We start from the raw sequence: 72,089 nt of genomic DNA, 5'->3' as shown, positions 1-72,089 counted from the left end.
TTATCTAGGTCACTATCTCATAATTGCCAAATACGATGGTCTCTCAGTTTTTACCTACATGACTTCTCTAGAGCATTTTCAGTACTGTTCACAATCTGCTTTTTAAACTCCTCTCTCTCTCTCTCTCTCTCTCTCTTTGTTTGTTTTTTGTTTTTCCCTTCAATTTTTTTCTAACTTTAGGACTGATCTTTTTCAAATTCCTTCTATGGTTCCTCTTACTCTGTATCCCAAACCTGCCTTCTGAACTGCCTAGTCAAACTTTCATTAGCTCAGTGGATGTTCCTCCTGGGTTTTCTTCAGGAAACAAAAATCTGTACAAAATCCAACCTAAAACCACCTGTAGAGTAAGAGCTGCTTCTGCTTCTGCAACTCACTTAAAGATAATACCGACCTCATAGAAACATCTTTTATACATCTCTACTATATGCCCTCATCTTTCACTCTCTCCCACTCTTTCCCTCTGCTCCATTCAAATAATAACCTTTGCACTTGCCTTTCCCTTTGCCTGGAATATTCTTCCTCAGGGATCTGTAAGACTCCTTCTCTCAAATTCAGGTCTCACTAAGGGTGTCCATTTAAAATTCCTACTATTCTTTTTCCCATCTCCTTTTCTGCATAACTTTCTTCAGAGGTCTTATAATTTTTCATACTATATTTATTTTAAAGATTTGTTTAATCCTTGTCTGCCCTACTAGAAATTAAACACATTACGACCAAGACTTTTTATCATTTTTGTCTGTGGCTGTAGCCATAAAATATAGCACTAGGCTTGGCACTTGAAACTCACTGTGAATCAGTTAAAGAATACATGACCATTTTCTTTCACATACTTCCCACATAACTAAATTTTATTATTTTTTTCTAACATGATCCAATTCAAGCCTATGACAGTCACGGTTTATTCTCAGGCAGTGTTCTTCTCTAAGTGCTATCCCTGAATCTTTGCTCTTTCTCCTCAGAATCAGCATCGGAATTATACCAGTGTTATCTTTCTAAACCACATATCTGATTCTTTTAATCTCACATGATAAAAGCATTTGACAGAGGATAAAGTTCAAATCTGTTATCATTTTACACCAAGTTCTCATAGTCTTAGTCTAATACATAGCCCTGTCTCATACTCTCTTGAGTAATGTCAACACGATAACCATACAAAACATTCTTGTTCACTAATCATGCTCATCTTTTTCATGTGTCTCTGCATTGCTCACAGTTTCCCCTCACAACAAAGTTAACTACTACTCTCTTCACCAATAGGCAAATTTCCTTTCTGGACCTCAAAAGCTTATCTCCTTTATGCAATCTTCTCTGACCCCTTCTGGCATAATTATTATACATGCTTCTCCACTAAATTAGCAATTATACTGGTACTATTAACATTATCATGATGTGCTTGTGTAATTTCCTAGCCATGCTATAATATTAATGGGGGATATTCAGTTGCTTATAGCAAGAACAGGAAAGTTGGAAGGTTCAAAAAGCTAAAATCTCATACATTATTGAAGTAGGACACACCAGAAAAAATTGAAAGGTAAAGTATGGGAAACAAGTGTCTGACAAGCTGATATGCTGTCTGAATATTTTAACTATGCAACTGAGGTCCAGAAACACATCACAGGCAATGAAATGTCACAATTTCCAAGAAGGTTCTGGAGAGATCAGGAAAGCAATGCTTGCAATGTTTAATTAACGTGTTAATTCAACAGTTTAAGAAATATTAGCATGTAAGTTTTGCTAGGACCCATGCTAAGTTCTGGGGCTACAGAAATAATAATAAACACAACTTTTCTTCAATGGCTAGGACTGGACTGCAAAATTATATTCTGACTAGTTAAAAGAGTGATGTCACAAAGAACAACAGAAATGAGACCTTAGCTAGTTAAATACCTTCTAATTCACCTCTGGATTACTTCTGAAAACTAACACACTATGGGGAGTTATCAGGGACTCCATAATGAAAAAAAGGATGAATGAAAATGTCAGGAAGAAGTACAAGCCTATTTCATTTCCCTCTAGGCTGTGACTCCCTCTATGTTAGAACAATGTCTTATTTATCTTTGTATTCTCAGGATTTAGAACAGCTGATAGTGCATATTAAGTGCACAATAAATACTTACTTGGTGAAATTACTTGGTGAGAATTAGACCTTCAATTACTGTGTTTTGTTGAGTTTTACTATGGGGATACAATTATGAGCTATCAGTCACCACAATAAATGCTATAAACATTCACAGAGAGTATCCCAAAGTAAAAAATGGAAAATATAGAAAATTAAATACCTAAACCATATATTCATTTTTCTTGGCTTTCTGGGGTGTATCCAAACACTTAATTTTTTGAGTACCTAATTTCAATATGAGAAAAGTCCAGGCTGGTAAATAAAGAGGGTGTACAAATCAAATATAAATAAAAAAAATGGCATATGGAAGGAAATGAATACAATTTAATCACAAGAGTGATTTTGAAATCTTTGTTTTCAATTTAAAGGGAATAAAGTTATAGTATTTGTGCAGTTAAAAGTTGGTATACAATTCATGATAGGATAGGCTGGGGTGGATCAATGTATTTGAATGTACTATGATTATAATGCCAAACTGAAAATAATTTTCAGAAACATTTGGACATTTAATAGAGATTCCATTATTTATGAAGAATGCTTGGTCTTTAATATACACAACAATATTGCACCATAATTGTGTAATGAGATAAATATCACTACAGCAGCAATTATATTACAGTGTGTAAATGTATCAAAGTAACAGATGTACACATTAAATTTCAACGTTGCGTTATGTCAAATTTGTTTAATAAAACATTTTTTAAGTTTATTTATTTTGAGAGAGACAGAGACAGTGCAAGTGGGGAGGAGCAGAGAGAGAGGGAGACACAGAATCTGAAGCAGGCTCCAAGCTCTGAGCTGTCAGCACAGAGTCCGATGCAGGTCTTGAACCCACGAACCGTGAGATCATGACCTGAGCCGAAGTCGGACACTTAATTGACTGAGCCACCTGGGTAGGCACCCCTGTTTCATAACACATTTAAAAATAAAATCTCGGTTTTTAAGTAGATGAGTTTGCTAAGTTCAGATGTATTTAAAAATAATCACTCCCTTTGCATTTTTGTTTTCTATTACATAGGAGTAGATTTTCTATGTATATGTATCTCCCTACATTCTTTCTCCATCTGTCTTTTCTTTCTATGGCTTCTGGATTCTGTATTGTATATTATGTAGAAAGTTATACACTCCGCTTCTTTTATGAGTAACTGAAAGATTTAATCATATGGTGAGACATATCTTGCTTTGACTCCTTAGTACTAATGGTTAAGAATTTAATGTCAATAGCTACATAAGCCACATTGTATTCTGACTCTAGGGAACAATATTAATATATCTGGATTGCTCAGGCAATAAAATACATTATAAAACATGGCAGTGGATATGTGTTTTCGTCATGGTATATGGCTAGGCCAGACTACAAAAAGCTGCATAGGAATGGAAGACTAGTTAGTATGAGAATGTGCCTGTTTCACTTGGGGTTCCTGTAGAACCAGTTTGGTCACAGCTGTATTAAAGAGGCCTTATTCTAGATGATTCTGTCAGAAAAAAATAACTAAGTCAGAAAGTAGCCCTGTGCTGGTATACCATGAAATGCAGGAACAGAGTGGAAATAAGGAATCAGATTTCAAAACTATTGCCTTCTTCAAGAATAGTTCCAAGCACACCTTATTGGGAAAGGGTATCCTTAATGCATTCACAAAAGCCAACAGGGGGAAAAGATTTAGAATGTTTGTATCCTAAACACAGAAACCAACAACATTATATTTCAACAGCAGTAGTTCAGAAAGGTATTTTAACCCTGTTGCCTCTTCTCCCACCTCACCCCTAGAACAACCACCAGAGAAGTAGCATAGTGATTAGAGGAGGAGGAAGAGGCAAAAGTAGTGAGAGGGAAAAGAGAAGGACAGAGAAGAGGGGAATTAAATGCAAAGAAGAGGGAAAGATAAAGGGAGAAGGCAGGAAAAGAAGGCGGAAAGCTGGGTGGAGAAATAGTGGGGAAAATAAAGAGCCTCTCCATTGCTGGTCCATGGAGGTTTCAGATGAGGTGGAGAGAGTGGAAAGTCTGTATTTGGTTGAGATTTTAAAATGCACTGCAAAATCTCTGGAATCTACCATGTGAATATTCATAGGCAATGTCTTACAAAGTTTTCTTTAGGGTAATAGAGACAAAGAACAAAACCTTTTATACTTGTACTTTCCCCAACCTGGTTTAGACCATTCCACAAACATTATACTTTAGAGTGTGAATAAGGAATAGAAACTTGATCACAAGAAAGGCATGTAGTATGTTTTGACTTTTGATGAACAGCTATCACAGGTAATGGTAATGCTCACGTATTTCCCTGGAGGCTATAAAAAATGTTTATTTAGTAAATTCTGGGCATTTCTCTCATTAAAAATATCATGATTATATTAGTTTTGTATTAATAATACCATGGCCTATAAGTAGGAAATACATTTTTATAAATGTGTGTTCACCATGGCAAATATGAGACTAGCATTGGCAGGAGTAAGATGGAAAGAAGCAACAAAGGTGCACAACTGTAAGTGTGTGCTTTTCCCCCTTTTTTAAGTCAAATATTATTACTATACATCTCTGTTTCTAATATCTGGGATTGAAGTGAACAAAACATTTAAGGATGAATTTACCATGGCCCAAGAAGAGAGAAGAGTGTAAGAGGAGTCATATTCCAATTAGCTATTTGGGTGAGGATACCTGAATCAGATTCCAGGAACAAAGTAAGGGGATAGTGCCCTTACTCTCTGCCCCTAAATATTAATGCATAAGATATAATAGAAAAATTAAAACTTCAGGAATACAAAATTTTACAGGCTAATTATAAAAACTTGGAAAATGTCAAATGAAAACAATCCCTCATAATCCTACTATGTGTAGGTGATAGTTATTACAAAAATGAAGGTGCGATATGAAGAAATGATTGAAAAATAAATAGGTGGGGGAGAATAGACAAATCTCCCATACATAAGTATTCCAAATAATTGATGTAAATATTCTTACCTCAAGGAAAAGGAGCATAACTCCCCTTTGCTAAACTTCGGGCTGTGCAGAATGTCTTCCTTCCAAAGTGTACAGAATGGAAAGAGAGTAAAAAACAGAGTGACTTTATAGTGGGGACACCTGACAACTATTACCTCAGTCAAGTGATCAGGGTCAGCATCCACAGTGATGTCATGGGGCATGTGGGTGGCTCAGTTGGTTAAACATTGTACTCTTGATTTTGGCTCAGGCCATGATCTCACACACAGTTCATGAGATTGAGCCCAGCAATGGGCTTTGCACTGACAGTGCAGGTCCTGTTTGGGATTCTCTCTCTCCTTCTCTCTCTCTCTCTGCCATTCCACTGCTCACCCACATGCTCATGTGCTTACTCTCTTTCTCTCAAAATAAATAAACTTAAAGAAAAACAGTGATGTTATAATGATAATATGTATCCTTGATATGATGGAATGAAAACTGGTGCTTTGTCTCTCTGGTCTACCTCTCAAAACACCCATGACTTAAGTTTAATCACAACACAGATACTAGACAAATCTCAATTAAGGCATAGTCTAAATATTCCTGAGTATTACTCAAAACTGTCAAGGTTATTAAAAGCAAACAAAGAAATATTTACAGCTTAGAGGATCCTGAAGAGATAGGAGAACTAAATGTAATGTGGTAGCTCAGATGAGATCCTGCAAGAGAAAAAAATAAATTAAATAAATAAGGAAATCTGAATGAAATATGGAGTTTATTTAATAATAAGACATCAAGGGGCACCTGGGTGGCGCAGTCGGTTAAGCGTCCGACATCAGCCAGGTCAGGATCTCGCGGTCCGTGAGTTCGAGCCCCGCGTCAGGCTCTGGGCTGATGGCTCGGAGCCTGGAGCCTGTTTCCGATTCTGTGTCTCCCTCTCTCTCTGCCCCTCCCCCGTTCATGCTCTGTCTCTCTCTGTCCCAAAAATAAATAAAAAAAACGTTGAAAAAAATTTAATAATAAGACATCAATATTATTTCATTAACAATGATGAACATACCATGTAAGTAAGTAATGTAAGATGTTAATAATTGGAGAATCTGGTCATGAAGTGTGTAGGGATTTTCTGTACTATTTTCACAGCTTTTCTGTAAACCTAAATCTATTTTAAAATTGAAACGTATATTTCAGAAGTTCAAATGTTATGTTTCTTTAGAGTTTTACTTTACTCTGTGTTTAGTATTTTCTAGTTTTTTTCTTAACATCATATTCTGATAATGTTCAAGTGTCAATAAGTCATAACCTTTTTTAATCTGCATTTATTTTTATGTTGTGGCTGTACCATATGCTATATTTTTAAGTTTATTCATTTATTTTGATATAGGGGCAGCATGAGAGGGACAGGGGCAAAAAGAGAGAGAGAGAGAGAGAGAGAGAGAGAGAGAGAGAGAGAATCCCAAGCAGGCTCCGCACCTTGAGCACAGAGCCGATACAGGGCTCGAACCCACAAACCCATGAAATCATGACCTGAGCTGAAACCAAGAGTTGGACACTTAACCAACAGAGCCCACATGCCCCTATTATAACTGATTTTTAAAATGTACATTTCTAGTGTATTGAATTACAATTTTAAAGACTGATAACAGATGGAGTTTAAAACAGCTTAAGTTAAAAATAGGCATGATTAGATTTTCTTACCTTACCCATATGATTCACATTAATTAAGAATTATTTTTAAATTTTATTTTATTTTTTAAATTTTAATTAAATTTTTTCCAGTTGAGAAATAATTGGCATATATTTCTATGTAAGTTTAAGAAGTATAGCATAATGGTTTTATTTACATATATTGTAAAATGATTACCACAATAATTTTAGCTAACATCATTTAGATAGAATAAAAAGAAAAATAAAAAAAGAAAAAATTTTCTTTTTGTCGTAATTCTTACAATTTATATTATTAACTTTACCAAATGGCAGTGTTAACTATAGTTATAATGTCGTACTTTATATCTCTAGTACTTATTTATCTTATAACTGAAAGTTTGTACCTTTTGACCACTTTCCTCCAATTCACCCTCTCCTCACCCTTTGCTTCAGTAACCACAAGTCCTATCTCTCTTTCTTTTCCTTTCTTTTCTTTTTGTTTCTTCTCTTTTCTTTTCTTCCTCCCTTCCTTCCTCCCTCCCTCCCTTCCTTCATTGCTTTCTTGCTTTCCTTCCTTCTTTTATTTTGAGAGAGAGCCCAAATGGTGGCAGGGATGAGAGAAAGGGAGAGAGAGAATACCAAGCAGGCTCCACGCTGCCAGTGCAGAGCCTGATGTAGGGCTCCATCTCACAAATGTTGAGATCTTGAACTGAACTGAAATGGACAGTCAGATGCATGAACAACTGAGCCACCCAGGTGCCCCCAATCTCTTTTGCTATGAGTTTGTTTATTTAAACTCTATATTTAAAGGGGCGCCTGGGTGGCTCAGTCGGTTAAGCATCCGACTTCAGCTCAGGTCATGATCTCGCGGTCCGTGAGTTCAAGCCCCGCTTCGGGCTATGGGCTGATGGCTCAGAGCCTGGAGACTGCTTCTGATTCTGTGTCTCCCTCTCTCTGACCCTCCCCCGTTCATGCTCTGTCTCTCTCTGTCTCAAAAATAAATAAACTAACTAAATAAATAAATAAATAAATAAATAAATAATAAATAAATTCTATATTTAAGTAAGATCATATAGTATTTGACTTTCTCTTATTTCACTAGCATAATGTCTTTAAGGTCCATCCATATTGTCACACATAGTAAGATTTCCTTGTTTTTTATGGCTGAATAATATTCCATCCTATTTATGTACCACAGCTTCTTTATCCATTTATCCATCAATGGGCACAGATTGTTCCCATGTCTTGATTATTGTAAGTAATGCTGAAATGAAGCATTTTTTAACACCAGAAATTTTAAAAAGAGAAAAAAGTTCAATTTATTTGACAGCATGGTAAAACCAGCCTACTTTCCCTTCTTCTCTCGTACCCTTCTCCTATCCTTCAAGGTTAGATGCTTTCTCAGTACAGAATTTTCTACCCTATGGTTATGACTAGGCACAGTACAGAGACACTGGCCCCTCTAGGATTATGATTTGATTTTTCACACATGGGGACTGGGTTGAGTCTCAAGATACTGTCACTTATTTATAATTTTCATTTTATTCTGCAATCAGGATTTAGATCTTTCTGATGCTCCATTTTGTCCATCAAAATCAGACTTCTGATTCATTTACTCATCACCCTTGAGAGTTTGGCAGTATTTGCCTTACATTCTTCTAAAACCCACTCCAAAACAGGGAGAATATTTACATATATGCTTTGTCCCACTTACAGTGAAAATACTTAGTAATATCCCAGGTTAAAAAGATAAATATTCTAGACATAAAGTTTATAGCCAAGTTATTCAGACCAGTGAAATCATTTTAACTCTATAACGCGCATTAACTATCTAAACATGAACATATTTACCATAAATTTAACTTCTTTTATTACACAAGAAAATCATGATATACAGTTTTTTGTAGGAAATGTCCATTTAAATACTGAAACGTGTTGTCATTTCTTCCTCCCTCCAATTCAATATAATTTAAAAACCATTAAGAAAAAATATATATTGCTCTAAAATAATACGTTTTAACTGGTGAGCCAAGGATCTTGGAGATGAGTATACATAACAATGATGTTTCAAAGGAATAATCCTCTCAAAATATCATTAGGAAAAAATATCACCAAATTACTTGCCAAGTATCCATTACATGCTAAAATAATTTAACTAAAGTAAACAAATGTATGTGCCCAACCCCCAATTCTAAAGCTGATTTAAAATTTTTAAAAAGAAAATGAGTTTGTGGTTTTTGGTTTTGGCTGGATTTTTAAATATTTCTTTAGCATTTCTGGATGTTTATTTTAAAACAAAAGGAAAGAAAAGAAATAAATAAATAAAACAGAAGTAATGGTCTCCAGAATGTGATGGTCATTTTCTATTGCATCACTTGTCAGAGAACAGAATAAAATCACTTCAAACTATTCATTTCCATCAGAGAAAATGAAATGCCTCCAATGAATAGCATCTTTAGAATGTTGACAGGTTTGAGAGCAAACACTAGCCAAAGTGAAATCAAAAAGCAGTGTAAAGTGAGCACAGTAATTTATTCAGGTAATTAGAAAGAAAATTACATTCAACTGAGTACCATAATTGTTTTGAGGTCAGTAAGTAAAATTTGTAATTAAACACACTTTATTTAGTACATGAATGATAATGCCTTCACTCTTCTATCTATTGGGCATCAGATTAATGTTGAGTAAAGTGAAGTGAAGGCAAATTATCAAACAAGTTTTTTTTTTTTTTTAAGTTTGGTAGTCATTCCTTAAAATTAGTGAAGATAGAAATTCAGATTTTAGAACCCAACATTATTCATTCCCCAAGTATGTTGCATTCACATATTTTAATCTATTTGCTGAGGTAAAGAAAAGAAGTTTGTCTTATGTACACTTACTCTTTTCACAAATGTGGTGTCCCTCTTAATGTCTTGTATTTCTTATGCCATTCCTACAATAAAATGGTGTAAATCCTGGCTTTGCCTATACTCTGTCACGTTAAAATCTGTAGAATTCTAACAATCCTACAAATTTTGGGAATTAAATTTAGCAATATTATATTCCATGTACCACGTTTAAAGTGTAACACTATCCTATTCTTGTTATAGCAAACCATCTTATATATATAAGCCGGTTAATATAGATGATTCATTAGAGAGTCCCGGAAAATTTGTAGCCTAATGTTGTTCAAACTCTTAGCTTCCATATTTCATGGTTACCTTTAACCTACACTCTTTTTTACTTTTACTCTTAAATAATTATAAAGCTCCTTTTTTCCCTTTTTTTTTATAAACAAGATATTCATCTTAGAAAACTAAATAAAATTAAGGTTATCTCTGATATGTAGGTATAAGACTATTTTAGAGGTCTGAAAAATTCTGTAGTTCTTTTTTTTATAGTTTATTTTTAGAGGGAGAGAGAAAGCACGTGCAGTCAGGGGAAGGGCAGAGAGAGAGGGAGAGAGAAAGAATCCAAGCAGACTCCATGCTCAGTGTGGGGTACAAAGCAGGGCTCAGTGAGGGGCTTGATGCTGGGCTTGAACTCATGAATCATGAGATCATGACCTGAGCCAAAAGCAAGAGCCTCATGCTTAACCAAATGAACCACCCAGGCACCCCTGAAAAATTCTGTAATTCTATAGGATTAGTAACAGATTTCTCCTCTTTAAAAAAAAAAAAAAGTTTATTTACTTATTTTTGAGAGAGGGGGAGATTGTGATGGGGTGGGGGGGCAGAGAGAGAGGAAGACAGAGAGAATCCCAAGCATGTTCCACACTCTCAGTGCAGAGCTCAACATGGGGCTTGATCCCACAAGCCATGAGATATGATCTGAGCTGAAATCAAGAGTCAGACTCTTAACCAACTGAGCCACTCAGGTGGCCTATCAGGTTTCTTCTCTTATAGTCAAAGAAAAATATGACTATGCAATCCAAAAATGGGACATTCAAAAATCAGCACTCTTTACATATTAGATTTACAAACTGAAAAAAATTATCTCTATTTGTTCATTTTTTCAGTCAATACTTACTAAGTGTCAATAGGTCTAGCACTGACCAGCTTTCTCCTGCTTTCAAAGGTATAAAGTCTCATGCAGAAGACTGATAAGAATCAATCTGAATTTATCACTGCTAGGAACCCAGCTCTCATAGTCTTGGTAATTTATAGGCATTCAGTACATATGAGTTAATTGGTTAGGTACTAATTAATTAATTAATTAATTGATTAGCAATTAATTAGTTAATTCAATATACATTCTTTCACTTACTTATTCACCTATTATGTGATCTTCCTCTTGCATCATGAATTTGATTAAAATATCAACAATATGCAGTCTATCTTATCAATGCATTTATTTGTATGTTTTTATGAAAAGCCACAGAGTGTTTTTTTTAAGTTTGTTTATTTTGAGAGAGAGAGAGAGAGAGACAGAGAGAGAGAGAGAGCAAGCAAGCACGAGCAGGGGAGGGGCAGAGGGAGGGAGAGAATCTCAAGCAGGCTGCATGCTGTCAGTGCAGAGCCAGATGCAGGGCTCCATCTCACAAACCATGAGATCATGACCTGAGCCGAAATCAAGAGTAGGAAGTTTAACTGACTGAGCCATTAGTGCCCCTCTTTTTTCAAGGCATGTAGAGCTTATCAAAAGCCAGAAATTTGTAATAAAATATAATAAATATTATCAGTTATAGACAAAAAATGCTATGCAAGAGAACTAGCATAGCTTGAGGTGCAGGAGATACGGTGGGAATGCAAATTGATGTAGCCACTATGGAAAACAGTATGCAGGTTCTTTAAATAGCTAAAAATGGAACTATCCTATGATCCAGCACTTGGACTACTAGGTATTTACCCAAAGGATATGAAAATACTGATTTGAAGAGATCAGAAATACTTTCAAGAAGAAAGTAATTCCTGACTTGAAGCATTGGTACGGAATGTGAGGATAGGTAGAGTGAATGGGCAAGAAGTTGAGCAAATCAGGAGAGAGTGCATGTGTGAAGGCAAGAGCATGAATCATTTGAGTGAATAGAATTCCATGGTGTAAGACATTCAAAAAAAATAACAGAAGAGAAAAGTAGAAGCCAAAATCCTTTTTTTAAAACTCTTATCATGGAGTTTGAATGAATTTTAACTTGATATCAAATGCTTTCTACTCAATGAAAGAAGTCAATTATGGTAATGATCAGATATATTTATGTTCCACAAATATCATTCAGGCTACAATAGCAAAAATATGTTTGAGGAAGCCAAGTCTGAATGCAGAGAAACCTAACAGTTCAAAGTAATCCATATGATGATGAAAGCTCTCAGTGAGGGGAAAAAATATGGCTCTACTAAATATTAAGGGTGTAGAATAAACAAGATTCAGTCATCAGTATGGGTTATATAAGTAATGGAACTGTCAGTGACAGTTTCTGGTAGTCACAGCTAAAAGAATGGTGGTACTCTTCACTCAGACATGATGTGTATTAGCATAGGAAGATTTGCAGAGATTTAATAACAAGTTCCAGTTTTATCATATTCTATGGTCAATGTCTCTGTGACATACAGATAGTTTATATGCTGAAAACAATTTCATACATTAATTTAAAACTCACTGTACAGAGATACAGCTTTAGGTGTCTCTTCAATAGAATAGATGAAGTTGTAAGTTAGGATGAGATTTCTCTGAAGAGAATTCAGGGTGGGAAATACTGATAGTATGTGCAGAACACAGAGAAGAACATGAGAATGATCTATAAGCACAGAAGGAGTGCCTGCAGAGTGTTGTGTCTGAAACCACAGAAAACATTTGCAAAAGCAGCAGACTGAACCACAATATCAAAAGCTGTAGTAATACATCCAGTGCAATCAGGAAAACATAAGCAAAATAAGGTCACTGGTAACCTTTTTTCCAAAGTAGTTTCTGTTTTTTTAATGTTTATTTATTTTTGAGAAAGGGGGAGGGCCAGAGAGAGAATCTCAAGCAGGCTCCACACCACCAGCACAGAGCCTGATGCAGGGCTTGAACCCATAAACCACAAGATCATGACCAGAGCCAAAATCAAGAACTGGAAGTTCAACTAACTGGACCACCCAAGCACCCCTTTCCCAAAGTAGTTTCGCGTAGTGATTGTGCATATTATATCAGATGATTGGGGTAAGAAACAAACACAAACAGAAAGTGGGTAATATGGGCTTGGGCAAACATTCAACAAGAACATTTTAATGGAAATAAAATAGGAGTGTAACTAAATGGTTTTGGGGTCAAAATTTAATTTTTAAGATGCAGGAAAATTTTAATTGTTTGTATGTAGATAAGAACCAAAAGAAGAGGGAAAGATTAATGTGATTACATGGGCAATGGATAATTGATGTTCTTACGGAGAGTGAGATTGTGAAGTACAGAACAGGAGTGATGTGTTAATCTTAGACAAGGAAAGGGATGTGTTTTCCATGGTAATTAGCTAAAAAGTTGAGTGCTTTACTTACTGAATGACTATTTCTGTTTTGTTTTGTTTTGTCTTGTTTTGTTTTGTTTTGTTTTGTTTTTGGCCTAGTAGGCAAGGTTTTCTGTTGGGATACAGGTGGAAAAGTCAGATATATAGGAGGCTATAGGATTGTGGTAAAGCTTAGAAATAAGCGACGATCAAACTGCCATATGGTTAGGTGCACTTGCATGTGAAATGGTAGAAAACATGTTTCTATTAGAAGAAATAGGTGCATACGTATGTTTTATTCATGATCTAGAAAGTACTTTTATTACTATATTGCAAATTATTGTCTGTTACTGTAGCTACAAAGCAAATTAGCCAGCTATTGGCTGTCAGCATTCTCCAACTTGTTAGCACCTAGGGAATCCCAGTGTGCAGTGGGGATTGAATGCAGGAGGAGGAAGTCTCTGTGCTGCGCCTCAGGAGCACAGGCTGCTCCATGCACCTCCCTGCCACAGCCAGAAGGTGGTTTCAGGCAGGAAGAGGCAAGTTCTAAGTCAGTTGAACTGAACCAAATATAAATATGTAGCAAACCCCTCACTGTATGAACAGAGCCATCAGAATTTCATTATAGAAATACTTTTATAATGTTTAATGAGTCACATAAAATAATATTCCATCTGTATTTAATTAAAGGTGAACTGCAATTTTGAATGTAGTATTTTCTCTTAAATTGTTCTTGGGTGACTGAATGGCAGAGTCGGTTAAGCGTCCGACTTTGGCTCAGGTCATGATCTCAAGGTTCGTGAGTTCCAGCCCCGTGTTGGGCTCTGAGCTGTCAGCCCAGAGCCTGGATCCCGCTTCAGATTCTGTGTCTCCCTCTGTCTGCCCCTCCACTGCTTGCACTCTGTGTCTCACATTGTCTCAAAAATAAGTAAACATTAAAAAAATTTTTTAAAAAGTTGTTCTTGCTAGTAAATCTGATCACTTTGTATTGATACTATTATAATGATTCCATCTCTCTTCTTAAATAATATATTTCTAAGTTTAGCTAAGTTAAATTTTTATTTTCTTGAAGTTCATATTAATGAGCATATTTTTCTTTTTAATTAACATATTGATCACCTTACATATTTAACTTTTTGTGTGTGAGAGAGAAAATTTCAATTTCCTCTTTTAGGAAATTTCAATTATATAATACAGTGATTTTAACTACAGCCTTCATGTTGTACATTAGATTATCAGGATTTATTTATCTTATAATTTCAAGTTTGTACCTTTTACCAACCTACCCCCGAATACCCCCACCCTTCAGCCCCTGGCGATCACTTTTCTACTGTTTCTGTGAGTTTCACCTTTTTGTAGATTCCACATGTAAGTGATATGATATAGTATTCACCTTTATCGTTAACTTAGCATAATGCTCTCAAGGTCCATCTATATTGTCACAAATGACAAGATCTCCTTTTTTTTTAAGTCTGAATAATATTCTTCTTTGTGAGTGTGTGTGTGTATCTCAAATTTTCTTTATCAATTTATCAGTCAGTGGATCCTTAGATTATTTCCGTACGTTGGCTATTGTGAAAAATGCTACTATGAACTGGTGGTACAGATATCCCTTTGGGATAATGATTAAGTTCCCTATGGATATGTACACAGAAATGGCATTATTGGATCAAATGGTAGCTCTATTTTTAATTTCTTGAGGAACCTCCATACTGTTTTCCATAGTCACTGTACAAGTTATACTTCCATCAATAGTGTACAAGAGTTACCTTTGCTCCATATCCTCACCAATACTTGTTATCTCTTTCTTTTTTGAGAATAACCATCCTGACAGGTGTGAGGTGATTAATATCTCATTGTAGTTTTGATTTGTATTTTCTTGATGATTAGTGATGTTGAGCACCTTTTCATGTACCTGTTGGGCATTTGGATGTATTCTTCTTTAAAATGTCTCTTCAGGGACACCTGGGTCGCTTAGTCCATGAGTTTGATTCCCACATTGGCCTCTGTGCTGACTGCACAGAGCCTGGTTGAGATTCTGTGCCTCCCTCTGTCTATGCCAATAAATAAATGAATAAACAAACAAACAAACAAACAAACAAACTTTGAAAACAAATTAAATGAAATGTCTGTTCAGATCCTTTGTTAATTTTTTTGTGTTTTTAAATGTTTAGTTATTAATTCTTGAGAGAGAGAGTTATTAATTTTGAGAGAGAATTCCAAGCGGGCACCACACTGTCAGCACTGTGGGGCTTAATCCCATGAACAGTGAGATTATGACCTGAGTTAGAACCAAGAATTGCTGGTTGCGTAACCAACTGAGCCACCCAGGCACCCCTCCTTTGCTCATTCTTTAGCTAGATTCTTTCCTTTCCTTCCCTTTCCTTTCTTTCCTTTCCTTTCCTTTCCTTTCCTTTCCTTTCCTTTCCTTTCCTTTCCTTTCCTTTCCTTTCCTTTCCTTTGCTTCCCTTTGCTTCCCTTTGCTTCCCGTCCCTTCCCTTCCCTTCCCTTCCCTTCCCTTCCCTTCCCTTCCCTTCCCTTTCCTTCCCTTTCCTTTCCTTTCCTTTCCTTTCCTCTTCTTCTCTTCTCTTTTCTTTTTCTTTTTTTCTTTTTCATTGCACAAACTCCTTCTATATTTTGGATATGAATACTTGGATATGTAGTTTGCAAATACTTTCTCCCACTCTGTATGATACCTTTTCATTTTGTTGTTCTTACCTCTGATGTGTAGTAACATTTTAGTTCGATCTAGTCACGCTTGTTATTTTTGTTTTTGTTGCCATTGCTTTGGATTATCAGACCCAAAAAATTATTGCCAAGACCAATGTCATGGTGCTTACCCTCCTTGTTTTCTCCTAGTAGTTTTACAGTTTGAGGACTAAAATTTAAGTCTTTTCTACATTTTAGTTGATTTGTGTGTCTAGTATAAGTTGAAAGTTCAATTTTACTTTTTTGCATGTAGCTCTTCAGTTTTTATGGCACCATTTATTAAAGAGGTTATCATTTCCCATATTTTATATGTTTAGTTCCTTTGTCATAAATTAATTGACCATATATGTGTGGATTTATTTCTGAGCTCTATGCTGTGTCATTGATCTGTGTCTGTTTTTATACCAGTATGATTCTGTTTTGATTACTTTAGGGTTTTTTTCCCTTTGTTTTAATTTTTTTTTTATTTTTAAAAATTTACATCTAAATTAGTTGGCAAAGAGTGCAACAATGATTTCAGGAGTAGTATGCTTAGTGCCCTTTACCCATTTATCCCATCCCCCCTTGCCACAACCCCTCCAGTAACCCTCAGTTTTTTCTCCATATTTATGAGTCTCTTCTCTTTTGTTCCCCTCTATGTTTTTATATTATTTTTGTTTCCCTTCCCTTATGTTCATCTGTTTTGTCTCTTAAAGCCCTCATATGAGTGAAGTCATATGATTTTTGTCTTTCTCTGACTGGCTAATTTCACTTAGCATAATAACCTCCAGTTCCATCCACGTAGTTGCAAATGGCAAGATTTCATTCTTTTTGATTGCTGAGTAATACTCCATTGTATATATATACCACTTCTTCTTTATCCATTCATCCATTGATGGACATTTGGGGTCTTTCCATACTTTGGCTATTGATGATAGTGCTGCTATAAACATGGGAGTGCATGTGTCCCTTCAAAACAGCACACCTGTATCCCGTGGATAAGTGCCTAGTAGTGCAATTGCTGGGTGTAGGGTAGTTCTATTTTTAGTTTTTTGAGGAACCTCCATACTGTTTTCCAGAGTGGCTGCACCAGCTTGCATTCCCACCAACAATGCAAAAGAGATCCTCTTTCTCCTCATCCTCGCCAACATGTTGTTGCCTGAATTGTTAATGTTAGCCATTCTGACAGGTGTGAGGTGGTATCTCATAGTGGTTTTGACTTGTACTTCCATGATGATGAATGAAGTTGAGCATTTTTCATGTGTCGGTTGGCCATCTGGATGTCTTCTTTGGAGAAGGGTCTATTCATGTCTTTCGCCCATTTCTTCACTGGATTATTTGTTTTTGGGTGTTGAATTTGATAAGTTCTTTATAGATTTTGGATACTAACCCTTTATCTGATATGTCATTTGAAAATATCTTCTCCCATTCTGTTGGTTGCCTTTTAGTTTTGCTGATTGTTTCCTTTGCTGTGAAGAAGTTTTTATTTTGATGAGGTCCCAGTAGTTCATTTTTGCTTTTGTTTCCCTTGCCTCCAGAGACGTGTTGGGTAAGAATTTGCTGTGGGCAAGATCAAAGAGGTTTTTGCCTGCTTTATCCTTGAGGATTTTGATGGCTTCCTGTCTTACATTGAGGTCTTTCATCCATTTTGAGTTTAGTTTTGTGTATGGTGTAAGAAAGTGGTCCAGGTTCATTCTTCTGCATGTCCCTGCCCAGTTTTCTCAGCACCACTTGCTGCAGAGACTGTCCTTATTCCATGGGATATTCTTTCCTGCTTTGTCAAAAATTAGTTGGCCATATGTTTGTGGGTCCGTTTCTGGGTTTTCTATTCTGTTCCATTGATCTGAGTGTCTGTTCTTGTGCCAGTACTATACTGTCTTTATGATTACAGCTTTGGCTGTTTCATAGATGGCTTTGGCTATTTGTTGTCTTTTCTTGTTCCATACAAATTTTAGGATTATTTGTTCTAGCTCTGTGAAGAATGCTTGTATTATTTTGATAGGGATTGCATTGAGTATGTAGATTGCTTTGGGTAGTATGGACATTTTAACAATATTTGTTCTTCCTATCCAGGAGCATGGAATTGTTTTCCATTTTTTTGTGTCTTCTTCAATTTCTTTCAAAAGCTTTCTATAGTTTTTAGTGTATAGATTTTTCACCTCTTTGGTTAGATTTATTCCTAGGTATTTTATGTTTTTTGTGAAACTGTAAATGGCATAGATTCCTTGATTTCTCTTTCTGTCACTTCATTGCTGGTGTACAGGAATGCAACCTATTTCTGTGCATTGATTTTATATCCTGCAACTTTGCTGAATTCATGCATCAATTTTAGCAGTTTTTTGGTGGAATCTTTTGGGTTTTCCATACAGAGTATCATGTCATCTGCAAAGAGTGAAAGTTTGACCTCCTTCTGGCCTTTTTGGATGTATTTTATTTCTTTGTGTTGTCTGATTGCAGAGGCTAAGACTTCCAATACTATGTTGAATAACAGTGACGAGAGTGGACATCCCTGTCTTGTTCCTGACCGTAGGAGGAAAGCTCTCAGTTTTTCCCCACTGAGTATGATATTCACATTGGGTCCTTCATGTATAGCTTTTATGATCTCGAGGTATGCTCCTTCTATCCCTACTTTCTTGAGGGTTTTTATCAAGAAAGGATGCTGTATTTTGTCAATTCCTTTCTCTGCATCTATTGAGAAGATCATATGGTTCTTGTCCATCTGGTTCTCGATGAATTATGTTCATTGTTTTGCAGATATTTAGCCAGCCCTGAATCCCAGGTATAAATCCCACTTGGTCATGGTGAATAATTTTTTTAATGTATTGTTGGATCCGGTTGGCAAATAACTTGTTGAGGTTTTTTGCATCCATGTTCATCAGGGAAATTAGTATGTAGTTCTCCTTTTTAGTGGAGGTCTCTTCTGGTTTTTGAATCAAGGTAATGCTGGCTTCATAGAAAGAGTTTGGGAGTTTTCCTTCCATTTCTAATTTTTGGAACAGCTTAAAGAGAATAGGTGTTAATTCTTCCATAAATGTTTGGCAGAATTACCCTGGAAAGCCATCTGACCCTGGACTCTTGTTTTTTGGGAGATTTTTGATTACTGATTTGATTTCCTTCCTGGTTATGGGTCTGTTCAAATTTTCTATTTGTTCCTGTCAGTTTTGGTAGTATATATGTTTCTAGGAATTTGTCCATTTCTTCCAGATTACCCATTTTATTGGCATATAATTGCTCATAATACTCTTTTATTATTGTTTTTATTTCTGCTGTGTTGGTTGTGATCTCTCCTCTTTCATTCTTCATTTTATGTATTTGGGTCCTTTCCTTTTTCTTTTTGACCAAACTGGCTGGTGGTTTATCAATTTTGTTAATTCTTTCAAAGAACCAGCTCTGGTTTCATTGATCTGTTCTACTTGTTTTGTTTTGGTTTTGATAGCATTAATTTCTGCTCTAATCTTTATTATTTCCTGTCTTCTTCTGGGTTTGGGTTTTATTTGCTGTTCTTTTTCCAGCTTCTTTTTTTTTAAATTTTTTTTTCAACGTTTATTTATTTTTTTTTTTGGGACAGAGAGAGACAGAGCATGAACGGGGGAGGGGCAGAGAGAGAGGGAGACACAGAATCGGAAACAGGCTCCAGGCTCTGAGCCATCAGCCCAGAGCCTGACGCAGGGCTCGAACTCCCGGACCGCGAGATCGTGACCTGGCTGAAGCCGGACGCCCAACCGACTGCGCCACCCAGGCGCCCCCTTCTTTTTCCAATTTCTTAAGGCATAAGGTTAGGTTGTGTGTCTTAGATCTATCTTCCTTCTTTAGTAAAGTCTGGATTGCTATATACTTTCCTCTTATGACAACCTTTGCTGCATCCCAGTGGTTTGGGGTTGTGGTGTTATCATTTTAATTGGCTTCCATTTACTTTTTAATTTCTTCTTAACTTCTTGGTTATCCCATTCATTCTTTAGTAGGATGTTCTTCAGTCTCCATGTATTTGTTACCTTTCTAAATTTTTCTTGTGATTGACTTTGAGTTTCATAGTTGTGGTCTGAAAATGTGCACAGTATGATCTCAATCTTTTTGTACTTGCTTAGGGCTGATTTGTGTCCCAGTATATGGTCTATTTTTGAGAACATTCCATGTGCTCTGGAGAAGAATGTATCTTCTGTTGCTTTAGGATGAAATGTTCTGAATATATCTGTTAAGTCCATCTGGTCCAGTGTGTCATTTTGAAGTATTTTTGGGGGATAGACCCCTTGATTTTGATACAGTGCATCTCTTGATACAGTCCTTATTTTAGATTCTAGATTGACTAAGTATGGCTGCTCTGGGTTTCATTTTTTTATGAATTAGGTTTTTTAAATTTTTTTAATGTTTATTCATTTTTGAGAGAGAGAGAGAGAGAGAGAGAGAGAGAGAGAGAGAGAGAGAGAGAGCATGAGCAGGGGAAGCGCTGAGAGATGGAGAGACACAGAATCTGAAGCAAGCTCCAGGCTCTGAGCTGTCAGCACAGAGCCTGACGTGGAGCTTCAACTCACGAAGTGCAAGATCATGACCTGAATCGAAGTCGGACGTTCAACAGACTGAGCCACCCGGGCACCCTTACTCCAGCTTTCTTTTGTTGACCATTAGCATGATAGATGGTTCTCCATCCCCTTATTTTCAATCTGAAGGTGTCTTTACGTCTAAAGTGGGTCTCTTCTAAGCAGCATGGATGAATCTTGTTTTCTTATCCATTCTTTTACACTGTGTCTTTTGTTTGGAGCTTTGAGTCCATTGACGTTTAGAGTGAGTACTGAAAGATATGAATTTATTGCCATTATGATGCTTGTAGTTTGAGTTTCTGGTGGTGTTCTCTGGTCCTTTCTAATCTTTGTTGCTTTTCTTATTTATTTATTTATTTATTTACTTATTTATATATTTATATTTTCATGTTTTCTCCCCTCAGAGAGTCCCCCTTAAAATTTCTTGCAGGGCTGGTTTAGTGGTCACAAACTCCTTTAATTTTTGTTTGGGCAACTTTTTATCTCTTCTTCTATTTTGAATGACAGCCTTGCTGGATAAAGAATTCTTGGCTGCATATTTTTCTGATTCAGCACATTGAATATATCCTGCCACTCTTTTCTTGCCTGCCAAGTTTCTGTGGATAGGTCTGCTGCAAACCTGATCTGTCTTCCCTTGTAGGTTAGGGACTTTTTTTCCCTTTCCTGCTTTCATGATTCTCTCCTTGTCTGAGTATCTTGTGAATTTGACTATGATATGCCTTGTTGATGGTCAGTTTTTGTTGAATCTGATGGGGTCGGTCCTCTGTGCTTCCTGGACTTTGATGTCTGTGTGTTTCCCCAGGTTAGAAAGATTTCCGCTGTGATTTGCTCACATAACCCCCCTTCTACCCCTACTTCTCTTTCTTCCTCTTCTGGGACCCCTATGATTCTGATATTGTTCCTTTTTAATGAGTCACTGATTTCTCTAATTCTTAAATCGTGCTCTTTTGCCTTACTCTCCCTCTTTTTTTCTGCTTCATTATTCTCTGTAAGTTTGACCCCTAAATCGCTGATTCTCTGTTCTGCCTCGTCCATCCTTGCCGCCGCTGCATCCATTCATGATTGCAGCTCAGTTATAGCATTTTTTTATTTCATCCTGACTAGTTTTTACTTCTTTTATCTCTTCAGAAAGGGATTCTAATCTATTTTTGACTCCAGCTAGTATTCATATTATCGTGATTCTAAATTCTGGTTCAGACATCTTGCTTATATCTGTGTTGGTTAAATCCCTCAACCAACTTCGTGCTCTTTCTTTTGGAGTGATTCTTTCATTTTGTCATTTTGAAGGGAGAAAAGGAATTAATGAGGTAGAAAAGTTAAAATTAAAAAAAATAAAATGAAAAAATATTAAAATGAAAAACACACACCCACACAAAATCTAATAAATGATGCTAGATTCTAGGTGTGTTTTGGTCTGGGTATTGAAAGTGATTTGATAGGTTAGAGAAAAAAGGGGGAAAAAAAGGAAATCATTTTGGAACTTGAAAAAATGAATACACTGAAATAGACTAAAATGAAATGGGAGTAAAATTGAATTTGAGAAAAATTACAGAAAAGTAAAGAATATAATAGAAAAAAAAATTAAAGAAAAATATTTTTAATAAAAATTAAAGATAAACATGAATTTTTTCTCTTTCTGTATTCAAGAACAACAAAAGTGAAAAAAAAAATGAAAGAAAATTGAATAGATGGACCTGCTACTGAAAGAAAATTGAATAGATGTACCTGCTAACAGATTGAAATAGTCCTGAAATTACTTCGTTATCCCCTAGAAGTCAGACTATGAAGTGCTTTATAGTCCATATACTAAGCAGGTGGTGAGACTTGTGTTCTTAAAGAGCGAGGTTGGCCCAGTTGGGTGAGTCTCAGTGTAACAGCTCTGTTCTCCACTAGATGGTGCTGCTAGCCTACTGGGGTGGAGTGTTGTGGCACTTGTGGGTGCATATGCATGGGAGTGGTGAAAATGGCATCACCCAGCTACCCAGTCTCTAGTATCAGAACTCTGCTCTTCCCGATCAGCAGTGTTGCACCCATCCTCTGTTTTCAGCTTTCGTCCACTCCCCGCCTTTTCACTCTCTGTGACCAGGCCCCAGGCAGTACCTCTCTCCCGAGTTTTGTCTCACATGCGGCTGTCTTCCCTGGCCCCTTAATTCTGAAGGTCTGTGGCTTTGACCCATTCTGCCCCTCTGTGGGAGGGTCTCACTGTGCAATGGCCAAATGTTAGCTGTACCCAAGAACACTTGCTGGACCCTGATGCTGCCCGTGCCCCGACACTGTGGCCAGGTGCCAGCCTGCCCCAGAAAAAGTCCCATGATAGTGTAGCAGCAGCACCTCAGGGATTATGGAAAATCACAACACACATCTGGCACCAGGCTTCACCCTTAAGGACCTTGTTCCAGCACCAGCAAATGTGGCCGTTCTCTGGGGTCTGCTGGGACCAGGTGGCTTCAACAGTCTCTACCAAATGTCCTTCCAGCAGTGGAACTTGTTTCCCCGTGTGGTCCGAGAACCTCCCAGACCCCACTCTGTTCCTGGGGATTTGCCTTTCTCACCAGAGCACTGCCAGGTATGGAGCTGCAGAGTTGCAGCCTTTGCGCTCCCCTTGTTTATGGTCTTAATGGAATTTAAACCCTCTCCTTTCTCCTTTCTCCCTTTTTAGTTTTAGTTCCTGTGGCTGTTTCCAATTTTCCACTTTCTCTCCAGATGCTTTTGAGGAGGGGTGCTTTTCCTGTATTCTCCCCTCAGCCTCTGTCCTCTCTCCACCCACAAAAGCAGCTCCCTGCCCATTGCAGCTTTTCTCCCCAAGTTCACCTCTCTGTGCTGTGTACCTGCTGAATTCTGTGGTTCAGGTTGTGCAGATTGTGTTAATCCTCAGGTCTGTTTTCTAGGTGTGCAGGATGGTTTAGTGTTGGTCTGGCTATATTGCATGGATGTGAGCACAGAAAAAACTTCCATGCGGTTCTGCCATCTTGTCTCCTCCCGATTACTTTATTTTTGTAATATAATTTGAAATCAGGAAGTATGCTATCTCTAGCTTTATTCTTGTTTCTCAAGAGTTCTTTGGGTATTCAGGGTATTTATATTTCCATAAAATTTAGGATTTTTTCTTTAAACAGCTTATTATTATATAAATAGATCACCAATGAAATTTGCAATATCTCAATATAATTACTTTGTCTGTTTAAAGCATTGGTGCTGAGACTCTGATCACATATATGACTTTCCATAAGGGTCTGGTAAATTCCTACAGAGAAAACTCTATTCTGTTGTTTCAAATACACTCTTCATCCTAGCCAGCTGTCTTGTAAAAATATGGCTACATTAGTTATCTATTGCTGCATTGTAAATTACTCACAACAAATCTTTATTATATTACATAGTTTCTAAAGGTCAGGAATTTGGGAGTGACTTGCCCTGGTAGTTCTAGCTTAGGGCCCTTCATGAAGTATAGTTAAGTTGTCAGTGCGAGCTGTTGCTTTGAATTTGGTTTAGCTGAAAGTTCCTTTTCCATTCTCACTCACTTGGCTGTTGGTGAGAAGTTTCAGTTCCTTGCATCACAAGGCTTCTCATGAAATGGCTTCCCTTATTGCAAGGGGTACAAGATGGAGACAGAAAGAGAGTGTATCCTGAAGAAGCCATGGTTTTTTATAGTTACAGATTCTCCAAGGTGAAAGTTGCAGGGTTTTTGTTTGTTTCTTTGTTTTGTTTTAATAACTGTCAGAGAAAAAACAAAGCAGAACAGTAGTTAAAGAAGTAAAAACAGATTTTATTCAGGACTACTGCAATAGGGAAAAAGAGACCTTGATAAAGAACTGGGCTCAATTCCAACCACAGGATGGCCAAGTAGGAATTTATAGCCAAGAAGCAGGGTGGGGGTCAGTGGGTGGAAAATTGCTGAGAAGAAACATCACAGGTAAGGTGGTGCTTGCTAAACCAACCTAACAGTATTCTTTGTGAAAGCAGGCCAGGGTGAGTAGATATCACCTGGGGATGGTGGAGGATGAGGAAACTGATCAGATATCCAGGCTGATCAAGTTTTGAAGGAGGACTGGCTCTTGCTAAGCTGACTTAGCAGAGTTCTTGCTGTACCTGGATTGTACAAAAGAGTACACAGATTGGCCTAGGAGAAGTTTCAGGAGCCTCACTAAAGTTTGGCCAAGCAAATAATCTTTGTCATAACCTAATTTTAAAGTCACTTACCATCTCTTCTGCCATGTTATTGGTTACACAGACCAACCCGATGCAAGGTGGAATTGTATTACAAAAGACTCGAAATACCTGGAGGTCAGGATCATTATGAGCCATCTTGTAGGCTGGCCACCACAATGCTCCTTATTTAGCATCAGCAAAGCTAGGGATACAATAATTTTGGGGCTTGAGAATTGATTGAATATATACTTTGGAGGCAGATTTTAAAATTCCGTATAAATTGCCCACCACCATTTCATCTTTAGCATCATCTTTACTTGTGAAAAACAGAGCACATTAGCCACCCCCGCCAATTATCTGCACTTTCGCTTTCCGTGATTTTACTTACCCAGTCAGCTGTAATCAGGAAGTACATAATCCTTCTGACATATATCAAAAGGTCAGTAGTAGCTTAGCCATGTCATGGTACCTACATCATTCACCTCACTTCATCTCATCCCGTAGGAGTTTTATCATCTCACATCACTAGAAGGTTGAGTACAGCACAATAAGATATTTAAGAGACACCACCAACACATAACTTTCATTACAGAATATTTTTATGATTTCCTATTTTATTATTAGTTATTGAGGTTAACCTCCTACTATTCTTAAACTTTATCATAAGTGTGCATAGGAGAAGTCATAGTATATATATATAGGATTCAGTACTATCCATGGTTCCAGGCATCCACTGGGGGACTACTGTGTGTGTATCAAAAATTCTTCTCAAAAGTTCTAAAGTCTTTTAAAGTATGGAGAAATATTTACAGTTTCGTAATAATAAAGATCATAAAGTGACTCTTGTGACTTAGTTTTTAGATAAAAGTTACGAGTAGTGTGTGTTTAAATGTAGTATTTTCTGTTGATATTGTTACATTGTATTTAGAGGCTCATTTAATTCAATACAATAAAAATATATTGCCAAATAAATGAAATCTAATATAAGATTTTACGAACATTGTTATTAAATATATAAAACCAGTGAACACATGGTTTTTAGATAGGAGGATTTTCCTGTTTGTTTGGGGTTTCTTAAAATGGGATTCAAATAAGCTTGAACTAAAGGTCTTTCAGTGAGGGTCTGAAAATGTGTCTAATATTTATTCACTTTTGAATTATGTTTAAACTGAATATATAAATGTTCACTAATTGATAAGGCATATTTTTTTGTTTATTTGTTTTCTCATTAAACCAGGCACTCACTCTTCAAGCACTGAGAATGAGGTAGTTAATTAAACATGTAAAGACTTTGTACCCTGTGGTTTAGTTGAGAAGATTGATGATTAAACAAAATTAGAATAGAAATAATAGAATAAAATGTAAGGTAGTTAGAAAATCTATCAAAGAAAATGAAAAATAGAGAACAAAATAGTATTTCATTTTACCTTTTTTTTTGAAGGGGTTTTTGAGGGGTAGAGGGAGAGAATCTTAAGCAGGTTCCTTACTCACTGCAGAGCCTGACACAGGGCTTGATCCCACAACCCTGAGATCATGACCTAAGCTTAAATCAAGAGTCTGATGCTTAAAGACTGAAACACCCAGGTGCTCTGATATTTTATTTTAGATATTATGTCAGGGATGTTTTTCTGAGAAGATTACAATAAGAGAGAGGCAATTAAAAAATGGGAGAAAAATGCAGATGAAGAATATATCACACAGAGGGGATATATTCTCTAATATCAGTTTTTTCTATGTCAGATAGAAAGAAGGACTAATGCAATTGTAGTGTTGATCAAATTAGACTGGTAATGTTAAAGTAGTTTGTAAAATTTAAAGCACTAGACAAATGAAACATTTGTATTATGGATGATACATAGAGTATTTCTTTCGCTTTTTGAGTAAGAATTCACTGTTCGTTATTACACAAGGAATCAAAGAGAAGGCAGTGTGCAATTATTGGTGAAGCTGGAAGGCAGGGCAGATTAAATGAGTTGACAAATGTTGAAGTCCTTTTTATATTATAAAGGAGTGAGACTGTGTGTGTGAGTGTGTGTGTGTGTGTGTGTGTGTGTGTGTGTAAATGCATATATTTTTTTATGAGGACATGAAAAAGCATTAAATTATAAAATTTAGGGGCACATGGGTAGCTCAGTCAGTTTAGTGTCTGACTCTTTATTTCTGGTCTGGTCATGATCTCAGAGTTTTTGGGATTGAGCTCAAGGCTGACAGCATGGAACCTGATTAGGATTCTCTCCCTCTCTCTCTGCCCCTTTCTCTCTCTCTCTCTTTCTCTCTTTTCTTTCTCTCAAAATAAATAAGTGAACCTTTTTTAAAAAAGAAAATTTAGATATTTAGGACTTTGTGGGTTATCTAATTCAATAATCCGTCAGTGGTTCTCAAATACTAGTGAGCATCAGAACAATCTGATGTTTTCTATTTTAAATTTTATTTTATTTCATCTTTAAGTTTCATTTTTACATAGAAATTATATTTGTATAGTACAAAAATCTAAATAATATTTTAAATTGCATTATGAAATGTCCAACTATTCCAAACCTAACCACTCTGACCTTTCCCCTAGGTCAGTAAGCAAGTAATACCTATTTCCAGTTTCTTGTGTATCTTTACTGATTATATATATTCAAATTTAATAAAATATTTTTATAAATTCTTACTCTTACTTTCTTACACAAATGTAATATTTATATACACTGTTTTATACTCTGCTATTTTTTACTTAATAAATCCTGGTAATCCTTCTATAATACTTGACAGATTACTTTTTCTGTAATTTTTTTGGCTTTTAAGTTTTTATTTTAATACCAGTTAGTTAACATGCAGTGTTATTAGTTGCAGGTTTACAATATAGTGATTCGACACTTCCATACATCATCCTGTGCTCATGAGGACAAGAGCACTCCTTCATCCCCATCACCCACATAACCCATCCCCCACCACCCACCTCCTTTCTGGTAACCATCAGTTTGTTCACTATAGTTCCCTATAGTTTAGAGTCTGTTTCTTGGTTTGCCTAGATAGAAAGATAGATAGATAGATAGATAGATAGATAGATAGATAGATAGATAGATGATAGATAGATGATAGATAGATAGATTTCCCCTTTGCTCCTTTGTTTTGTTTCTTAAATTTTACAAATGAGTGAAATCATGTCATTTGTCTTTCTCTGACTGACTTATATTGCTTAGCATTGTACTTTCTAGCCCCATCCATGTTGTTGCAAATGGCAAGATTTCATTCTTTCTTTTAATTTTTTTTTTATTTTTTCTTTCAACGTTTATTTATTTTTTTGGGGGGGGGACAGAGAGAGACAGAGCATGAACAGGGGAGGGGCAGAGAGAGAGGGAGACACAGAATCGGAAACAGGCTCCAGGCTCTGAGCCATCAGCCCAGAGCCTGACGCGGGGCTCGAACTCCCGGACCGCGAGATCGTGACCTGGCTGAAGTCGGACGCCCAACCGACTGCGCCACCCAGGCGCCCCCTTTCTTTTAATTTTTTAAATGTTTTTTTGTGAGAGAGAGAGAGAGACAGCGTGTGGGGGTGGGTGGGGGAGGAGTAGAGAAAGAGGGAGACACAGAATCCAAAGCAGGCTCCAGGCTCTAAACTGTCAGCACAGACACTGACACAGGACTCTAACTCATGAACCATGAAATCATGACCTGAGCCAAAGTCAGATGCTTAACCAACTGAGCCACTCGGTCACCCAGATTTCATTCCTTTTTATGGCTGAATAATATTCCATTGTATACCTATGCCACATGTTCATTATTCATTCATCAATCAATGGACACTTGGGCTGCTTCCATATATTGGCTATAGTATATAATGCTGTTATAAACAGTGCATGTATCCCTTTGTGTTAATATTTTTATATCATTTTGGTAAATACCCAGTATTGTGATTGCTGGACATAGGGTACTTCTATTATTTTACTTTTTGAGAAACCTCCATACTGTTTTCCACAGTGGATTTACCAGTTTGCATTCCCACTAAGAGTGCGTGACGGGTTCCTTTTCATCACATCCTTGCCAACACCTGTTGTTTCTTGTGTTGTTGATTTTAGCCATCCTGACAATGTGAGATGATATCTCATTATAGTTTTGATTGGTATTTCCCTGATGAAAAGTGATGATGAACATCATTTCATGTGTCTATTGGCCAACTATATGTCTTCTTTAGAGAAATATCTGTTCATGTCTTCTTCCCATTTTTTAAATTGAATTATTTGTCTTCTCAGTGTTCAGCTGTATCAGCTCTTTATAGATTTTGGATACTAACCCTTATCAGATTTATCATTTTCAAATATCTTCTCCCCTTCAGTAGGTTGCCTTTCATTTTTGTTGATTGTTTCCTTCACTGTGCAGAAGTTTGTTTGCTTGTTTTGTTTTGTTTTATTGTTTTGTTTTGTTTTGATGTAGTCCCAATATTTTTGCTTCTGTTTCCCTTGCCTCAGGAAACATCTAAAACAAAGTTGCCAAGAAATTACTGCCTGTGTTCTTTTGTGGGATTTTTTGGTTTCAGGTCTCACATTTAGGTCTTTCATCCATTTTGAATTTATTTTTGTGTGTGGTGTAAGAAAGTGGTCCAGTTTCATTCTTTTGCATGTTGCTGTCCAGATTGCCCAGCACCCTTTGTTGAAGTGACTGTCTTTTTCCCATTGGATATTCTTTATGCTTTGTTGAAGATTAATTGATCACATAGTTGGGGGTTCATTTCTGGATTTCCTTTCTGTTCTCTTCATGTATGGGTCTATTTTTGTGACAATACCTTACTGTTTTGATCACTACAGCTTTGTAATATAACTTGAAGTCTGGAATTGTGATGCCTCCAGCTTTGCTTTTCTTTTTCAAGGTTGCTTTGGCTATTCAAGGTCTTTTGTGGCTCCATACAAATGTCAGGATTGTTTGTTTTACTTTTGTGAAAAATGCTGTTGGTATTTTGACAAGGATTGCATTACATGTGTAGATTGTTTGGGTAGAATAGACATTTTAACAATATTTTTTTCTTTCAATCCATAAGCATAGTATGTTTTTCCATATATTTGTGTCACCTTCAATTTTTTTCATTAGTGTTTTATAGTTCTCAGAATACAGGTCTTTCACCTCTTTGGTAAGGTTTATTCCTAGATGTCTTATTGTTTTTGATTCAACTGTAAATGGGATTGACTCCTCAATTTCTCCTTATGCTTCTTCATTATTGGTGTATAGAAGTGAAACAGATTTCTGTATGTTGATTTTGTATCCTGTGACTTGACTGAATTCATTTATCAGTTGTAGCAATTTTTTTTTTTTAGTGGAGTCTTTTGGGTTTTCTATGTAGAGTATCATGTCATCTGCAGAGGGTGAAAGTTTGATTTTTTCCTTGTTGATTTGGATGCCTTTTATTTCTTTTTGTTGTCTGATTGCTTCCACTAGGACTTCCAGTACTATGTTAAATAAAAGTGGTTGAGAGTACACATCCTTGTCTTGCTCCTGAACTTGGAGGTGAGGATGTGGAAAGATCTCAGTTTTTCCCCATTTAGGATGACGTTAGCTGTGGGTTTTTCATATATGGCCGTTATTGTGTTGAGGTATGCTCCCTCTAAACCTACTTTGTTGAGGGTTTTTATCATGAACAGATGTTATACGTTCTCAAATGCTTTTTCTGCATCATTTGAAATGATCATATCGTTCTTATCTTTTCTTTTAGTAAGTTATGCATGGCATTGATTGATTTGTGAATACTGATCCAACCTTGCAACCAAGGAATAAATCCTACTTGATCATGGTTAATTTTTTAATGTATTTTTGGATTTGGTTTGCTAGTATTTTGTTGGGGATGTTTGCATCTATATTCATTAGGAATATTGGCCTATAACCTATTTTTAGTGGCATTTATTCTCTGTCTTTATAGGAGCATGTCTTTATAGCTTATTATTGTACCATATTTTATTTGTCTGGAATCCTACTAGGGACACTTTGTTTCCTGTTTTTTTGCACTGACCATAATTCCAATATCCAACAAAGCAAAACACAACAAAAAGAAACCCAACTATTTAAATATTATTTTATAGTTTCAAAATATATACCCAGGAAATTCTCAAGAGTCAGATTGCACAGTCAATAGGTAATTGCATCTGGAATCTGATATACAATGTCATATCACTCTGAAGTGGTAGGAATTTGCACAAACAATACATAATAACATCTGTTTCTTCATAGACTCACAGAAGGTGTGAGTTTTCTAATTTGGAGAGCTTTGCCAAAAGTGTTAGATTAAAGATTTTACTTCTTATATTTTAATTTACATTTCTTTTAAGAGTACAGTTGAACATACCTTTATATATTCAAGGAACTTTTTTAATTCCCTTCATGTGTCCTGAATAATGATATACTTTGTAATTTTTCTATTGTTGTCTTTCCTTATGATTCCTAAGAGACCTCATATACTTTTTATATGACCTACATATATTTTTCCCATTTAATAGTTTATAATTTTATTTTACTTATTATATTTTCATGACATAGATTTTTAAAAATTTTAACATAATCAAATTTATTCATCTGTCTGTTTTTAATGCTTCTTAGACTTTTTAGGTTGAAACATTTTCCCCTTCCAGTATAAATATAAAGTCACTTGTTATTTCCTACAGTACTTTAATGGTCTTTAAAAAAATAGGGGCGCCTGGGTGGCGCAGTCGGTGGAGCGTCCGACTTCAGCCAGGTCACGATCTCGCGGTCCGGGAGTTCAAGCCCCGCGTCAGGCTCTGGGCTGATGGCTCAGAGCCTGGAGCCTGTTTCCGATTCTGTGTCTCCCTCTCTCTCTGCCCCTCCCCCGTTCATGCTCTGTCTCTCTCTGTCCCAAAAATAAATAAACGTTGAAAAAATAAATAAATAAATAAATAACCAAATATGTAATCCACTTGGAGTTTACCCTGATATATGGGAATGCTTTTCAAAATACAAACTCCAAAATTTCAAAAAAAATAAAGTAAGGAAAAAAGACAAAGTTTTTTTATACCCTCACAGAGGCCCAATAATGAAATTGATACCTGAAGAAATGACCAAGGCAAGCAGTTTTTATACTTTTTTAGACAGAAGCTATAACTCCGTGAGGAATTGACAGGACAAAGAAAACTTTAAGAGCTTCGGTTAGTAAGGATGTCTAAACAGAATTTGGGCTAAGGTAGTAAATTATTAAAAAGTAACAAAGTTGTTTATACAGCCTTCTTGGCTCTAAATTTCTTATCTCTGATGATAAGCTATCTCTGATATCTACTAACTCCTAGTATAAGGAGGGGGGGTCTCTTTCACATGGGAGATTTATTTCCTGCCTTCAGAAATACAGAAGGGGTCTGAGTGTTCTTGCACAGGCTGTCTTTTAGGTAACTTTTAATTAAAATTAAAAATACATACATACATACATACATACATACATACATACGTAATCAGTATGGCAAAGTGGCGCATTTTGGGGCAGCCTGGCTTTGGACCCGACATTAGACTTTGCCTGGTGTTAATTATGTAGTATCAGGACAGACATTTAAGGAAAGAGGAGAGCAGAGAATTTTCATATGAAGTGAAAAGTGTGGAGAAGCATAAAGGAACTGGAAGCTGTGAGGGAAAGCCGGGAACCATGTTGCTCTCTGACCCTCTATGAGCCTTCAGAGTAACAACTTTCAGGAAAAGCTAGTGCCCCTCCCCACCTTTTTTTAACCTAGCCCGGGTGTTGGAGAAGCTAAAGGGGCTGTGGACCCAACACCTTCCCCATAGTTGGAAGATGCTGGCCTGGAATTCAAGAAACCTGGAACCAGAGTTGCTGAGAACTAGTGAGACAACAGATGAGCAGTAGCATGGATGCCCTGTACTAGCAGCTAAGTGCCCTGTGCCCAGCTCCTAAGAGAAAAAGGATATAGGTACTGCTTCTTGGATGCTTGACTTTAATCATGCCCGTTGTGTGCAAAATATTTCCTGTGGCTGAAACTAACCTACAACCATTTCGTTTTTGGGAAATGTAGTCCTAGCTTAGCTAAATTTACAGACCACAATCCACTAAAATCTAAATATTGTCATTTTGGCATCAGTGTATGGCACTTCACCATGCTTACATTCAAATTAAGGTCATAGCAAAATCACGTGCTGTGAACATGATGCTGTCTTTCTTGTGCAATTGAAAACACACCGATCAGAGGTGTACCCTCAAGAGAGGATACATCATTTCTTTATCCATCTTTATAAAAGTACATGCTTCTCACAGACTCACATTCCTCCTTTAGTATTCTCAGAAATGTATTTCCTGAGATATACAATTAACTGCTATTAAGATATATTATGTCAGATGGCATGGGATTGAGAGAAGGGAGAAAAAATGCAAAATATATTTATAAATATATCCATATCAAAATAAGGAATAAATTACTTATAACTGTTACAGTCCTGGACTCTGGAACTAGTATGGCCATACCTGGTATTTAGGATGACTTTCTTCTACTACCCATTTCATATTCTCTTTGGCATTAAAAAAAAAAAAAAAAAAAAAAAAAAAAAAAAACCAACCTTCTCAGATGCTCATGGTTGCCTGGTGGAATGACTGAGACTTTGAATCTGAAAATCTTTCATGTGCAAGTAGCTTAAAGACCACTCTGAGAGTTCCTGATTCATGAATTTCCTCCACTGAATTCCAAGCAAGTCGGGTTTATAAGCCCAGAGAATGCACTACCTTCTGAAAGAGCCCAGCAGGTTAATTCAAACAACAGAAGAGCAAGAATATGCCATATTAAAAAATCTATATATTGTCATTTTAAATGCCATTTTCATATAAATAACTGAACTATTACCTAATTTAGATAAAGTATATTGTTTATTTATATGTCCCATGGCATTTCTTTTTTTTTTTTAATTTTTTTTCAACGTTTATTTATTTTTGGGACAGAGAGAGACAGAGCATGAACGGGGGAGGGGCAGAGAGAGAGGGAGACACAGAATCTGAAACAGGCTCCAGGCTCTGAGCTGTCAGCACAGAGCCCGACGCGGGGCTTGAACTCACGGACCGTGAGATCATGACCTGAGCCAAAGTCTGACGCTTTACCGACCAAGCCACCCAGGCGCCCCATTCATGGCATTTCTTTTACACTGCTACTGATTTGGGAGATAAATCCCCATGCAAGTTGTCATCTACCATTATAGCATAAACAGGGGCCAAGCAAGATCTGTTAAGTCAAATTGACAGGTAGATATTACTTTATATCTTAAAGTTTCACTCCTAAATACCAGTGTCCTTTCAACAGTCAAATTTATGTCTCACAAAATTGTGAATTCAATGTCACAGTTGTTTCCAAATTGTTGAAATTGAATTTCACTAAGTAAACAAATAAATCTTAGGTGCTAAGTGCTGAAGAAGTTAAAGGAATAAGGTAGTCTGGCTGGAGGGGTGGGAAAGGCTGAAGGAGTCAGGACAGGCATTTTTCTCCAACAAACAAATGATATAACTCTATTATTCCTGGCATGTGCTGCTAGTGTTAAAAAGATTACTCTCTATGAAAAACTTTTCTTTGCAGGTAATCTGTTTTATCTCTTCTAGTAGTCTTTAAGATTTTGTCTTCATACTTGATATTTCATAGTTATTATGATATGTTTAGCATAAATGTATTTTTATTTATTATACTTGGTATTTGGTGTGTGTGTGTGTGTGTGTGTGTGTGTGTGTGTGTGTGTGTGTGTTTGACGTGAAAAGTCCTTAGGAAATCTGCATAACGACTTCTTCCACAACACCATTGTTTATTATCTTTTCTTTCAAAATTATTAACTTAGGTTGGGATCTCTTTAGTCTAAATATCTGTGGACAGAAGGATTTTTTTTCATCCTCTTATGTCCATGAGGCTAGTCTCTTGAAACTGGAATATTTTCAGTGCCCTCTAACTTGTAAGAACCAAATCTGACCATCATGACCAGCCTCAAAATCCAAAGCACAGCAATTCTGGTAGCCTTATCCTAAGTATTATTTGGAGTTCTTCTGTTTGTTTGTCTCTATTGTTACATTTTATTTATCACTGTTCCGTGTTGGGAACTGAGAGAATGCATCAGAGAGTGATCTTACTCTGCCATCTGAGCCAGAAGTTCACTAAAGCAGCATTTATTAGTTTCTTCCCTTTAAAACACATGTTTCTTACTCTTTAAGTTTTTCTTAGTTTTCTTTTTCTCTTTCATTTTTCCCTCTTTTAAAAGCCTCTTAGTAAAGTATAAACCTTCAGGGGAATATTTTAAGCTTGCATTTATATGTATATGTCTCATTCTGATGCATTTCCAAATATTCATGATCTACATCTCTATGTATATGATTATTGGTATTAATATATAATGCTTGATAGTTGAATAGATATAATTGCTTACAGTAGAATTGAGACTAGAGGGTATTTGGGAAAAATACACAAGTTTTAAGTGTTTAGGGTAATACACATGCTATATGAAATGGAGCAGAGAGAATAGTGTAAATCATAAACATTAAAAAAAGCACAGCATCCCATGGTCAAATCCTAACCACATCCTCTCTGAGGAGTCAAACCCAAAGTAAAAAATAAAAAAAAACATCAAAGAAAAAGGCTGTTTTGAACAATTTACTGGCTAATGACAGAATTACATAAACATAAATTTTAAAAGAATCAAAAACAGAGTGAAGAAGTAGAGCAAACAGAAAAACCTGTGAAAAATTAATTCCCAGGACAAGAATGTTCAAACATGATAATGGTATTAGGCAGGCAAAGAGAAATGTGTGTCATCCTGGACAAGAAAAGAAATATGCAAATGTATTCTTCACTCAAGAGTGTGCATGTTAACAAGCACAGCCTAGCAACTAATCAGCCTCCAATATCCCAATGCATTGTCTTCGGCTGTAGTAGTAATGACCTACATAGTGATGTTTTACTGAGATGTAAATATATAAATGAAAAGATTGGGGACAATTGTTTTAGGACTGTGGGCTTTGTAAAAGGTCTAAAAGTACTAAATAATGGCTAAGAAAGGGTTTCCGTTCTAATATTTTTATTTGCCCCTAAGATATCAAAGATCCCCCTTTTTAGCCTTCTGCATTTCTTTTCCCCACGTAAACAATAGAAAAAAATAAGGCTGTAACATCTTTTCCAGGAAATTCATCTCTCTGAAGGGGGAAGTAAAAGCAAACAAACAAGAATATGTTAAGCCACAGATCATGCCAATCCAGATGGAAGATAAAAATCACCACCTTTTCGTATAAACTAGCAAAAAATGTACTCTAAATTTCCTTGGAAATAAAATAAATGAAGTGAAACTTCAATTACTAAAGTTGACAAATATGCATTGACTACCTAGTTCGTGCCAGATATTTGGGATGAATGAGCAGGCAAAACAAATTTAGATGACTTTCTTCAGGGAGCTTGCATTTTGGTAGAAGACAACAATTTAACAATAAACAAAATGTACATTAAGTACATAGTATATTAGGGCATATTAAGGACTATGAAAAAATAAACAAGTAGACCAGGGAAGGCAGATTGGCAATGCTTTGCTGAGAAGATGGCATTTGTCCAAAAGTTTCAAAAAGATGAGGAACCTGGGTTTCTTGATGTCTGAGTGATAAGCGTTCTAGGCAGAGACAAAAAGTCGTATAAAGACCTGCATTCAATCTTAAATGTTCTCACCACAAAAATTAAATGATAATTATGTGACATGATGGAGGTGTTAATTAATGCTATGATAATAATTTTGCAATTTATAAATATATCAAATCATCATGTTGTACGCCTTCAATATACACAATGTTACACATCTATTATATCTCAATTAAGCTGGGACAAAAATAAAATTAATAATAAGGTGAAAAAAGAAAATGTTCCCAATGTGTATGTGTAACATCTTACAGGTCTAAATATTCTAACAAATACAGGAGGATAAAGACTATGTTAATGGCCCTAACAAATATACTGTAACTTACAAATTAGAACATTTACATTGTCGTGTCTTCATACTATTTGTCCCTTTGAGAAAAAAACTGTTCTGCTTAAAATCCTTACTCTTTTGCTTCTGAGCACTCTTCTTGTGCTCTTCCTCATTCTATCTATTTTCCTAAATCAGCATATATGATCCTCAAGTATAGGGATTTTGTAAAATTATGTTTTTGGCACTTTAAAAAGATGCTCTACATTTTTTTTTAACCTCACCACTACAATCATCTTTTCTATATGCATGGCTTCTAAGTCTATATCTTTGTTCTGACTTCCTGATCTTTTGACTTTAATGAAGTTTGGCATGTTTGTTATATCTCCATATGCATAAGAAAATTGAAATGTCTCAAATTGTATTTTTTCTACCTGTTCTCCAAACTTTTCATTCTACTGTCTCCATAAGCATCAAAATACTTTCAGTCTACCATACCAAAATAGCAGAAATACTTTTAGTTTCCATTTTCATTTACACATAATATTCAGTTTGTCCCAAGTTTTTCCGAGTTTGACTCTAGTTTTTCTGTGTTTAACTCCAGTGTTTCTTCAGGCTTTAGTTTTAGTTCACTATTACTACTGCCCTACTTCCTTTAATTATCCTTCACATGAACTGTTAACAGTCTTTTAGCCAGAATTTCTGTTTCAAGCCTTTTCTGAATAAATCCTTCTAGTGATGTCACGTTGTATGCATCACTCACTGTTATGGGTAGAATTGTGCTCATACTTTTCTCTAAATCTCTACCTCTTAAAAGTGATCTAGTAATTTCATAATCACCAATTCTTACCATGAACTCTTTTTTATCTTTCCATTCAAAATAGAGCACTCTCTTCTCTAGCCGTCCTAAATACTTTACATCTATACTGATATGCTTATCATTCTACTCATTGTGAGAAAATTAATTAGTTGCTCATATTTCTGTCTAACCTTTTAGATTGTAAGCAATATGGTTGATGCTGCATAAAATACCTGGATTTGGGGACAACACACATTCTCAGTTTGACTTTGTGGATATAAAACTTCTTTGAGCCTTTGTTTCTTCATTATTAAAATGGTAAAAATAGCCCCTTAATCTGAATAGCATGACATACTAAGAATTAATAACAGAGTGCTTAGAAAGTCCACTATATTTAAGCTCTTGGAACATCTCCAGTCTCCTTTATATACACTCCTCAGAATCTTTATTCTCCTTTATATACACTCCTTTATATACACTCCTCAGAATCTTTACAAATACCAGCCACATACTAGGTACTTAATAAGTATTGTTGAACAAAAAACTGCAGCTACATTTTCTTTCCATTCTGTTTCGATAAGAATGAAGACCAATATTTATTCCATATGACTGGTGTTCTTTTTAGCACAATATCCTATGAAAAAGAGACACTAATTGTCTATTGAATGACAAAGTTTTTCACAACAAAAGTAACAAATTCAGTTGACATTTCTAATCATTTATTCCAAAATGACCTAGTTATTTTTTCTATAAAATCATTTTTTAAGAATTCTGTTCATAGTTCTAAGGCCAGATAACAATCATTAGCATTTATTGACCTTTTGCAGTAGTAATTTAATCTTTTGGGGAACCAAGTTGATTAATCACAGCTTGACATATTGAAATTTGGCATAATTTTTTCCCAAAAGTGTGTATAGAGTAACAAGTTCTAGGGCATTCAGTGTAATAACTAAGGCACATATTGCAAATAAAATTGCTTAGAGAAGTCTTCCAGAAATTTAAGGTCACCAATTTTGGCAAAGTCTTTTAATCTGGGAATGGTCTTGCAAGAGTCCAGTAAATTGAGCACATGCTTTAATCTCACCTACATCCAAAAAGTCCAGGAAAATGGTTAATAGTTTAAAATAGGGGAAAAGGGTGAATGTAAAATAATGATGAAAATTCAAAAGACTCTATTAGTGAGGGAGAGGTTTTTAAAATATCTCATTTAACAAACATCCAACATCATACCCTAGCATGAAGAGGCTGGAACACTATAAACTGTATTTTTCAGATCCCATTAGAGAATCTTACAAGATCTTATGAATAAAGTATACTCACAGTAAACTTAAATTTAGAACTGAATCAAACAGGGAAAAAGAGACAGCACTAGAGATTACAGATTGTGCCAGAGGTGATAATTTTCTTGAAGCTTTCCAAATCAACAGAAAGCTTTCTGATTTTAGTAAAAGCAACTACAGATAAAGAGTTGATATTTGTAGCATGAATCTCCTAATTTGGTGGGCTGATTCTTTTTCTTTAATGTTTTTTTAACGTGTATTTATTTTTGAGAGAGAGACACCCAGCACAAGCGGAGGAGGGGGCAGAAAGAGAGGGAGACAAAGAATCTGAAGCAGGCTCCAGGCTCTGTGCTGTCAGCACAGAACCTGACGCAGGGTTGGAACTCACAAACTGAGAACATGACCTGAGCCAAAGTTGGATGCTCAACTGACTGAGCCACCCAGGTACCTGGTAGGCTGATTCTTAATTATACAGTTTCTGAAAGTGTCAGGGAGCAGCAACTAGGAAACCCATTTCAGTACTGTGGCTTTACAGGTCAGGTCAGACTAGAATTAGTTTCTTCACATCCTCAAATAATTCAGTAAGCTATTTATCACTATGAGATCTGTCCTCCATTCTTATGCTAGCTGAAGTGGATTTTATTCTCACCTGTATTCTAACCAATAGAAAATTACATCAGAAATCTCTTTAGCAACACTCAACAATATGGAAATATGGGTTTTAATCATCTAGATAGATAAGTTGGAAGAGATTCAAGCATGCATTTGCTTTGTGTATAGGACATTGGCTATTCATATTATAGAGGACAAAGCAATCAAGTCATTATCTTCAGTAGTGTAAATGAAGTTTCTATGGAAGGCTGGGCTTTGATAGACATGGCAGCTGCTGTTATAAAATCTTACAGTGAGAATGAAGCTTATGCTACAGGTTGTTAAATTATATTCAGTGTCTAGTTTCACTCAGTCCCTCATCTGAAAGTTGGTTGGGAAAGAACTGGATCCTGTGATGTGCAATGAAGACACCTGGATAGAATTAGATAGTACTAAATATCAAAATCTGCTCAAAGCCTCTGGGCCTGTCTTATCAATATAAGGTGCCTCTGTGCCTTTGTTTTTGAAGGCTTGTCCCTGCTTATTTTGAAATGGCCTCACTTAAGGTCACAGCTTCCCCAGACAATCCAAGGGATACCAGTTCTCCTTATCTCCCAGTTCTATCATTTCTTATTGCCTCCAAACTTCAAACTTCCTCTCAGTGGGCAAGAAAATATCTGGCCAGAAAAAAGTTTTACATAGGAACAACACAAGGTTTTACTTATCTTCAGAGGCATGAAAATAATGTGTGGGAATGTCTGTGAATGTACTTGAAAAGAATAACTCTATTAGATTCAGTTGCCTATAGAAATGGGAGTTTGAGAGAAATTAACAGAGATTATGCATTTTCCTAGTTTATGCCTTTCCTTGGTTACTGGATTGAACCACAAATCAAACTTAGTCTCTGATTACTGAAATTGTGATGCCTGCTGCAATTCCTTATTATGATAAGATGAAAAAAACTCCAAAAACTGAGGAGATACAAATTTTAGATTTCATTATAAATAACTTATTTTATCATCTCATAATTAGGTGCCCAGTGGGCTAAGGAACTGTTTAAATCTCAATGACATTGAGGAATATGTTTTAAATTTTTTAATGTTTATTTATTTTTGAAGAAGAAAGAGATAGAGCATGAGCAGGGGAGGGGCAGAGAGAGAGGGAGACACAGAATCTGAAGCAGGCTTCAGGCTCTGGGCTGTCAGCACAGAGCCTGACGCAGGGCATGAACTCAAGAACCATGAGATTATCATGACCTGAGCTGAAGTCGGACGCTTACCCAAATGAACCACCCAACCACCCCGAGGAATATATTTTATAAGTATCATTGAAAACACTATAATGGTTGTTCTTTATAGGATAGGAATAAATATGGAAGATGCTTGAAATTAGCTAATTGATTTCCATGGAGATGATGGAATCCTAGAGTGTCAGAGGCAAAGACACATCACCTGACGTCTATAGGAAAGGCGGACATGCTTACCGTAATAGGCAACAAGTTTATAATCGGATAGCTGACATGCTGGAGTATTGGCAATGACTAATTGCTGTTCTCGGCACAAAAAGAAATGGCCAGCCATCTGAGACCGTACATTTTGCATAATCAAAATATAAGTCTAAGTCTAATTAAAAGTAGAGCATATATTGGTCATCCCAATGGAGACTCATTTTGATCCAATTTGATCCAATTCCCAGACCTAGTTAAGTTCAGAAAGGCAGTATCACTCACCTGAAGGATTGAAGAGCAGGCAGATTTATGATTTAAGGAAAGATCTTGTATTGATATTTTAATTATGTATTTATACCCTTCTTTTAGACTTCCATCCTAAAAGATAATTGGCCATTTACCAGTGTAAGCATTCATTCAAGGAATAAACATTTCCAGTTATCTGATTGATTTACTGAGCTTAGTAATTTCTTGTGATCCAGAGGTGATCTACTAGTGAAAGTAGTTTTTGGAACTGATTCCATATCATCGTGAGTTTTCTGTATTCATCAACCTAATAAAAACTTTCCTGGATCCTGAATAAAATAGACATACTCAACAGTTAATAGAAATACCACCTTGGTTCCCTGACCTTAAAAGTAAGAATCATTATTATAAGATGGGAGAATTGTAACCTCTGGAACCAAATTTTCTTAGGAAAATAGCAAAGTGATAACAATACTATATTACTGAGTGAACTACATTAATAACCACTATTATTAAACACTTGAAAAATGTAGATAGTATATCCACCTTTAACTCATCTGATTGGTCTGTATGGGAGACAGATGTGTCTTAAAAATGATAGTGGAGAAAATGAATGCATCCCCTGGTATGAAGCTATCCATCTGCTAAATGCTTTTCCTCCATTCTCTAAGAGAAAACACCAGATGTAATTTGATTCAATCTATCAGGATACAGAAATATACCTTCATTTTCCTACCTCTGCATTACATTAACACTCTTGTAATAGATTCTAATTAACCCACAGGGATGCTGATCATTTCACTACCCCATAGCATAGCATATCAGTCTATGACATTTATAGTGCCAAGATCTGGTGGGAAGAAAGAATCAGGTACCCTGAATGAATTGGTAAGATACATGCATTCTGGAGGCTGAGAGATAAGCCTCATGAAAATTCAAGAGTCTGCCTCCTGAGTGGAGTTTCCAGGAGTCATAGCATGTGTATGGGAATGATGTCAGGGTATTCCTTCCAAAGTGAAACACAAATTGTAGTTTCATTCACCCAAAGCCACTAAAACAGAAGTACAATATTGTTTTGATTTTTTTCAACTATGGAAACAAAATGTATCATAGGTAGGTGTTTTGTTCTGACCCATTTTACTGAGCAAGTTGAAGGACTAATGGCTTTTATAAGAACCCAAAGCAAGAAGATGCTCTCCACCTTGTCCAGGCTTCACTCAACCAGCACAATCACTAGTCCTCAGGACCCGATAGACAAAGTTAGAAGACAAGTGGTAAACATCACAAGTTTCAGTTAGGCTGCAAGGCAAACACACAAAAGTTTACTTCACTCAAAATACAACTTAACATACTCTGTATTTGTTTTGGAAAATGAAATCAAAATTTGCTGTTGCAATATTAGAAATATTAGAAATACAGATAATAGAAAATAGAGAAGTGATATCTAATGTGTATCAGTATAAACTTCATAGATTTAAAATTAATAAATATTTGTAATAGTTAAGAAAAACATTAAAGAGGAAATAGAGCATATCTAGATAGAAAATGCTATAGAGATTATCCACAAAATTTTTACATCCTTGTTTAGAGATTGATAGATAGCACTTATTCTTCCTAATGGATTTATTTGGAATGCTTATGGACTCTTGTAATTGTCAACAACTTTTTGAAGTTTTATAAACTAGAGAAGATCTCTCCTTCTCACTTTACCTTTGCTTAGTTCAGCCCAACGACCTGTACAGGATGTTCCTACCACTGTGCTGGTGGGGGAAGGGAAGGTTCTCCTTTGGTTTCTTTGTCATCTGTAAGAGACAATTCAGAGATAGGTTTTCATATTATATGTATATAGTGATAAACCACAAATTATATCACATCCTGCAAATGATTATTACTTCCATATGAGGACAAGGAAGTTTTCGGCAGAGGTAATCATTTTTGTTTCACTCAGGCAAAGTCTGGTAATTTAGTTCTGTGGACATTGAGCCACCATAGCTCTTGTGCTCTGAATCATGGTCTTTGAAATGGACTCTGTCTTGCCCATTTTGCTGAACATATCTTTCAAAGAAGGCTCATCCCAGCTCATTCTCTCATCTTTGAGTTTCATTATATTCTAATCACACTCATTCCTATCTTGCCATGTATATCTTTTTCAGTTTACTTATTCACAGTAATCTGTGATGGCACATGTAGTTCAAAAAGGGTGCTCTGTTTAACTAGAAGTCATATCATTAAGGAAATATAATTCTGCCATACATAAAGGTAAGAAAATTTCATTCTTTCTAAAGAAAATTATCCAGGCATCTATCCCTAGAGATGCAGTAAGGAAGCTATTTTCTTCTATCTAGGGAATTCAGCTCTTTCTGTGAGAAACACCCAAAATTTTCTTTCTAATGTGACAAAGGAAAGATAAAAAATACTTCCCTTTATGAAAAAAATTTAAGCATTCATATTCTGCTACCAATTTGGACGCTTTTGTTTTAGAAAATCTGGGTGGAATTTTCCTGATCTTAAGGGAAACATTTATTTAGGTATCAAAATGTTATAGAGTATTCTGATATAAATTAGTAGGAATTTGAGAAAGGGTTTTTTGATGATTAAAAACTGTTGTTTATATAAATATACATTATTTACATGAACTTGAATCATTTTTTGACCCAGGATGTAAATGAGTGTTACAGAATTGTGTTAGATTTTTTTTTTATCAAAGTGATAAGTGAGAAAGGGGAAAGAGAATTGTTTCAGATAGTTTTTGTGATAGTCACTAAGTGGTTTTGCCAATACATAGAAGCCAAGGGGTTATAGTTATCTATGAGTCCAGTATAAAACAATTTGGAACAACACCGGTATATCACATGCAACACATTGTTGAAATCAAGTATTGTAAAAAACTGATTATAAATCACAAATAATATTGCAAATTGTGGGAAATAAGCAACCAAAGCAAATTGTGGGAAATAAGGGAGCATGCTGGTGGAGTAAAACTTATTTTATCACATGTAAACATGTGGATTATATTTTATGAAGCAAAAACACAAAAATTGATATTATTCTTCTCCTTTTGATATAAAACAAGAGAAAACTAAGCCAAAAACAAAAACATAAAGGAATTATTATGCTTTAAATAAACTAAACAGCTCAGGTTATCAAAAATACCTATGTGCATGCATATCTATGTGTCTGCACCTATCTATGTATGCATGTATACATGTATGTGTTCACACACAGACACACAAATTTATGTGGATGTGCACACACATATGCAAACAATCAACTGTTTTCTTTGAATATACTGACTGTTGTGGTTGCTTAGACATTAGAATTTTCCTAAATCATTTGATTATGTAGTTTTTTGGCATGGTTTGTAGGCATTGATATTTTGAGGCAGCTTGTTTTCCATCATGAGAGAATTTATTGTATCTTGATTTAAATAGTTAGCTTATATAATTTTATTTCAGACAGTGCACTATTCAAATTATTTTGGGGTAAGGTGTGACCTAATCATTAACTGTGAGCAAAGCATGTATGAAATGCCCAAGAAACAATAATTAACAGGTCTTTGAGACATAGAATTTGTGGAAGTAACATGCAGGTTGTTGGCTGATGTATTTATTTTCTTTTTGTTGATTGTGATATCCCTTTATAATTATTTAGCTGTAGTGTTTTAAATTTTCTCCTTATATTTTTGGTGTGGGGGTCTATGTATTGGCCTAGTATGAAATTCATAAATAGTATGAATCCTATTTACCAATTTGGGGGAAGCTGTTATCACTTTGATGTTCAGCCTTTGAGCAACAAGATTAAACACTGTGCCCCCAATCTTTGAAGAGAGTATCTAGAAACTTGGTGGAAAATTGACTACTTTGGACCTCTTTTGCCTTCGAAGGGGCAGCGGTTCATTTTTTACGGGAATAAAAACATATTCCAAAATATAGGTTACTTTTTGGCATTCAGAGCCACTCTCCAAAGAAATTCAGAATGATTCACTTTCATAGGCTTTTGCATAACATCTCAGACCAGTGGGCACACTTTACACAAAGAAGATGCAGAAATGAGTTCAAGACCATGGTATTCACTGACTGTTTCAAAACAACAGTATCCAGAATCTAGAGGAATGATAGAGCAACTGAATAACCAGTCAAATGCACAGCCAAAGCACCACCCCAATGACAATGTTTTATAAAAGTGAGGTGTCATTTTCCAGGATACAACATACCAAAGACCCCTTTATGGTGATGTGTCCCAGTAGGAAGAATTCAGTGTTCAAACCCTTGGAAGGAGGAGTAATTCCGCTTACCATCAACCTAGGAGTACTCTTGGGATCAGTATCAACAAAAGCAGTAGTAAGGACACAGGATTTGGCAGTAAGAAATATTATGCTGTGCTTCACATTTAACAATAGTTTGGGTGACCCGATGGAACGATCCTTTCAGATTTTTTGGGTGGGGAGAGTGATGGGCTGCCAAGAGAAAGGCTTGATCCTGGGTGAGACAATTCACTGGCTCATTTGGAAAATCTGTGCTTCATGTCCCATGTTGCCTAAGCACTTTGAAAACTTTGTGCCAGTGTTTCAGCAGGCAAGAAGTGAAGTGCTTATCTTGTCTAGAAAAATTGAACCTGATTATGAAGTGGATGTAGGAAGGTAGTAGAAGTGCATTATATGTCTATGCAGCACATTTTGGTGCCTTTTGGCACTCCCTTGACTAATTTGATGTTTAATAGATAAATCCAGCAATACTGAGCTAAGATCATATGACTGACTGACTAATGGCTCAACTTTATCAGGGAGAAGATCTAGGATATACCATCAGGTATGCCACCAAGACTATCAGAAATTCTGCCTGAGCATAAGGGCAATTTAAAATAAATGGTAAATTAGAGAGACTATGAGTATCAATTGTAGTCCCAAATTCAGCTGCAGTGTCAGGGTCTCTAGTTCGTCATCTAAACTCCCTCTAAAGTTTCACTGAAGAATTGGTCCATTATGATGCTGAAGGAACTGTTGTAGAAACCCATATGAAGAACAGATCTGAGCAATACAAGAGGTGGAAAGTGGAAGGAGGTAGGCTGTCCTTATTACTCCAGGTACTGAGAGCACAGCCCAAAACTACTCTCAGCTGTCAAGCTTCTTTAGGACCTCTTTTCTTGGTGAAAACTACATCATGCCTCTTTCATTGGGCACCCTATATTCAAAAACTAGTCAAACACAGGGTATATGGACCTGGTTCCCTCACCCAAATTGGAACAACTCTGAGGAAGCTGCCCACTGAGCCACATTAGTCTTTTTTTTTAATTTTTTTATTAGTTTTCTTTATTTTTGAGAGGAGGGAGAGACAGAGCGCATGTGGGGAGGGGCAGAGAGAGAGGGAGACACAGATTCAGAACAGGCTCCAGGCTCTGAGCTATCAGCACAGAGCCCAATGCGGGACCTGAACTCACAAACCGTGAGATCATGGCATGAGCCAAAGTCGGACACTCAACCAACTGAGCCACCCAGGTGCCCCCACATTAGTCTTGACCATGTACCACAACTCTATCCAATCCTACTTCTTCATTCTCCCTTTCACAGATAAACGTATCCAGCAGATTTTCTGTGTGCTAATTTCCATCCCATTGTCTGCTTCCTGAGAAACTCAATTTAAAGCACAAGAAATTCATTATGTGCCCGATGATTTTCTAAATATTTTATATATATCAATTCATTTAATTAATAGATATATGTGTGTGAGCATGTTGTTTAATAGTTATCAACTAGATAGAAATGCATATACCAGATTAGGTCATTAATATGACTAAAATAATATTTTTAAACTATCAGAAAAAAAACCTATTCTGTAAAATATAAATAGAAGCAATCTGTTTCAAAAGTTACTGTGGATAGTCATTATCATACATACAGTCTTTAGTTATAATCATGTAATATAATAAAACTTTCTATTTTTGCTAGGAATTTGGTTTTGTATTATTTCAGTACCTAAAATATTTGTTGCATATGTAGAAGGTATTGATTGTAATATCAGCTCTATTGCCATCATCTGTGATGAAAAATAAAGCAGAGTATCAAATAATATATTCTAAAGACTCACCCACTTTTTCCATTATTTGCTCTTAATCATAGTTGCTAATGCCTACTCCTCCATTTCCATCAAGGGAAACATTGTTTTAAATAAATGAATACTTTTTTAATGAAGTGTTAATTTATACAAACATGAAAGTGAAAATAAGCTATGACAGAAACTCATTAAGGATTCTTCTAGGGGGATAAAGGAACTAGAAACAAACACAGTTTTATTTTAAAATTAAAATGCATTCAACTTAGAAAGATTTAGAAAAAAATACTTTGTTTCAATAACAAGTTTCCCAGAATAAAGTGTTCCAATTTACAATTTTCTTTTGTTATGACAGCAAGTAGAGAAAACTGCCATGTGTAATAAATGCATGAGCCTTAGATAAAGATCACTGCTTTGCTATTTAACCTTTTTTTTCTCTCCAAGGTGATGTGCATTGGGTAGTTTTCCTTGTAGGTAAAAATAGCTTTTGTGTATAGAAATTGTATCTGATTACTATGATTTTTATTCTTTGGCCTGAAAAGAATTTAAGATTTATTATATGTATATGTACATGTGTGTATACGTGTATGTGTGTGTATATATATATATATATACACACACATATACTGAAATATATACATGTATACATATATATCTTGTACATGTATACGTGTGTGTGTGTATATATATATATGTATATATATATATATTACTTTCAAAATAAACTACCTGCATTTTTTAATATTACTTTAAAATTAAGAAATAATAGTGTAGAGCTAGGTAGATAATTTAACCATGATTTGAATGACATGATTTGGTAATCCACAACATCAAGATGTTCTCTTATCAATTTGCTTAAATTTTTACTATAAAAACATATTCTGGAAACGTTCTTCTTCATAGTATGGAGAACTAAAAAGAAAAATAAAAAGTATGTTACTTGCTTACATATAATTATATGTATGCAATATATATCATGATATATGCAAACTTCCTAATGTTCACTGTCCTACAAAAGAATATAAATTTTCCTGAATTTAAGTAAATGTTACCCCTAGGAAGGACAAGAGACAATAATACCATTGTCCTTTAAAAATCAATTTGAAAGTGGAAACCTGGCAGAAGGTGTAGAGAATAGTAGGGAATGCTGTTCCAGTGTGTATTCAACAAATTCTGTGCCTAGTATCATACACAGGAGGCACTTTGAAAGTAGCATACATTTACATCTTTCAATATGATTCTTTTTTATATTGTATTATCTCTTTCTATCTTATTTAAACGTCAATGAATGGAATTAAATAATATTATACTCAAACTTTTAATATTGTTCCTTAAATGATTTTATGATTACTTATGGAAATGTTAGGCATATAAAAGTGATCAAAAAGAAGTTGTAAGAAATATGTGAGAAGTTATTATTTGTGTTTATTTTTGAGAGAGAGAGAGAGAATGCAACTGGGGAAAGGGCAGAGAGAGAGGGAAACACAGAATCTGAAACAGTCTCCAGCCTCTGAGCTGTCAGCACAGAGCCCCAGACAGGGCTCGAATTCAGGAATGGTGAAATCATTACCTGAGCCAAAGTTGGACGCTTAACCGACTGAGCCACACAGGCGCCCTGAGAAATTATTTAATATATATTTATTTTATCTTATGATTCAGAAAGGATTATATCAGTATCCTAAATACTAGGAAACTGAAGGAAAAAAGAATGAAATGTGATTTCTTGTTTTAGTAAATGTACATGAGAAAATGCAACATATAGTATTGAAATAATATGAAGTGGAAATGTGAGATCTTATGCATGCATCCTACTAATAGTAAATGATCCATATTTGATTTGATCCAGTACATATTTGATAAATTTGATGGAATATGATAAAAAATTCTCTGGGATTTTGGGATACCGCGTATATTCAAATAAGCTATTTTGGCTATATGGAACATGAATCTTGAGTGTTTATTATTTGCAGGAATTTTACAGGTTACTTTGATTATTATTTCATGAAACAACACATTGAGTAGATGGATAAAGTTGGCCAAGGATAGAATATTAAGAGATGAACATTGTAAGACAGGAAACAATATCAAATGGCATGTGTGATGACATATACTAGAATTAAATGGAATACCAGAACTGAGGACTATAGTTGGAAAGATTTGCTAGGGTTTATAGTGGAGGGCTCTGGATGTTTTATTATGTAGTTACTTTGTGTTTTAACATTTATTTCTATAACAACTCGTTAATCACTAGCATTTTCCCTATATTATAAACAATGAAATTTAAAAAAAATAAAGTGATTAGCTTTCCCCAGGTCACATAATTACCAAGTGCTGTAAATAAAGTTTATGCCCAAGAAGTCTGACAACAGAGCTTCTATTCTGAATTATATAGTACATGGCCATTGCAGTCGATGAACTTGTCTTGACTCTGTTTTGTGATTAATTTTAGACAGAATGTCTCTAGCTATTCTTTGAGCAGATTATCTTGGTTTTACATACATAGTTAAATAACTTGATTTTAAATATATATTATCCATGAGGAGCCTGGGTGGTTCAGTTGGTTAAGTGTCACACTCTTGCATTCAGGTAAGGTCCTGATCTCATGGTTCGTTGTTTCAAGCCCCACGTGGGCTCCACGCTGGCATGTGGAGCCTGCTTGGGACTCTCATTCTCTCTCTCTCTCTCTCTCTCTCTCTCTCTCTGCCCTTCCCCACTCATGCTCTGTCTCTCTTCTCTCAAAATAAGTAAAGAAACATTTAAATACATACTATTCATAATTTACAAAAATCTATCCAAGGGTCTGTTATGTTTTATAACTAAAATTGAAATTTTAAAAATACTTAGACTTTATTCATATATTTGAATTTTTCTATTATTAATTAATGATATAATTTTTCTCTTAAAAATTTACATATAAAAGTAATATATATTTGTAGTTTATTTCATTAAGGTGATATTTATTATATAAAGGACATTTATTATTTAAAGAATAAAAGTTATGCCAATTATATTTTACAGTAGTTTTCTGTAATTACTCAAATTTACTATATTTTATTATTTTTTCTCGTTTTCACTTATTTCTGGGTTATAGATGTATTCTAGTTGTAAAAATGTCAGTTATTATAGATTTTAGACTGAAACCAAAAAGTTCACTTTGAGCATTAAACAGTCTCCAAAGTCAGGACCTAGTTCCCTTTCCCAGATATAATTCTGTTACCAATTTGTGTTCTTCTAAAAATGTTTGTGTGAGTCTATGTGTATTAATGCATTCATTTATATACATATTAGGATGTTTATTTATTAAGTAGATGGGGCATACTGTATAGTTTTCGAATTCAAGTTCTTTCAACTTCATTTATTGTAATTAGGTTGATATCAATGTGTATATCTATAGGGATATTTTTAAAGAATATATTATGTTTCATATTATACATTATAACCTTATAACAACTAATTAATAACCATTAATCTTTTTTAATTTTATTTTTTATTTTTTAAAATTTACATCCAAATTAGTTGGCATAGAGTGAAACAATGATTTCAGTAGATTCCTTAATGCCCCTTATCCATATAACCCATCCCCCCTCCCACAACCCCTCCAGCAACCCTCAGTTTTTTCTCCATATTTATGAGTCTCTTCTCTTTTGTCCCCCTCCCTGTTTTTATATTATTTTTGTTTCCCTTCCCTTACATTCATCTGTTTTGTCTCTTAAAGTCCTCATATGAGTGAAGTCATATGATTTTTGTCTTTCTCTGACTGACTAATTTCACTTAGCATAATACCCTCTACTTCCATCCACATAGTTGCAAATGGCAAAATTTCATTCTTTTTGATTGCCGAGTAATACTCCATTGTACATATATATACCACTTCTTCTTTATTCATTCATCCATCGAGGGACATTTGGGTCTTTCCATACTGTGGCTATTGTTGATAGTGCTGCTATAAACATGGGGGTGCATGTGTCCCTTCAAAACAGCACACCTGTATCCCGTGGATAAGTGCCTAGTAGTGCAATTGCTGGGTGTAGGGTAGTTCTATTTTTAGTTTTTTGAGGAACCTCCATACTGTTTTCCAGAGTGGCTGCACCAGCTTGCATTCCCACCAACAATGCAAAAGAGATCCTCTTTCTCCTCATGCTCACCAACATCTGTTGTTGCCTGAGTTGTTAATGTTAGCCATTCTGACAGGTGTGAGGTGGTATCTCATAGTGGTTTTGATTTGGATTTCCCTGATGATGAGTGATGTTGAGCATTTTTTCGTGTGTTGGTTGGCCATCTGGATGTCTTCTTTGGAGAAGTGTCTATTTATGTCTTTTGCCCATTTCTTCACTGGATTATTTATTTTTGGGGGGTTGAGTTTGATAAGTTCTTTATAGATTTTGGATACTAACCTTTTATCTGATAATGTCATTTGCAAATATTTTCTCCCATTCTGTTGGTTGCCTTTTAGTTTTGCTGATTGTTTCCTTTGCTGTGCAGAAGCTTTTTATTTTGATGAGGTCCCAGTAGTTCATTTTTGCTTTTGTTTCCGTTGCCTCCAGAGACGTGTTGAGTAAGAATTTGCTGTGGACAAGATCAAAGAGGTTTTTGCCTGATTTCTCCTCGAGGATTATGATGGCTTCCTGTCTTACACTGAGGTCTTTTATCCATTTTGAGTTTATTTTTGTGTATGGTGTAAGAAAGTGGTCCAGGTTCATTCTTCTGCATGTCGCTATCCAGTTTTCCCAGCACCACTTGCTGAAGAGACTGTCTTTATTCCATTGGATATTCTTTCCTGCTTTGTCAAAGATTAGTTGGCCATACGTTTGTGGGTCCATTTCTGGGTTCTCTATTCTGTTCCATTGATCTGAGTGTCTGTTCTTGTGCCAGTACCACACTGTCTTAATGATTACAGCTTTGTAGTATACCTTGAAGTCTGGGATTGTGATGCCTCCTGCTTTGGTTTTCTTTTTCAAGATCGCTTTGGCTATTTGGGGTATTTTCTGGTTCCATACAAATTTTAGGATTATTTGTTCTAGCTCTGTGAAGAATGCTGGTGTTATTTTGATAGGGAGTGCATTGAGTATGTAGATTGCTTTGGCTTCTATGGACATTTTAACAATATTTGTTCTGCCTATCCAGGAGCATGAAATCTTTTTCCATTTTTTGTGTGTATTCTTCAATTTCTTTCAAAAGCTTTCTATAGTTTTCAGTGTATAGATTTTTCACCTCTTTGGTTAGATTTATTCCTAGGTATTTTATGGTTTTTGGTGAAACTGTAAATGGGATCGATTCCTTGATTTCTCTTTCTGTTGCTTCATTTTTGGTGTATAGGAATACAACCAATTTCTGTGTTGATTTTATATCCTGCAACTTTGCTGAATTCATGAATCAGTTCTAGCAGTTTTTTGGTGTAATCGTTTGGGTTTTCCATATAGAGTGTCATGTCCTCTGCAAAGAGTGAAAGTTTGACCTCTTCCTGGCCGATTTGGATGCCTTTTATTTCTTTGTGTTGTCTGATTTCAGAGGCTAAGACTTCCAATACTATGTTGAATGACAATGGTGAGAGTGGGCATCCCTGTCTTGTTCTTGACCTTAGGGGGAAGCTCTCAATTTTTCACCATTGAGGATGGTATTAGCATTGGGTTGTTCATATATGGCTTTTATGATCTCGAGGTATGATCCTTCTATCCCTACTTTCTTGAGGGTTTTTATTAAGAAAGGATATTGTACTTTGTCAAATGCTTTTTCTCCATCCGTTGAAAGGATCATATGGTTCTTGTCCTTTCTTTTATTGATGTGATGAATCACATTAATTGTTTTGTGGATGTTGAACCAGCCCTGCATCCCAGGTATCAATCCCGCTTGGTCACGGTGAATAATTGTTTTAATGTATTGTTGGATCCGGTTGGCTAATATCTTGTTGAGGATTTTTGCATCCATGTTCATCAGGGAAATTGGTCTATAGTTCTCCTTTTTAGTAGGGGTCTCTGGTTTTGGAATCAAGGTGATGCTGGCTTCATAGAAAGAGTTTGGGAGTTTTCCTTCCATTTCTACTTTTTTGGAACAGTTTCAAGAGAATATGTGTTAACTTCCTTAAATGTTTGGTAGAATTTCCTTGGAAAGCCATCTGGCCCTGGACTCTTGTTTTTTGGGAGATTTTTGATTACTGATTTGATTTCCTTCCTGGTTATGGGTCTGTTCAAATTTTCTCTTTCTTCCTGTTTCAGTTTTGGTAGTGTATATGTTTCTAGAAATTGTCCATTTCTTCCAGATTACCCATTTTATTGGCATATAATTGCTCATAATATTCTCTTATTATTATTTTTATTTCTGCTGTGTTGGTTGTGATCTCTCCTCTTTCATTCTTCATTTTATGTATTTGGGTCCTTTCCTTTTCCTTCTTGATCAAACTGGCTGGTGGTTTATCAATTTTGTTAATTCTTTCAAAGAACCACCTTCTGGTTTCATTGATCTGTTTTACTGCTTTTTGGGTTTTGATAGCATTAATTTCTGCTCTAATCTTTATTATTTCCTGTCTTCTGCTGGTTTGGGGTTTTATTTGCTGTTCTTTTTCCAGCTCCTTGAGGCATAAGGTTAGGTTGTGTATCTGAGATCTTTCTTCCTTCTTTAAGAAGGCCTGGATTGCTGTACTTTCCTCTTATGACTGTCTTTGCTGAGTCCCAGAGATTTTGGGTTTGTGTTATCATTTTCATTGGCTTTCATATACTTTTCAATTTCCTTTTTAACTGCTTGGTTAGCCCATTCATTCTTTAGTAGGATGTTCTTCAGTCTCCAAGTATTTGTTACCTTTCTAAATCTTTTCTTGTGGTTGCTTTTCAGTTTCATGGTGTTGTGGTCTGAAAATATTCAAGGTATGATCTCGATCTTTTTGTACTTAGGGCTGATTTGTGTCCCAGTATATGGTCTATTTTTGAGAACATTCCATGTGCACTGGAGAAGAATGTGTATTCTGATGCTTTAGGATGAAATGTTCTGAATGTATCTGTTAAGTCCATCTGGTCCAGTGTGTCATTCAAAGCCATTGTTTCCTTGTTGATTTTTTATTTGATGATCTGTCCATTGCTGTGAGTGGGGTGTTGAAGTCTCCTACTATTATGGTATTACTATTGATGAGTTTCTTTATGTTTGTGATTAACTGATTTATACATTTGGGTGCTACCACATTTGGCACATAAATGTTTACAATTGTTAGGTTTTGTTGGTCTATAGACCCCTTGATTATGATATAATGCCCTTCTGCATCTCTTGATACAGTTTTTATTTTAAAGTCTAAATTGTCTGATATAAATATGGCTACTCTGGCTTTCTTTTGTTGACCATTAGCATGATAGATGGTTCTCCATCCCCTTATTTTCAATATGAAGGTGTCTTTAGGTCTACAGTGGGTCTCTTGTAAAGAGCATACAGATGGATCTTGTTTTATTATCCATCTGTTACCCAATGTCTTTTGATTGGAGTGTTGAGTCCATTGACGTTTAGAGTGAGTACTGAAAGATAATAATTTATTGCCAATATTATGCTTGTAGAGTTGGAGTTTCTGGTGGTGTTCTCTGGTCCTTTCTAATCTTTTGTTGCTTTTGGTATATATATATATATATATATATATATATATATATATATATATTCATCTTTTCTCCCCTCAGAGAGTCCCCCTTAATATTTCTTGCAGGGCTGGTTTAGTGGTCACAAACTCCTTTAATTTTTGTTTGGGAAACTTTTTATATCTGCTTCTATTTTGAATGACAGCCTTTCTGGATACAGAATTCTTGGTTGCATTTTTTTTCTGTTTCAGTGCACGAATATATCCTGCCACTCCTTTCTGGCCTGCCAAGTTTCTGTGGATACGTCTGCTGCAAACCTGATCTGTCTTCCCTTGTAGGTTAGGGACTTTTTTTTCCCTTGCTGCTTTCATGATTCTCTCCTTGCATGAGCATTTTTTGAATTTGACTATGATATTCCTTGTTGATGGTTGGTTTTTGTTGAATCTAATGGGGGTCCTCTGTGCTTCCTGGATTTTGATGTGTGTGTCTTTCCCCAGGTTAGGAAAGTTTTCTGCTATGATTTGCTCACATAACCGTTCTACCCCTATTTCTCTTTCTTCCTCTTCTGGGACCCCTATGATTCTGATATTGTTCCTTTTTAATGAGTCACTGATTTCTCTAATTCTTAACTTGTGCTCTTTTGCCTTAATTTCCCTCTTTTTTCCTGGTTTGTTATTCTGTCTAAGTTTGTCCTCTATATCACTGATTCTCTGTTCTGCCTTGTACATGCTGCCGCTGTATCCATCCGTGATTGTAGCTCAGTTATAGCATTTTTAATTTCATTCTTGCTATTTTTTACTTCTTTTATTTGTGCAGAAAGGGATTCTAATCTATTTTTGACTCCAGCTAGTATTCTTATTATCGTGATTCTAAATTCTGGTTCAGACATCTTGCTTATATCTGTGTTTGTTAAATCCCTGGCTGTCGTTTCTTCATGCTCTTTCTTTTGGGGTGAAATCCTTCATTTTTTCATTTTGAAAGGAGAAAAGGAATTAATGAGGTAGAAAAATTGAAATTAAAAAAATTAAAATAAAAAAATATTAAAATTAAAAATTAAAAACACACACATAAAAATCGAATAGATGATGCTAGATTCTAGGTGTGCTTTGGTCTGGGTGTTGAAAGTAGTTTGACAGATTAGAGAAAATAAAAGTGGGGGGGGTAAAAAAAAGGAAATCATTTGAGAAGTTGAAAAAATGAGTACACTGAAGTAGACTAAAATGATATGATGGTGGTATAATAGAATTTGAAAAAATACACAAAAAAGTAAAGAATATAGTAGAAAAAAATTAAAGAAAAATATTTTTAATTAAAATTAAAAATGAATATGAATTTTTTTCATTTTCTGTATTTAAGAAAAAAGAAAAATGAAAAAGAGAAAAAAGATAAAAAAAGAAAAAAGAAATCGTTTGAAAATTTGAAAAAGTGAATACACTGTAGTAGACTAAAATAAAATGATGGAAGTAGAATAGCATTTTTAAAAATTTACATAAAAGCAAAAAATATAGTAATAAAAATTATATAAATATATTTTCAAAAGATATTGAAGGTAAAAATGAAGTGTTTCTCTCTCTGTATTCAAGAAAAAGAAAATAAATGAAAAAGAGAAAAAAAGAAAATGAAGGAAAAGAAAGGAAATTGAAAATTTGAAGAGGTGAGGACACTGAAGTAGACTAAATTAAAATGCTGGAAGTAAAGTAGAATTTGAAAAAAGTACAAAAAAGTAAAAAATAATGTAATAAAAGTTAAAGACAGATATTTTTAATAAAAATTGAAAATAAAAATGAATTTTTTCTCTTTCTGTATTCAAGGAAAAGAAAAGATTTGTAAAAGAGAAAAAGAAAAAGGGAGAGAGAAAAAAAATTGAACAGATGAACCTGCTAACAGATTGAAGTAGCACTGAAATTGCTTTGTTTTCCCCTAGAAGTCAATCTATTTAGCTCTTTATAGTCCATAGATTAAGCCGGTGGTGAGGTTTGTGTTCTTGAAGAGTGAAGTTGGCCCAGTTAGGCACGGCTCGGTGTAACAGCTCCACTCTCCACTAGATGCTGCGGCTAGCCTACTGAGTTGGATTGTTGTGATGCTCCTAGGTGCATATGCACATGCGCGGGAACAGTGAAAATGGCGCCACCCAGCTACCCAGTCTGTTCTCCTGGATCAGCAATCGCACACCATTTCTCTTTCTTTAGCTCTCATCCACTCCCCACTTTTTCACTCTCCATGACCAGGCCCCAGGCAGTACCTCTTTCCCGAGTTTTGTCTCAGATGCGGCTGTTTTCCCCAGCCCCTTACTTCTGAAGGACTGCAGCTTTGACCCATTCTGCCCCTCTGCGGGAGGGTCTCACCAAGCAATGGCCTAATGAGCAATGGACAAATATCAGCTGCACCCAGGAACGCCCGCTGGACCGTGCTGTTGCTGGTGCCCCGAGACTGTGGCCAGGTGCCGGCCCACCCCAGAAAAAGTTCGCGAGACAGAGTAGCAGCACCATTTCAGGGATTATGGAAAATCACAACACACATCTGGCACCAGGCTTCACCCTCAATGACCTTGCCCCAGCACCAGCGCATGTGGCTGCCTTCCAGGGTCTGCTGGGACCAGGTGGCTTCAACAGTTTCTACCAAATGTCTTCCCAGCAGTGGAACCTCTTTTCCCTGTGTGGCCTGAGAACCTCCTGGACCCCATTCTGTTCCTGGAGATTCGTCCTTCCCACGAGAGCACTGCCAGGAATTGAGCTGGGGAGTTGCAGCCTTTGTGCTCCCTTTGTTTACAGTCTTAATGGAATTTAAACCCTCTCCTTTCTCCCTTTATAGTTTAGTCCCTATGGCTGTTTCCAATTTTCCATTTTCTCTCCAGCTGCTTTTGGGGAGGGATGCTTTTCCTGTATGCTCCTCCCCTCCCAGTCTCTGTCTTTTCTCCACCCACAAAAGAGGTTCCCCACCTTTCGCAGCTTCTCGCTCCCCAAGTTCATTTTTCTGTGCCTCATACCTGCTGAATTCTGTGGTTCAGGTTGTGAAGATTGTTGTGTTAATCCTCCAATCAGTTTTCTAGGTGTGTAGGATGGTTTATTGTTGGTCTGGCTGTATTTCATGGACGCGAGACACACAAAAAGCTTCCATGCTGTTCCCAATATCCATTAATCTTGCAACCATATGCATATTTGTCTGTGTAACATTGAAAAAATAAAAATATTTGGAAAATGTATATACAGTTGAACTAAAAACTATCAAAAATCAAAATGTTCTTAATGTAGATCAATTAGTCCCATCAGTCACCCTGACATATATATCGATATTGATATATATGCCATAAAACTTTTAAATTGTACCCATATGATCTCTCTTTATGAAAAAACAACACAGATACACCCAGGTGGCTCAGTTGGTTAAGCAATCGACGTTGGCTCAGGTCATGATCTTGTGGTTCATGAGTTCGAGCCCTGCGTCAGGCTCTATGCTGACAGCTCAGAGCCTGGAGTCTGCTTCAGATTCTGTCTCTCTCTCTCTCTCTCTCTCCCTCTCTGCCCCCTCCCACTTCTCCCTCTCTCTCTCTCATAAATAAGTAATCATATTAAAAATAATTTTAAAAACTTAAAAACTTAAAAAGGCACAATAAGCAAATAAGAAAAGTAGTAAATGGTTATAGAAAATATTAGTATGCATATAACTGACTACAGAATAATGTTAACAATATATAAAGATCTCCTTGAATCAATGAAGAACACTCTAACCCAGTTGTAAAAGATACAAATTTTAAGAAAATGCAATTCTGGAAAGAATAAATACAAATATTAATAAATACATGAAAACCACTCATATTGCAAGAAATTGGAGAAATGTAACTGTATATTTGTGTATCTGTGTGTGTGTGTGTGTGTGTGTGTGTGTGTGCTTACTGTCCTTTTTCCACTTAGTACACAAGGGTTTGTTTTCTTTGTTACTCCCTTTGTTTAATGACTGGTTAATCAGGTAAAACATGATTTATAATCTTATAAATCAGAAGATGTAAACAGATTCAAAAATTGACACCAATAGAAATACACCTTCAGGAAAAGTTATCAACATTTCTTGTTGATTCATCTTTAGGTATTTTTATAGTTACGTTCTTGTTGGAAATAAAATTATTTCTTCTATTGCATGATCTACTCAGTAAGTGATAAATGTAGAAAATAAACTGATCTTTGTATATTAGCTTTATAAATATTAATATAATATCTATTAGTTTTTTAACTGATTTTCTTCAAATTTTCAGGTGTATGATACCAGATAATGATTTTGAATCTCCCTTGCCAAATTTAGCCTTTTAATGTCTCTTCACATTAGTCTCTAGCATCATTGTTGAGCTTCTATAAAACCAGGCCTATGGTAGTTATATTCATTTAGTGTTGCACTTTAAAGCTTGTTTCTGATTGTTGATTTAACATATATCTGTATATCTCTAATTTAAATACATATCTCATTTGATTTTATCCAGTGACATTCTGTCCTCTACAAAGGTTGTATTTTTCTATTGACACAAATATTTTGAAATACAGAAATAGATTTCCTATGATTGAACCATGAAATAAAGCCCTATTTGCTATGCTGCATAATCCTTTGAAAGTTTTTCTGTCTTCTACTTTATAATATTTTATTTAAGATATTTGCTTCAGTATTCCCAAGTGAGATTATTCTGTACTTTTAGGTTTTGGCATCAATATCATACTGACTCTGTTAAAAGAATTTCAAAGCTCCTCTTTTCTTGCTGGGCTCTGAAGCAGTTTAAATAACATTTGGCATTATCTATTCCTGAAGTTTTCAAAGAATTGGCTTTGGAGCCCAGTGCTCTTTGGGAAAAGTCAATCTTTGACAACATTCCCAAATTGCCTCCAGAGTAATTGGTCTTTCTGTATTTTCCATCTCTTTTACTGTTTATCAATACTAGTAATTAGAATAAGTAAAGTAATTCAGTAGATTGGGCTTATTCTCTAGTACCCCACTAATATAAAAAAGCTTTTTTAGAGATAAGCATTTAGTATTTAGAAAAGAGTAATTTAAAAATACCTCACTCACAAACGTAAAAAACAGATAAAATCTAAAAGTAAACTTAGGAAGAACTATGTGGTATCTATATACATATTTTAAAAACTCTAAAATACTACTAAGAAGCAAGGAAATATTTACATAAATGAGAAGACACACTGTTTATTTTCTGCATGGAATTACTCAAAGATGTTAATGATTCCAAAAATAACATAATAGTTCAGTTCAATTCTAAAGGAACTTAATAAAACAAGATTATTTTAAAGTATAACCAAAAGAGAGTATGTGCAGAGAAAGCCAATGGCAGTGTGAAAAAAGAGCAACGAGAAGGAAGTTGTCTGATGTAATATCAAAACATCTTTTATGGCACTATTAATTTAAATAGTATTAGAATGAAAGAGGAATCATCTCACAGGGCAGTAACACAGAATGTCATTTAGAAACAGGCAGATTTTATGATTAAGATAATATTTTTAACCAGTGAATACCAGATATTATTCTCATTAAAGAATAATCAGAATAAAACTATTTTAGAAAGACAGATGTATAACACAGCATTCAGAAATAAATGACAATATTATAAACTACAGGGTGGAAATAAGCATAGAAATATAACACTCAGTTTTAAAAATTAATGCCTACTATAGAAAGCATCGGCCAATAAAGTTTGACACTTGCCAGACAGAAAGAATAGAATTAAACACAACCACAACTGCTACAGAAGATACAAAACCAGTTAGTAATTATTCTGGTTCTTGTGTTGTTAACTGGCTAAATACCAGTGCCGACTTTGATCATACATAAACTTGTGCTGTGGTTTACATTTTATGGACTGTGTTCAATTTTGTATCTGATTTATTTCTGCATAATAATAAGCTGAGATTTTAAAATTATGTTCTGGATTCTGGAAAGGTTTAAATAACAAAAGTATTCCATCCCATGTTTTAATAAAACTCACCTATAAACTCTACAACTGGTTTTATAATTTGCTCAGGATTTCTTATGTCCTTATAGGTGAATTCTGTAGTTCATTCCCGAGTAAATATCCATTTTATTTACTTATTCAATAAATAATACAGACTTCTTCAGGTTACAGTGTTGAAATTTGCAGTCTTTCACTCCATCCTAACATTGCAGAAAATTAAATATGTTGCAAAATAATAGCTTCTTAGTAATATAAATGAAGCAACATGCAGAGGAGTAAACACTTGTTAAGAGAAAATAGATCAAGTAACCCTTACGTCGCTGACTCACAGGGAGAAAAGGTGCAAACACACAGGGACAGAGGACATTTGCTGGCGTAAAGACAAAATTTCTTAAGCTTTAGTAGCAAGCATTGGTTAGTGTGAAAGTTTAGAGCCCCAACGAGTCTAAGATGTGGAGTGAACTCAAAATTTTTTGTCAATTTGTTTCCATGAGACTTTCACCAAGTACACAGTGCTGAAGGCTAAGAAGTGAAGGAGTGTTGACAGGACAGTTATAGATATTTGAATGATAGAAAATTGTTAATAAGGGATATTTTATGCATTACCAAGAAAATTAGCAGGATGAACTTTCAAATTGTTTCCTTCTCCATCCTTAGCAGTTATATTTTCATAACATAGTAATATTTTCCTTAATTTCAACATTACCTAAAACTATATTTGAATATTTTTACAACACAATTATTTATTGGCATTCTGCTAATTGACAAAAGTAGCATATATATATCTATATATCTATATATCTATGTATATATATATATAAATATATGTATATATATGTATGTGTTCATATATACATATATATATATTAGCTGAAAAGGCTATATATAAATTATCACTAGCTTAGAGTAAATGACTAAACAATCTGGAAAAATATATAAGCTAGAATATATGCTAGTGAAAAATCATAGATACTAAGAATATTAACATTTCATGAACAAAAGTTATTAACTTTAAAGAAAAATAATTGTGAAAACCTTCTTAATGAATTAACCATATTAACTTTATCACTTCATATGTACTTAAATCCTATAAAGGATTATTAAATTTTAATTGTATTTTAACATTTGTTGAACAATAAGAATCCTTGTGTCATGGAAGATAGTAATGATTTTACATTATTGTTTTAGGGACTGAATTTAATTTAGGTAATTAAGATTGATTATGGTTGGATTATCAATGTAGAAATATGTATACTTTTGCCCTGTGACTGAAATTTTTAGACTGTCCATTTGCACATCATTTCTTTTCATACATCCTTATTTTTTCAGTTATTTTCACTGAGACATTTCTTGTGTGTTCCAAGAATTTTTGTTAATTATCTTCATATGACACCAAAATCCTGGTGAAAGTAAGGGTAAAAACTGCAGATTTTTCTCAATAATTATGTTAAATGTTATTACTTAACACATTAGTATTTATTCTTTATACATCATGCTAATTTTTGACATATTAATTTTAAAGCAAGTTTATTATAATGATAATACATGGATATCATGAACTATTTAGAGAACATATTTTTAAAATGTAAGTTTTATCTATAGAACAATATAGTATTAATTCTGATAACCTCTGGAAATTACTACTCCATTCTTCATCTCTATATTTTATTATTTTACTTTGTTATATAAATGGAGGCATATATTACTGAGACTCATTTTTACTTAGCATAATTCTTTGATATAGATCTAAGCTGTTGCATAAAATATTATAATTTAGAGAATGTGGTACTGACACAAGAATGGACAGATTAACAAAATACAAATATACTATTTCAAAAATAAATGTACGCATGTGTAGCCACTTGATATTTGATAATGAAACAAATGAAATTCCAGGAAAAAATAACATATTCTTAATAAATCTTGGAGGGGCAACTGAATATCCACATGGCTAAAAGTTACCTTTATCTCATATCTCACACCATACACAAAATTTCATTTGAAATGGATCATCAATTTAAATATAAAATTTAAAACAGTAAAGCTTCTAGAGTAAAGCCAAGAAAAATGGTTTTGTGACCCAAGTTTGGGTGGTGATGCTGCCTTAGGTAAGTTTAAAAAGTCATAAAAGTTAGGCATTATAATATAATGAAAGATTTTAAATGAAATAATTTAAATGTTCATGAAAGATCATTAAGAAAACTAAAAGGCAAGTCAAAGAGTGGAAGAAAATAAATGCAATATATTATCTGGCAAAAGCCTTATATTTAAAATATTTCAGGAAATCCCACAAACTGATAAGACAAATTCAGATAATCCAGTTTTAAAACGTGGTAAAAGCCTTCAATATTCATTTTCCTGCAGTAGCCCAACATCATTAGTTTACTAATGACAGGTTTACTTGAATACAAATTTAAGCCACATTGCATTACCACTGTCTCAGCAGAATAACTAGAATTCAAAAGACTGATAAAACCAACTGAATGAGTGGAAATGGAGTAACGGAATTGCTCATGCGTGTTTAGTGGGAGTATAAACAACAAAAAATGCAATACAAAATTTCAGTTTCCATTAAATTTGAGTGTATTCCTTCACACTTAGCAGTTCCACTCCAAAAATATACATGCAAGAAATGAGAACATATGTACACACACACACACACACACACACACACACAATCTTACAAATTATTCATAGCAATTTTATTTACAATAACCAAAAATTGGAAACAGCCCAAATGCCCATCATCAGAACAGATAAACAAATTGTAAATTACTTCTATTGAATGCTATACAGAAATGAAAGTGACACATAAACTACATGGATTTAAATTAATGACAATAACTTGAGCCAAAGAGGTTAATGTTTATATGATATGACTACATGTATATGAATTTCTAGAATAGCAAAACTAATTTATTTTAATACACTCTAAGGAGTGTTTATGAAGGCAGGTGGGAGAATTGAGTGTCAGGGACAGGAGGGAACTCCCTGGGTGGATGGAAATAGTCTTTGTTTCAATCTGGGCGGTGTTTACCCAGGAATAGACATAGGTTAATATTCTCCAAGCTTCACACTTAAGAACTATGCATTTCACTTTGTGTAAAATGCACTTAATATACAGGAAAAAGGAAAGAGGTAAGGAAGAGCGGGAGGGGAAAGGGAGAGAGAAAGGAAGAAAGGAAGGATCAAAACACTTTCCTGTCTGAGAAGTCTTGTATATATGGAACCTGGAGAAGAAAAGACAGAAAACAATGACTATTACATTTAAAAAGCCCTGAATACCTGGGATTTAATATTAGCTACCTACATCTATAAGAGCAGAGAGGGTGCATGCTACTAGAAAAGAGAACATGGATGATTTTATGAGAAGGATTTTAAGTTTCATTAAGTTCACTGTATCACTCCCATTTCTTCCCAGAATACCTCAACAAACAGCTGTTTACTCACTCCCAAAGGAGTATAATAACTGTAAAGAAATCAACACAACCATTGTTATAGTGGGCTATGTTACACTATGTAAAGATGCTATAAATGAATAAAGTGTCAAGAGAAAAGGATATTTAAGAATATCAGAAAAATACCCCCCAGAAAACTGGAGAATTGCCAAGAAATAATTTTAAGGCATTTCACAGAAACTAATGGCAAGACGGTTTCCTTAAAGAATTTTTTTTCATGAAAACTAACATGAAAATAGAGACACCGAACAAATAGAAGCCAGGCAAGAAATATATAAATGCAATTTTATAGGGTTAAAGCCAATTTGAAGCTTCCATAAGAAATAAAAATATAGCTGAACGCCTTGCTAGGGAAATTGAAATCAAACTTAAAAAATAAAAAAAATTGAAATTAAAACTCAAACTATCAATGGAATACAGATACAAAAGAAATGTAAAGGAGGATCACCATGTGCATGACACTTGTTCATTCTTCCTTTCTTCATGTTTTGGTAATGTTTGTGAAAGGTAGAAGTAAAGCTGAGAAATATTTGATCCTATTATAAAAGAAAAGGGGGATGGTAATACTGAAAACTCCTTTTGAAAGACTTCTTTATTATCTGTATTTTTGAATGGGTTTTTTGGGGAGACTAATCAGAATCTGAAAATTCTTTAAAACCTAGACCTCATAAAGATTTTTGGCATTCTCCTGTCTCCAGTTTATTTCTGTGTCCTAGACAGAATAGATAGAGATGGGGGAGGGGTGGCATAGAGATACAGAGAGTGCGAGGGAGGGGCAGAGAGAGAGGGAGACAGAATCAGAAGCAAGCTCTGTGCTGACAGCTCAGAGCTCGATGCGGGACTCAAACTCCTGAACCTTGAGATCGTGATCTGAGCAGAAGTCAGATGCCTAACCCACTGAGACACCCAGGCGCCCCAGGCACCCCTATTTTAACAATGTTTAAATATTTAGTTATTTATTTTCAGAGAGACAGACAGAGAGAGTGTGTGAGAGAGAGAATCCCATGCAGGTTCCTCTAGGTCAGCACAGAGCCTTAAGTGGGGCTTGAATTCAGGAAGCGTGAGATCATGACCTGAGCTGAAATCAAGGGTCAGATGCTTAACCCACTGAGCCACCCAGGCACCCCAGTTTTAAATTATTTTGTTAAAAACGTTTATTTATTCTTAGAGAAAGTTTAAATGTATTTTTAGGCAAGTTCATTACCAACCTAATTTTGTATAACTAATTATAACATAGAAACAAGGATTTTCTAACTTCTGAGTGATTTTGACATTTAAAGATGCTTTGTGAATAGGTCCCATGTTAAGAAAAGCTGAAGATTGTAGTTCCATAAATATCTCATTTTCCTTTTTTTTTTTTTTTTTTTTTGAGAGAGAGAGAGAGTGCATGAGTGAGGGAGAGAGGCAGAGGTGGGGGGAGAGAGAGAGAGGGAACGAACCCCAAGCAGGCTTCGCACTCAGCGCAGAGCCTGACTTGGGCAGGATCTCACAACCCTGGGATCATGACCTGAGCTGGAATCAGCCACTTAAGTGACTGAGCTACCTAGGCTCCCCTGTAGCAGTTTTATTTTAAAATTATTCTATTTTTCACTCCCATTTATTTTCCTCACATGGAAAATTATTATAATGTGTCAATATGGATACTTTTGTTAATATGTGTTCTAAAATACATTAAGATTTTCATCTAAATGCTTTTTGTGTTTATGTTTGTATTGTTGTGTTTATACCTATGTCCTGTCGGCTACTTCTAACCAATACATAGTACTACATGATGGATGTCTGTATTTGCACTTCCCTTTGAAGGTTACCCCATTTGTTGGTATCACATTTAGCTTGGATTTAACCGATACTTTTGTATGGATCATAGTTATTTCTGGAGTCATATGTGGGAGTTGTTACATGAGGACGTCCTAGTTATTTCTAAGTACCATTCAGTTTTGCTGGTCATCCTATTGTAGAAACGTCTTCCCACTGTGCAGTCTCATCTGGCATCAAGATATGAACGAGGGAGGATGTACTGAGATGACTGTGACCTATGTCATTCAGCCCTGCATGATCTGAAACGTACAGAGCCAGAAAATCTAGACACATTTTTGTTTTTCTCCTGAGAAGAGTGTATGGTTTTCATTGAAGCCTATTCCAAATTGAAGTTCTCTTTGTCAGAAATGTATTTGGTAATGCAGTGCATACAATACAAATAAGCCAATTTTTTTTTTTTTTTGCTGTATGAATTATGAGAAGTAGACTGTATTTTTATTTAGAGAGGACAGGGAATATATACAAACAGTAAGTATGTCTGTGTGTGAAACCTCATGATTATGAATCATCAGCGTTATTGGATACAATTTAGCATAACTGACACAAAATATTCTAAGTCATCAACTTCATATTAAGTGCCATGAGGTTGCTATTGACACAAAAGACTGCCTGAAGATAAAAGTGTTCATTGATAAAATGCCAACAAATACTTATTAGTAAGTAAATGCATGCTATAAAATAGTAACTTGATTATACAAATATGTGGAAATATATAGGCAGATGTAATATAGGGAAATTTAAACATTTGATATAGATACTTAGAATTTCTGTGAATTTTTAAATAAATTATTGGTGTCATGCTAAAATGCAAACATGATGGCAAATATCTTGGTGGAAGTCAACAATGTAACCTGAAAGAAAGTAAAAGTTTCATATACCTCAGGCTTCATAAAACCTGGATCTCCACCTGAAAATATATTTCTTTAAAATTGTGTAATTGAATTACTTTAGTTTATAGTTTAGAAATTGGTCACCTCCACTCATATATTAAATAGGCAACTAATAAGTTATTTTTTGATTCATGATAGTCATATGTAGCCAAGTAAATTGAGGTGAATCCTGCTTTTAACGGCGCAATGACACTTGTTTTGTTTTGTTGCATATATTCAGGAAAAACATGTAATATAGAGATAGTATTTTGCTCAAAAATTTGATGTGTTTTACTGCTTAAACTATTTGAGTTGTCAGCCTAAAAAAAAAAAAGATGTAAACTGAGGCAAACTCAGATTACCAGAGATTGAGTTTATTTGGGAATAGCAGAGGAATGGCCAATTGGGGAAATGCATGCCATAATTAGTACAGGTCTGTCTTGAGGGTTTAGGGCAGGCTGTATTTATGGGCTTGGAATGCAAACCGGATGTCCAGCCAGAGTCCAAGCAGTAAATACATTGGCTTGAGGATGGGGAGAGATTCTTGGTGGATGTTCACTGGACAGGAGATAAGTCTTGGTCTTCTCTAAGGCATTAAATGAAAATCAATCTCTTGGTTCTTAAGTGCTATTCTTCTGAAGGCATAAGGTGAAATTCTGTATCTCATAACTTCAGGTTTCATTTTAAATTGAAATTCTTTCCCAGAAGTTATCATTACTAAAAAGCTATGTACTACCAATTCATTTTTAATGGTTACTTGCAATTTCTCTATTTTTTGCACTGATTTTGCATGTTTCTAGGAATTTAGCCATTTTATCTAGATTTCAAAAAAACGTATTAACATATGTATGATTTATCATCTTATCTTTTATTTCTGTTCATTTACATAGATAAATATATTAAAACGTTAATGTGATATCATTAGTATTGTCAGAGTGCTATCTTGATTATTTTTAAATACCTCCCTTGTTATTCCTAAATTTGTTTTTATTGTTCTCAATTTTATTAATTTTTGTCCTTCATATTTAATGTGAATTTTGGCCTCTTTTCTGTAGGTTACTCTATTGCTTTGTTTTTTTTTTCTTGTTAAATTCTGAATGCTTCTGGTTTTAGCTTTTATTTCTTAATAAATCTAAAGTTAATTCATATTTTGCCTTAGGTTACATAAGTTTTTCTCTTCAAGCTGTTATTAGTCAACTCTAAGCTTTTCTTAATTTCCTTTTTAACTTTACCATGCCTTCTTCTTAGCTCAAATATCGCAATACTGTATAATTTAATTTTCACAGGTATGGGACATTTTCAGGCGTTCTTGTTATTCTATCATTACAGTTCATTATTCTGAGGTAATATAGTCTAGATAAGAGGTTTTATTTGAAATTTTGAGCTACTTTCATAACCTAGCATATACTCTAGCTTCTATTTGTATAAAAATCATCTGTGTGCTATAAGGACAAATGAAAATTAAAAATAAAAACTTAATTCACCCTATGGAAAATAAGGTAAGAAATCTCCCTTCTTTTCTTTTTCACTTAGAAAACACCATGAACTTTAAGTAAGTTCTCCTCTCTTTAATACGTACATAAATCCTTTTGAAAACTACATAGACCTTTTGTCAGTTCTAAGACACACAATGCCTTTCTTAAGATTCAAGAAACATCTCTTTCAAATGTAAACATCAAGGAAGATGGCCACAGGATCTCCCGGTTTCTAGTAGGATGGTGGAAGCCTTTGGTGGGCACCTAACTCCAAATTTGCAAAACTACTTCCTGTCATAAACAAATGTGGTTTGTTTCTCCTTTGAATAAAGCCAATTAGCTAACATAGGTGATCACCCCAATTACCAAGTAAATACCAGGTGTGCGAAATGGCACTGTCAAATCCTCTTACTTGAAGACTAGTTACTATTTATCTAGAAATATGTCTGTAATGGAATGTATATGGTTGGCTACATATAAAAGGGGGAGATTTCCTTCTGTCTTTGCGGTCTCTTGGAGGATTACCTATGATACGAATTACAGTATGGTTTTATGCTTATTTATGATAAAAACTGTTTTCTCTACTACCTTCTTTCCGGTTTGAAAGATTATGTTTGTAGTTACATTTCCCCACAGTACTTAGGAAGAAAGTATTCATTCTCCTTTGAATATTTTCCATTTGTGATGTCACCTTTCTAGCTTTAACAATTATATTATTTAGGGTTTTTAAATTTTTTTTTAATTTTGTTTATTTTTGACAGAGACAGAAAAAGACAGAGTGTGAGTGGGAAAGGGGCAGAGAGAAAGGGAGATAGGAAGACACAGAATCTGAAGCAGGCTCCAGGCTCTGAGCTATCAGCATAGAGCCAGCCCAAGGCAAGGCTCAGACTCACAAACCATGGGATCATGACTGAGACCGAGTCTGACTCTTAACCAACTGAGCCACCCAGGCACCCCATATTGTTTAGGTCTTAATATTACTACTTACTAATTTTTGTCAGTTAATCTATTAGTTTCTGAGTTAGGCAAGTTAAAAAATTTTCTGCTACAAATGTAGATACAATATTTCTTCAGTTTTGGTAACTGATTCACTTATGTTTTGACATATGTTTTCAGTTAGCTACAAATATATGATGGTTAGATATTCTTTCTCTATTCTTTATTTTACCAATATATGACTATTTTCTATACATTTATTTTTGCTTTAAATTATGTTTTTATATATCAGATATTAATACTGATTCCCAAGATTGTTTTAGCTCACGAATTTTTCATACATCTTTTTAAATAAAGTTATTTTGAATATTAAGATCTATTTTTGGTTTGCTTATTATTTATTTTGCATGTTTAATGCCATTTGAAGGGACTTGGGAGCTCAATCCATTTATACTAAGGTACCACCTATTTTATTAGGATTTAAATTTTCAGTTATATTATTTTTTTAAATCTGCTACACTGTATCATCTTGCCTTTGATATTTCTTTTTTTCTTTTTCTTTGTTATTGTTATCTTGTTATGTTATCTTCTGCATGTTTTGAAGATATACATAATATATTTTTTTTAAATACCATTCTTAAATTAAGAACCCATGTCATTATTTTTAACCGACCTTCATATCTTATTTGTAATCATATATATTATATATATAATCATACACGTGTGTGTATGTATATATATATGTATATACACATGTGTGTGTGTATGTGTGTGTATATATATATATATATATATATATATATATATATATATATCTTCCAGACCAAACAGTGTTTTAGCAAACTCATACCTTTGTCCTCTTTTTCACTGTCCAGTCAACTTATGTTAACATCAATTAGATTTTATAGGGTGCATTTTTTAGAAACACACCTTATTTTTTGTTTCAATGTAGGACTTTGTTTAGCACAGCAATGTTCATATATCTCTGAAAATACTTACATTATTTAAATAAATGTAGCAGTAGGTAGATGCTTATTTCTAATTATTTTCCTTTATTTTTTTTTAATTTTTTTTTCAACGTTTATTTATTTTTGGGACAGAGAGAGACAGAGCATGAACAGGGGAGGGGCAGAGAGAGAGGGAGACACAGAATCGGAAACAGGCTCCAGGCTCTGAGCCATCAGCACAGAGCCCGACGTGGGGCTCGAACTCACGGACCGCGAGATCGTGACCTGGCTGAAGTCGGACGCTTAACCGACTGCGCCACCCAGGCGCCCCTAATTATTTTCCTTTAAGAATGAAACTATTACACCCTTTTTTCCTTTTTTCTTTACGTTTGTTTCTTTTCTTTTTTTTTAATTTTTGTTTTTTTGCTTTGAATGGCCACTTCTTTTTCTCTGGAAGAATTAAAACGTTCTTACTGTAATTCACTTTTTAAATTTTATTTTATCATATCTACAGCAGGCTTTTTCTTATCTTTCATTGGGAAATTCATATGTCAATGAGAATATTTATCTTTTTTGCTTCTTTAATTTTAAATTTCATGTTCTACCATTTTTTAAAAAAATGTGACAGGATATTCTGCAAGTAGGATCTTTCCTATTGTCTTGGTCTTTTGTTAATCTTACAAAATATAATTCTTATCAATTTTTTTATTCTGCCTCATATAACTAGATCTTCCAACTCTATAATTTATTCTTCATATATATCCATGCTGTATTTATTACAGATATTTCTTTCTTCATCTTATATGTTATTTTTTTCAATACTGATATTTTCTCTATATTCTTTTTTATGATTTCTTATGTTCTAGCACATTGCTCATGACTACTCTTATTTCCTTAAATTCATTTAACATCTTTATTTTTAGTCTGTCTGCTCTAACAATTTCAGTTTAGAGATGGTATACTGTTGATTATTCATATATTTTTATTTGAAGGCATTTTATTATTTTGACCCTGGACTGCATATTCTAGTAAAGACATCAGCTGTTTTTTGTTTTTGTTTTTGTTTTTGGTGTGTGTGTGTGTGTGTGTGTGTGTGTGTGTCTGTGTGCACCCACGTGTGTGTGTTTGGTAAGGATCTTGGAGAAAGGCAGAAAGACAGGCCTTGGTCTGATTCACTTCAAGTGATTTTCTCGCGAGTGAAGGCATGAATTAGTTCCTGGGCAGAGATCCCAAGTACCACAGAATCTTGTTTACTGCTTCATCAAACCTGACTATTTATTCAAGCTCGCAATTTAACTTTCATTTCTTTAAGGGAAGCTACGTTTGAAAACAACATTGCTTTTGGTAGTCATCAATGTCCTGGATATCTTGAAAGCTAATATCAAAGGAGTGAAATGCAAAGATAAACTCATTGGCTAGCACATATTTTCATTGGTTGTCAAAACTAGCCAAAACTTCTATGACCCTAATATCACCTCTGAACTCTGGATGTTATGTGCCAACATGTGGTAGAGAGTCAAGGAAAAAGATAACAATTTTTCTAGCAAAAATTTTATATTCTGTCCCTGGGAACTTATGCTCTGTTGATCTAGAGGTCTTAGCTCCAAAGAGAAGGACACTACTACCAGAATATACAACAATGATTCTATTGAATTGAATTAGGACTGCTATCCATCTACTCATAGACCTTCTGAATTTACAGGCCAAGGAGTAACTGTATTGGCTGGGATGAATGATCTTGATTATCAAAGGGAAATTGAACTGCCACTGCACAATAGAAGTAAGGATGATTATGGCTGGAATATAAGAGACACCATAAGGTGATTAAAGTCAGTGGAAAGCTACGATCCAATTCAGGCAGGGCAGGACAACTAATGAAGATGTAGGTTGGGGTGACCCCACCAGATAAACAACCACAAGATGTGAGGTTTGCTGGGGATGATGGGAATAGGGAATGAGTAGAGAGAGAAGGCTGTTATAAACTCCAATTACAACCATGTGGCCAGTTGCACAAATGAAGACTTTAATTATTATAAGTATTTTCCTTTTTTTTAATGAATGTGTTTACATGTCTGTATGTATATGAATATATGCATACATTGAGCAAATATCTTCCTTTTTTTCTCTCTTTTATCCCCTTATCTAACATGAGATTATCAATCAGAGTTAGCTATAAAGCAGGATATTATCATAGGGTATCAAGAAGAAGAGTAAATAGTATTCAAGGATTTTGCCTCTTTTACTAGGTAAAAGATTATCATGTTGTTAGTTGTGCAGAGGATTGTCGTAGGCAAAAGTATGACTCAGTTTTTATTTGGATATTAAGTGTGGTTTAAAGAAGTGTGTA

Source organism: Felis catus, chromosome A1 (genome assembly GCF_018350175.1).
Source record: "Felis catus isolate Fca126 chromosome A1, F.catus_Fca126_mat1.0, whole genome shotgun sequence".
Lineage (NCBI taxonomy): Eukaryota > Metazoa > Chordata > Mammalia > Carnivora > Felidae > Felis > Felis catus.
Note: the sequence above shows the minus strand (reverse complement) of the source record.